The sequence below is a fragment of the Gracilinanus agilis genome, chromosome 4, assembly GCF_016433145.1.
Source record: "Gracilinanus agilis isolate LMUSP501 chromosome 4, AgileGrace, whole genome shotgun sequence".
Classification (NCBI taxonomy): domain Eukaryota; kingdom Metazoa; phylum Chordata; class Mammalia; order Didelphimorphia; family Didelphidae; genus Gracilinanus; species Gracilinanus agilis.
Window position 1 is genome coordinate 280,916,407 of NC_058133.1, and position 72,089 is coordinate 280,988,495.

General features: G+C 38.8%; 2 protein-coding genes across 2 annotated transcripts; one reads left to right on the forward strand and one right to left on the reverse strand.

The window, feature by feature from the left end:
* Positions 1-8,089: 8,089 nt before the first annotated feature.
* On the forward strand, positions 8,090-16,464 carry TDRD6 (tudor domain containing 6). Its single transcript, XM_044675334.1, has 4 exons — positions 8,090-12,481; positions 12,656-14,165; positions 15,650-15,774; positions 16,354-16,464. Exons 1-4 carry the CDS (start codon positions 8,090-8,092, stop codon positions 16,462-16,464), a joined length of 6,138 nt encoding a protein of 2,045 aa, XP_044531269.1.
* A 4,185-nt stretch (positions 16,465-20,649) lies between these two features.
* PLA2G7 (phospholipase A2 group VII) lies at positions 20,650-54,954 on the reverse strand. The gene is made up of 12 exons (XM_044673031.1): positions 54,846-54,954; positions 47,240-47,361; positions 46,107-46,251; positions 40,912-41,005; positions 37,210-37,278; positions 34,531-34,657; positions 32,828-32,941; positions 28,833-28,924; positions 25,138-25,308; positions 23,047-23,195; positions 22,235-22,322; positions 20,650-21,726 (listed from the first exon to the last, which is right to left on the reverse strand). The coding sequence occupies exons 1-12, from the start codon at positions 54,952-54,954 to the stop codon at positions 21,657-21,659; spliced, it is 1,350 nt and encodes a 449-aa protein (XP_044528966.1). The 3' UTR covers positions 20,650-21,656.
* Positions 54,955-72,089: the final 17,135 nt, after the last annotated feature.

Consider the following 72,089-nt stretch of genomic DNA (forward strand, 5'->3'; position numbering starts at 1 on the left):
TTATTCTTCCTTCCTGCCTTTTCTACCCCATTCTACTCACCCTAAACTGTTCTCATTCTTTCAATTCTACTTAAGTAAAACTTATACTTTTTAATCATCAGTGTTAAAAACCAATGTTGTCTGATTTTTTTTTAACTAACACAGTATATTAAATGACATACAATATATGATTGCTTGCTCTTTCACTAGTTTTACCATGTGTCTCGCTGCATTTAAAAGTTACACTAGCAGTGGCCAAACTCAAGTAGTGTCTTAAACTACACATTTTTGAGTAGGCAGACTGTGGCATTGTACATAAAGTACTGGATTTGGAGTCAGACTACCTGGCCTCAAAATCTTGTCTCAGACACTTCCTAGCTGTGTGACCTTGGGCAAATCACTTAACCCTATTTGCCTAGCCTTTGCCCTTCTTAAAGCTGTTACTGAGACAGAAAGTGAAGTTTTTTTAAAGTAATAATAATAATAGTAATAAAATTAGGGATTGGGCAAGATGACCTTGAAGGTCCCCTCCACTTCAAAATCTACACTCCCATGATATAATGTGGTTTTACTTGAAGATCAAACCAGCTAAGTATAGGAAGTCACTCTAGAAAACTGGCAACCAACTGATGAACTTTTCAGGCATGGAATGTATGAAATGATTGCTGGCATTTTCATAGACTTTTAGGTTTTGCAAAGCAAATATCTCACTTGATACAGTTTTATTTGATCCTCACAACAACTCAGTGAGATAAGTGTGAAGTATTAGTCCTGTATTTATTCATTCATCATGTCTAACTTTGTGACTCTGTGTATCATACTGTCTGTGGGGTTTTCTTGGCAAAGATTCTGGATTGTTTTGACATTTCTTCCTCCAGTAGATTAAGGCAAACAGAGATTAAGTAATTTGCTTAATGATTCCAAATTGGAACTCAGGTCTTCTTGACTCCAGGCTTAGTGTGTTCTATCCACTGAGCCATCTACTTACCTCCTAGACAGAGGTTAATCTACGTACCCAAGGTCACACAGCTAGTAAATGTGGGCAGCTAGATGGCTCAGTGAATGAAGTGTTAAGTGTGGAAACAGGAAGACCTGAGTTCAAATTGAACCTCAGTCCTGTATTACAGATATGAAAATAGAGTGTAAGAGCTGCATGACATAGTGGATAGGTCATGAAACTTGTAGTCAGGAAAACCTAGGTTCAAATCTTGCTTCAGACACTTGCTAATTGTGTGACCCTAGGCATCATGTAACAACACTTTCCATCTTCAGTTTCCTCATCTATAAAATGAAGGGATTGGACTCAAATGGCCTTTGAAGTCCCTTCTAGCTCTATCTCTGATCTCATAAAGAGAGGTTGCTAAGGTCACATAGCTAGTAAATCTCTGATGCAGTATTTACAACAAACAAGTTTTCCAGTCTCATAGGACTAGTATTTTATCCACTGTATCATGACGTCTCCTCAAATTGCATGGTTTGAGAAAAACAGATGAATTCATCTACACCATCCCCCTACTGAGAGACTGGATTAACTTCTTTCACTTTAATGTCCTTCATTAAATGATGGGTTTGAACTTATGATCCATAAGGCCTTCCAGCTGGATTTTTTTTTCTTTCAGTTCCCCTCTGTCTCTCCATTTATTTTTATGGCCTGGATATATTCCTTTCCTCACCAGCTGTGTAGAAGGGTAAGTTAAATGAGTATGAATGGACACTAGCAACTATTACCAACAATAACTTGTGCCTGAAGAGACATGAGATGACCTCGAAGACACAGTAGGACCCAAAAATAAGGTGAGCCAGGGAGGGATAACAGAGTGAATAGTCATTAGTGTTTCATTGATATTTTTTTTTTTAAAAAGACCTAGAGGAAGTCCTCTGGCACCATGAGTAAATTCTCTCAGGAAGATTTATGGAAGGACATGGATAAGAACCAGGTAGGGTGAGAATGTAGCAACAAGTTTCCAGCACTGGGGAAGGGAGTAGCCACACAGATGAGATTAATAATTCACAAAAGAATCTAAGTAAATCTGTCATTTTAGGGAGGCCTTCAAAGTCCCCTAATCAGAATTGGACAGTATCTTATTTCTATTAGCAACACATATATGAATTATTAATATTATTTCCTGGGAATATTTTAAGTTATTTAATTTCATTGATATAAATTCTCCCTGTCATAGTGATACTTTCTGACCTTAGTCTCAATTCCAGGGTTATATCCACTGGTGTGCTGTTTCACAGCTTTGAGGGGGGGGAACAGTACAGAAACATACTTTTAATTTAATCTATATTATTAACATTTTCTGTATTACTTAAGCTAGACAATCAAAACAATAACCCAAGCTCTATTTGTAGAATTTGTTGACTTCTAGGGTGTAAATGCTCACCCTGAAAATATAACAACTGGTCCTGGTTGGCTCTAACACATCCCTAGTTATATCTTGCTTGGGACCACTAGCACCCAGTGCACAGCCCTACTGAAAATATTCATAATTTGACAGAATCCCAGAACTTGAGAATTCAATGGCCACTATTGAGTCCAAACTGTGCACAAAATAAAGGGCCCATATACTTACCAAGAGTATATGTAGTTTCTGAAGAAAATTTACTTTGTAATCACTGTTTCTTTTTCAAGATATTTGCAACCATCTTTAATGATCTGTTCTGAAATTCCCCCAGGAATTGAAATCAAGCTTACTGATCTATAGTGTGCAGACATACTTTCCATAAAAATAAGGGCATTTGCCCATCTGTAATCTTGGTTGTGACTCTTCTCATTTTCTGTATTCTTTCAAATATCATTCATATTGGCTCAGCATAAAAAAATTGGTGATTTTTTTTAATACCTAAGACTCTATGAAGCTCATCTAGGTCAGGTGACTTGAATTCATCAAGGGCAACTTAGCGGTTCACTTATCTCATTTATTTTGGATATCAATATTGTTAGTCATTTTTGTCCTTTCATTTCCAGTGCAAAGGTCATTCTCCTCTAGAGAATTGAGCCTTCTCTCTTATCATCATCCACCCCAAGCATAGGATTTACCTTTATATCCAAATCTATACAGCTAAATCCATGATCTCAAATCCAAATGTTTATTCTTTCAAGACAGGTGGCATAGTAAAATTTTAGATTTGGAATATTTTGTTTAATCATTTCAGTTGCATTTGACTCATGACTCCATTTGAGGTTTTCTTGGCAAAGATATTAGTTTGCCAAACCTTTCTCCAGTTCATTTTACAGATGATAAAAACTCAGGCAAAGTTAAGTGACTTGCCCAGGGTCACACAGCTAGAGATCAGATTTGAATTCAGGAAAATGAGTCTTCCCGACTTTAGGCCTAGCACTTTGTCTACTGTGCTACCTTGCTTACAGAAATCAGTATGATCTCAGTTGAAATCCTGAAATCTACTGATTAGCTGTATGACCCTTGGTAAGTCACCTAAACTGTTTCTGTTTCATCTTTAAAATATGAATAATAATAGTACCTATCATGAGAAACAAATATAATAGCATATGCAAAGTGCCTTGTAAATCTTATAGTGTCATATAAATATTAACTTACTTTGATACCAGGATGATGCTTTTGTTCAAGGAAGAAAGCATATTTGTGGAGTGCCTGCTTTGTGGCAAGGTACTGTGCTAAGTGCTTTACAAATATCTCACTTTGATCATCTCACAACAACTCTGGGAAGCAAATGGAACCTAACAGCTGGGGCAAGATTTGAACTTGGGTCTTCCTGACTCAATTGAATAAACATTTATTAAGTGCATACTATGTGTCAGGCATGGGACCAATTTTTAGCCCAGCACTTAATCCACTGCACTTCTTATGTCTAACAAGTTTATCTAGAAGATGTTAGTTTATCCTAGGATTAACAAAAATGATATTCTCTGCCTTTTGCTCTTAGTACCAAACCTAGAGGCAAATTTTAAGGACTTAAACCAACATTGCAGCTAGAACTATAACATTTGTTATTCTGCAAACATTATAATACTAAAATTAAGTCTGTTTAATAATATTCGTCTTCATCCCATTCCACCTTTACATAATCCACCCAATTCCTTCAAATTTACTTCTCAACATCTTGCCCCTTTCCATTCATTCATTCATCTATCCATCAAACATTGAGCAACTGTTATTCACAAATAGCCCTCCAGGTATAGCTCTCTCATTCAGCACATTGCTCAGAGTGCTTCTCATCCCTAGCCAGATCAGCCCTAACCCTTCCTTATTCATTCCATCATGGCCCCTCACTCCATTACTCTCCATTGTGAACAAACTCCCACACATTCTTCACCTTCCCTGAAAGAGTTTCTTGTATCTGCTTGCTTCTATTCCTTGATCTCTAAGACAATCCTTTGAAACACCCTCTAGTGGAAATCTTGGCTTCTTTCCACTTCTCCCAACTTATAGGTCCATGCTGAGAGGTTAATATATTTGTTGTTCCCTGCTACTCCTTGACTAGTGTTCTGTGCTAATCTCTCAACAGTCTCTCCTCTTTTGAAATCTACATTATCCACTAAAAATTCTTATCTGCTCATTCTTCTAGATATATAATCTGCATGGAAGCAGGGTGAGGTGAGCAGGTTCCAAAATCTAATTCCCAAATTGAGGACCAAGTTCAATAATTCAAATCCAACAGTCTTCGTTTGAACTCTTCTTAAATTTTCACATTTTACAGTTTACTATTTTGATCACTTTTTTTTTACACTTTCAGACAGTAAACTGCTTGAGGGTAACAATAACATCTAATTAAGCTTTGCCTCTAACATCCAGAGTCTAGCAGAATAGTTTGTATCTGGTAGTCACTAAATAAATGCTTATTGAATACATAAATGAGCACATCAATTTTGAATGAGCAAATCAAAATTATTTAATCAACTTTGAGCTTTGTTGGGAAGAAATTGGGAAATGTATTGTCACATATTTGAGAGATCAACCAAGCTATAGAGTGTTTTAATTTTTATCAGTTAATGATGAATCAGTTTGTGTTAAAAGCTAAAGTTGTAATATACTATAATTTCCCTAATTCTTTACAAACAAGGAAAACAGAACATTTTTAATCTGGAAAAGGGCAATATTGCCATATGAAATTACCAACTCAGTGGTACATTACCAATGGTGTGCTGTTAAATGTTTAATAATCAACTCTCTGAGAAAAAAATGCACCCATGACATATTTTTAAATTGAATCTGTCTTATTAACATTTTCTCCATCACATTCTTAAGTCTAGACCAGTGATGGATGGGCAAACTATGGCCCCCTGAAATGGTCTTATCGGACATTATTCCTAATCTGATGAACACAATGAGTAGGATACAATACAATGAAACTTCAAAAGAGTTGCCTTATAGAAACAGACTGACAGATGAGCATTTCCTTTCCTTTGGCCCCCTCTTTTAAAAAGTTTGCCCATCACTGGTCTAGATAATCAACAATAAATCAATCCCTAATTTGTAGCATTTACCAATTTTCAGGGTATAAATGTTCACACTGAAATGTTATCAATCAGTTGGTTACATGTGACTCCAGCACACTTCTGTATAGGATTAGAACCTAGAGGAGCACGAATAGAACTGGAATGGACCTTAGAGGCCATCTAGTCTAATCTTATTCCCTTCTCATTTTAAAGATGTAGATCAGAAGCTCAGAGAAAGTTTGAGTGGCCCAATTGGGCTCACACAGTAATAGAGCAAATCATACTACTGTTGTTCAGTTGTTTCAGTCGTGCCCATCTCTTCATGACCTCATTTTGGGGTTTTCTTGACAAAGCTGGCCATGATTCATACTTTAAAATCAATATTACACAAATGAACACTTTGGAAAGCTTGAAAAATTGATGAAGTGGACAGAACCAGTAGAACAATTTTATACAATGACTACACTAAAAAGAAACAAAATAAACTGTAAAAACTGATCAAAGAAATAATCATAATCCTAGAGAAGCAAGGATGAAGCATGTTATCTAATTCTTGACAGAGAAGTGATAAATTTAGTGAATGAAGCATAAACTTTTTGGATAGATCCAATGAGAAATTTTGTTTTTCTGTCATAGGGTGTTTTTTTTTTTCCTTCTTTTTTCTTTTCCAAGAGGATGCAAGGTGTAGGGACCGAAAGATTTGTTGATTTAAAAAAAAACAGAATTTAAAAAAAACTGGGGTAGAGTGGTCCCATACATAGTGATTGTGCATATATTAATAGTGTACAAGATTAAATAAATAGCTGAATTCAAGCCCCTGGTTGTTGGATTTCAGCTCCAGTGCTCCTTTACCTATAAAGGTGTCTTAGTCCTTTCAATAACAGATCTCAATCCCTTTGCATCTTTTTGAATGTTCTCTTGAACTGCTTTCAGCAAAAACCTTGATCTGATACCAGGAGGGATTTGGATTTGGAGTCAGACAATTTGGGATGGAATCCACTGTTAGTCCTGACAAGCCACTAAACCACTCTGGGCCTCTGTTGTTTTTCAGTTGTGTCTGACTCTTCATGACTCCATTTGGGTTTTTCTTGGCAAAGATATCAGAGTGGTTTGCCATTTCCTTTTCCAGCCCATTTTACAGATGAGGAAACAGAAGGAAACAGGGTTAGGTGACTTGCCCAAGGGTCACATAGTTAGCAAGTGTCTCTGGACAATTTTGAACTCAGGAAGATAAGACTTCTTGACTCCAGCCAGGCCCAGCACTTTCTATCCACCGTGTCACCTGGCATCCCAGTTTTCTCATCTGTACAAATGAGAAGACTGGATTAAAAATCCTGTGAGATCTCAGGTCCTCTGTTTCATATCTAGGACTTCCTACCCACTTACCTATGTAATTTTGGACAAGGTACTTATCCTTGTTGGTGAAATGAGTTTCCTTAATTGAAAAATGAAACATTTGGACTAGATGACATGTGAGGTAGGCTTCCCTTTCCCCTCCCCAGCTCTTAATTCCCACAATCCTATTCCTTATGACTTTTTTTTTTTTTCTGGATTGGAAACTTGCAAAAGAAATAATCTGAATCTCTGAAAGCCTTTTACAACTGGTATTCATTCAGTGGAATGTGAGCTCCTTGAGGACAAGGACTTATTTTATTTTTTTTTATTCTTTGTATCCCCCCGGGTCTAGCGTATATGTTAGTGCCTGACACATAACAGATACTTAGTGTTTAATAATGTTGGTAACATAGCTTCTGTTCTAGTCTTTCAAACTATGTTCACCTACATGCACTGTTCTATAAGGCTAATTTAGTGCGGGCTCTGTTCTCACCCACATCTTTTAAATAATAAAACTAATTCTCAAGACGGGTGAAAGACTGGCTCAGGTTACCTGGCTTCTAAGTGACGGGGCCCCAGCCAGAACCCCGGTATTCCGAAGGCCAGTCCTGTACCACTTTTATAGTTCATTAGGCTGCTAGCATATACTTAGGACGTTACCCCGAGATGGACAACTCTCCACCCCACTCCACAGAAGCCCTTAGCGCCCCCTACCCGCAAGCCCTGTACCCCCACCACGCCCACGCCCGCTTTACACAGAACTCTATTCTCCACTACCCCCTCCCCCCACTTCTCCATCTCGCACCCCTCCCCCCTCACCCCCCGCTCCTGTCCCCAGCCAATGGGATCCTCGCACACGCGCCACCGGATGCTAGGTACTCATTCACGCCCAGGCTCGGGCACTATATAAAGGGCTGCGGAGGGGCCAAAGCGGTTAGTCTGCGTTCTAGCAGTTTAGTTCGTATCTGGTGTGTATCCTCGGGGGCTCAGAAGAGCCACTCGCGAGAAGGCTCCCCGGGGCAGGCGCGGGGTTGGGGTGGGCGAGGCGAGGCGCGAGGGAAGCGGTTCCCCGTCGGTTTTTAAAAAAGTTTTCCTTTCTCTGCTTTTGATTTTAGGTCGCCCACTGGCGGTCGAGGTTCGCGGCACGTTCTTCCCAGGGACTTGGTCGTGGGGTTGGTCCCAACTCAGTGAGTGTTCTACCCAGCGTCCGGGGACTGCTGGTATTGGGGGAAGCCTCTGGAGGAGAAGCCAGCTTCCCAGTTCCGTGCCTCCGATCGCCAGCTGCCCTCGCCTACTTTGCCTTCCTTCTACCGCCTCTCCTTCCTAGCCTCACCTTCGCTTCCCGCCTTCGCCATGTGCTCCACACCCGGCATGCCCAACCCTGGCGCCCCCATCACGCTGCGCGTCTCCTTCGTGGATGTGCATCCGGAGGTCATCCCCGTGCAGCTCTGGGGGCTGGTGGGCGACCGTCGAGAGGAGTACGTGCGTCTGGGTCACGACATCCAAGTGGCCGCAGCGGCGGTAGCGGCCCGGACCCGGGCTATGCCAGCAGCTAACCCCGGCGAGCTGTGCCTCGTGCAGCTGGGCCCCCGCTGGCACCGCTGCCGCGTGGTCAGCAGACAGGCGCAGGAGTGCCGAGTCTTCCTCCTGGACGAAGGCCGCACGGTCACGGCCAACTCAGCTGCCTTGGCCCCTGGCCGCAACGAGTTCTTCCACCTGCCGTCAGAGGTGCTGGGCTGCGTGCTGACCGGCCTGGTGCCACTCGGGGGAGGCGGCGGGGAGCCCCAGCAGTGGTCCCGAGGCGCCGTGGATTTCCTTGGCCACCTCCAAGGCAAGGAGGTGCAGGGCCGAGTGCAAGATGTGCTGCTTCCCCAGCGCCTGGTGCTGCTGGAGGTGCCTACTGTGTTCCAGCAGATGCAGGACCTGGGCCTGGCGCGACAGGTGCCTGACAGTCTCTTTAGATCACTGCTGAAGCGCTACATCAATGCCGCGGGCGCTTCGGTGCTCCTCCCCAGGGCCCTGCCCAAGCAGGAGCCCCCGCAGCTCTTGGATTACTTCTACCCTCAGCTGCAGCTGGGCGTTACGGAGCCTGTGGTGGTGACCCAGGTGTGCCACCCGCATCGCATTCACTGCCAGCTCCGCAGCCTTTCCCAGGAGATCCGCCGGTTGTCTGACAGCATGGCCCATGCCTATCGGGCAACAGGTACCGGGGACGAAAGTGGGAGAAACAGCAGCTGGGAGGAGAGGGAGGAGAGCCCGGACAAGCCCGGCTCCCCTTGTGCCGCCTGTGGCCTGGACGGACAGTGGTACCGAGCACAGCTGCTAGAGAATTTTCGACCGCAGCGCTGTGCCCAAGTGCTGCATGTAGACTATGGGAGGAAAGAGCTAGTGAGCTGTGGTAGTTTGAGATACTTGCTTCCCGAATATTTTCGGATGCCGGTGGTTACTTATCCCTGTGCCTTATACGGACTCTGGGATGGTGGACGAGGCTGGTCTCGTTCCCAAGTAGGAGACCTCAAGGCCCTGATCCTAGGTCAGGCGGTAAATGCCAAAATTGAATTTTATAGTTCCTTTGAACACGTATATTATGTAACATTATATGGAGAGGATGGGATTAATCTCAACTGTGCCTTCGGGGTCCAGTCCTGCTGTCTGGCCGACAGACTTCTCCAGAGCCCCGGCCTGGAAGAAGAGGAAGGAAAGGAGTCCGAGCCTGAGGAGGGGTTGGAAGATGACCTGTCTCCGCCCGTCCTGAAAGCTGTGCGTTTGAAGGCTAATTCTTTCTATGATGCCCAGGTAGAATTTGTTAAGGATCCCTCGGAGTTTTGGATCAGGTTGAGAAAACACAGTGGCCCCTTTAGCAAGTTAATGAGGAGTATGTGTAACTTCTACTCATCGCGAAAGCTGGACGGCTTGGCGCTTCAGCCGGTGCCCGACCACCTCTGCTGCGCCAAGTGGAAAGAGCACGGGTATTACCGAGCTGTAGTCACTAGACTGGTGGGGGACAAAAGCGTGGAAGTGCACTTGGTGGATCGGGGCGATACTGAGACAGTGGGCTGCTCAGACGTGAAAATGCTGCTACCTCAGTTCAGGCAGCTCCCAGCTGTAGCGCTGAGGTGCTGTCTGGCCGATATCTGGCCCCTCGGGGAAACTTGGAGCCGGGAAGCCATTTCCTATTTCAAAAAAACTGTGCTGCACAAGGAGTTGGTCATTCACGTTCTCGATAAGCAGGATAACCAGTATGTCATTGAAATTCTTGATGAATCAAGAATGGGGGAAGAAAATGTAAGCAAACTGATTGCCCAGGCTGGATATGCCAAATATCAGGAATTTGAGATGATGGACATCAGGCCACCAGCGCACTCCCCGGGGCAAATTCCAAATCAACTAAATGCTGATTGTAACCGAATGGCTTCTGCCAAGAAGGTTGGAATGGGACAGTGGGCAATGAAAGATGACAAGCCTCCAGTTTTAGACGTTGGGACTGACCGAACAGTTGTTACAAAAAGCTCTTTCAGTGAATCAGTTGTGCAGGCAGCAGAGAAAACAAGAAATATGCCTATCTATTCTCCACTAGTACAAAATTATTTGGAAATTAAGCCGGGCTCTCCCTATAAAGGTCAGTTAGAAGTTGGGAGCACAGTAGAAGTTAAAGTGTCTTATGTTGAAAGCCCTGGATATTTTTGGTGCCAACTGACCAGAAACCTCCAAGGTCTCAGAACCCTAATGTGTAAAATTCAGGAGTTTTGCAAGAATTCTACCCCTCTATACCAGGGAATCAGTCCAGCTTGCTTGGCAAAGCGAACTATTAATGGGAAATGGTCCAGAGCTTTGATTATTAGTGGAACCCCTTCTACTGACCATGCCAAAGTAATATTTGTTGACTATGGAAATAAAGAAATAGTCTCTATGAAGAATATCTATTCAATCAATGATGATTTTTTAAAGCTAAAGGCTCAAGCTTTTAGATGTAGCCTGTACAATTTAATTCAACCAGCCAGTCAAAATCCCTTTGTTTGGGATGAAAGAGCAATTCAAGCTTTTAAAGAATTTGTAGATAATGCCTGGGAAGATAATCTGGAGTTGAAATGCACAATTTTTGCCCTAGCAGCAATAAATAACAAAGAACTCTTTAATGTGGTAGATTTACTAACTCCTTTTCAGAGTGCTTGCCACTACCTAACAGAAATTGGGTTTGCCAAACAAGTTCAACTTCAGAAACCTCTAGCATCCTCCATGCAACTCCATTCCTACTATTATTCCACCCATGACATCAAAATTGGAAGTGAAGAAGCTGTTTTTGTAACACATGTTGATGGACCTTGGACTTTTTATTGCCAGCTTTCGAGGAGCTCAGGTGTGCTAGAGCAGCTGTCAAGTGATATTTGTCGATTAAGCAGAGTCTTACAACATTCAAAAACATCTTCATTAAACCCTGGGACTTTGTGCCTTGCAAAATATAGTGACCAGAATTGGTATAGAGGAATAGTCACAGGCAAAGAACCAAACAAAGTTTTCTTTGTTGACTTTGGGAATGTTCATGTGGTTGCAAATGAAGACTTGCTTCCAATCCCAGGTGATGCCTATGATCTCTTACTTTTGCCAATGCAAGCCGTGAAATGTTCTTTGTCTGATGTCTATGACAATACTCCTAAAGAAATTGCAGGTTGGTTTGAAGAGGCCGTATTAGACAAATCACTGAAGGCTTTAGTTGTAGCAAAAGATCCAGATGGAAGGTTGATTATTGAATTGTATGATGGTAGTGTTCAGATTAATGCTAAAATAAACGAGAAGTTGGGTTTACTAGGCTTCAAAGGGCCAAAGAAAGTAGAAAATGAAGAATTGCTCTCTTCAGTTGAAACCCTTAAAGTAAAAAGCGAAAATAGGAACTTACTTGCTGGATATTCCAGCAAAACAGCAAATAAATTATGCACGTCAGAGATCCAGGGAGAATCATGCAAACCTAAAATCAGTTTAGCATGTAAGGAATTAAAAAACTTACAAAGTTCAACCAAGATAGGCTTGTTAACTCATTATCAGGAATCTGTGGGAGGTCAAAGTAATCACGTGTCCCATCCACCTAATAAAATAGGAGAGAATCTTGTTCAGCCCTCTGTACAAATGTTAGAGAGAAATAAGGACTTACCGCTTAAATTTTGTGATCTACCTCAGAAGAGTATAGTGCCTGGTTTTAAGACAAAGGTATATGTTTCCCATATTAATGATCTAACAGACTTTTATATTCAATTAGCTGATGATGAGGAAGAACTTGCAAGTATTTCAGAGAAGTTAAATGATGATAAAACAAGACGGGAATGTTTTGCTGGACGATCTCTGGCAAAAGGAGACTTGATATGTGCCATTTTTCCAGAAGATGACTTAAGGTATCGGGCTGTAGTCAAAGAGCAGTCTGGTGACCTTGTCACTGTACAATTCATAGACTATGGGAACACTTCGGTGGTCAACATTAGCAAACTAAGTAAACTTCAGAAAGCTAATGCTTTAGTTCCAGGGATGGGCATTCACTGTACCTTGGGTGGGCTTCATATCCTGCAGATTAAAAACCAATGTCAAGAGCTTTACTTTTCAGAGAGAACAGGTGAGGCTCAGATCAATTGTGAGTTTGTCATGAAATATGAAGATAAGTGGGATGTTTTGCTTACAGATGAACAGGGTGTAATATCAGAGGATATGATCAGCAAATTTATATCTAATGGAAAATCACAAGTAGAAACTTCTGCCCAGGTAAATGCAGGTACCAATCCAGAGACTCTTTTAGACCCTCCCCCTCCTCCTCCTCCTCCCCCCCTTCCTCCTCCTCCTCCACCTCCTCCTCCTCTTTCTCTTCCTCTTCCTCTTCCTCTTCTTCTTCCTCTTCCTCCCCACCTTCCTCTTCCCCACCTTCCTCCTCCCCCTCAGGACCCCTTTAAAGATCCTGGCAAAAAAAATTTTAAGTTGCGGAACTGGTACCTCCCAGAAGTAAATAAGATAAAAGTTTATGCCACTGTGATTGATGGGCCAGAGTATTTTTGGTGTCAGTTTGCTGACACAAAGGTTCTTGACTGCTTGGACCCCCAAGTACAGGCTGCTGGAGAACATGCAGCAGTCTGTGCAGACTGCATTTCAGGTGTTCAGTCAGGTGTGGCTTGTATTGTGAAATACAGTGAAGATGGGCGTTTTTATAGAGGACTTGTTACTGAAGTGCTAGAGGAAGACCTCGTATCAGTTAGGCTTGTGGACTTCGGGAATGCAGTCAATTTTTGCAGAAATGCCATCTGGAATATCCCTAGTGACCTCTTGAATATCAATATGCAGTGTTTCCCCTGTTGCCTATCAGGATATAACGTTTTAGAAGGTGTCTGTTCTTTTGAAGAAAATGATTATTTTTATGAAATAGCTACAGAGGGTATTTTAGAGCTCACTATTTTAGAGATCAAAAAAGATGTCTGTGATATCCCACTGGCAGTGGTTCAATTAAAGTATGAAGGTGAAAACCTTAATGAGAAAATGCTAAAATTTTCGGAACAGTTCTGTACAACTGATGAAGAATTCCCAAAGACTTTATGTGAAAACAAACTGAGGGAAGCAGAAACTCCCAGGTCCCTCAGTCTTGCCATTGGAAATAAGCCTAACAAAGTTGCACAAGATGGCTTACTCTATATGGAACCTCAAGGAGATATTTTCCGTCTAAGTGGTGGATTAAACCATGTGGAAACCAAGCCAAGTCTTGCTTTTGAAAATGAAGCCATCAAGGCTTTTGTGTCTTCAGCAGGACCGCTTGGCAAAGACAGTGCTGGAGATAATAGAGTAGAGTGCTCTTTGGCTGAAAAAGTAAAGTTTGACAGTGACAAAAACCTGATTACGGGATTAGAAACTCTGCTGCCACGAATTAATGATACCAAAGAAATCTTGGAACTAGATTCCCTTGAAGTACCCCTCTCAATGGAAGAATCAAAAGAGTTCTTAGAACTGGAGTCCATTGAATTACAGCTTTCTCTAGCTGGTGATGAGGCAAAAGAGCTGGACCTGGAACCTCCCATGGCCCAACTTTCCCAGGGATGTGACCCAAAAGTAGTTACCTTGGAACAATTTACAATCCAGCTCTCAAACAATTCTAAATCGGAACAGCTAGAATTAGAATCTCCAATAGGATCTCTGTCTCTGGACAAGGAGACTCAACCCTTTTCAAAGGTGAGTCAGAAGGCCCAGGAAACTCCATGTCCAGAGGACCCTGGAGAGCCAAATCATCTAAAACCTTTTGACAGATGCAAAGTACATTCCAAAACAGAGACTGCACATAACTTGTATAAGGAAGTGTTTACAGAGTATAAAAACAGACTTACTGTTGAGTCTTTGACTCACTTGCTCCCTGAAGAAGAAATAAAAGCAGAAGAAAACCATGGGAATGCTTTAACAGACCACGCTTCAGGTATGTATTTTCTTCCCTCCCTCACTACTTTTTATTGAAGTTAAAGTTAGTGATGTGTATTTCACCCTTTCAGGGACTGAGTATCCCAAACTAGGAGATGCTGAATCTCAGAGGTTTTTCTCCTTAATTGTTTTATATGGAAGACACAATAATGGTAGATTTAGAAAGGGAGCTGTGGCAGGGAGGTGGGCAGAATTTGTCTAAAGCAGTGATGGGCAAATTACGGGGGTGCGAGCCAGATGCTGCCCCCTGAAATGTTCTATCCGGCTGTGGGACATTATTCCTAATCTGATGAATACAATGAGTAGGATACAGTACAGTGAAACTTCGAAAGAGTTGCCTTAGAAACAGACTGACAGATGAGCATTTCCTTTCCTTTGGCCCCCTCTTTAAAACGTTTGCCCATCACTGGTAAGGTATCTCTTAGGGTAACTTATTCCTGATGAAGATTTATGGTATTAAATAAAGGGTTTCAATTTTTTTTAATCCTTACCTTCTGCCTTAATATGAATTTTTAAGACAGAAGAATGGCAATGGGTTAAATAACTTGCCCAGGGTCACATAGCTAGAAAGTCTGAATCAAGATTTGAATCCAGGTCCTCCCAACTCTAGATCTGGTGCTTTATCCAATGTGCTGCCTACCTGCCCCAAGTTATCTTAATTTCTACAAATGGGTTGTTAAAATTAAACCCCCAATATCTTGATATGAAATCTTACATGTGTGTATATTTATCATACATTTACCAATAGAGACATTTAAAAATTGTTTTCAGTGTTTCCTCTATGGATTGATGGTCAGAGACTGCATTTCCTGAGTCAGTGATTTTAAAATTCCTTTAAGTGTTGTGGTATACTAAATATCTGACATTTCTGATGACCTCATTTTAAATCCAGCAATACTTTATAACACTTTTGCCTCATTTTGCCATTATTTTATGATGCATATAAGTCTGTTATGCCAAATTGTTGTATTTTTAATCTTCCCTTGAACTTAGAAAACTCGGAAAAGATTTAGGGAACTTTTTCTGAATAACTGATTTATAAATTCAGAAATATAAAACTGTAAGATTAAAATCCTCTATTCATCCTTTGCTTTAAGATATTCTGCCGTTTTCTGTTCTGGTTAGTCTAGTAACATGATTAGAGAAAATGGCAAGCATCTAACTTTCACTGTCAATTGGAAATTTGAAATTCTAAGATTACTTTGTCCGAGATCATACTCCCAAGTTTTTAGCATATACTTCTATTCTCTGGTAGGTCCTTTGATGCCAATTCCCCCATTGTGACCAAAAGGTGAGGGGAAAGTATCTGTGGCTGATAGAATTAAAGTTAGAAAGAGATACAATTTCACTGATAATATTTTTTTTAATCTGTCAAGGAATAGAGTAAAGGCAGATTTGGAAAATGCTTTGGAAATCTGAGATTTAAAGAATTAGGGAAGGAAGGTATGGACAAAAAAGCTTAACTCTTTTTGAATTTTATAGCTCAAATTGAAAATACCTATACTCTAGAAGGATTCACCATTGGTTCGAAATGTGTTGTCTGGTCAAGCATAAGGAATACATGGTCTGAGTGCCAGATTTTGGAAATAGCTGATGAAGGTACCAAGGTAAATTGGATTTGTGTTTCAGGTTAAATAATTATGGGTATTAAGAAAATTATCTGGTATTAAAATTTTTCAGAGAGGACTTCTTCTAGAAGAAAATGTCTTTTGTTATAGTACATGAAGTAAAACCAGCAACTGTTTATTTCTCAGGCTGACTACCCTGGCACAGTTACCCTAAAATGGCTTTAGAAGTGGCTCTTGCGTTAAAACCACTTTTATTCCCTAAGAATGGAGAAGCACCAGAAACTTGTTTTTTGTTATTTTAAAAAAAGAAAAAAAGAAGAAGATAAAAAGCATTTGTGAGGTTTTTACACTGTACTACAGAAAAAAATCCCCCTGAGCATTTAAATTCTTGGTTTTGCTTGGAATATAGTCTGTTAGCCTCACTGAAATGGTTTATTTTGCATTAATAACAAATCAAAGGTTTAATTAAATTGATGCTTCTTTGTAAATTGGCAAATGGTAAACAGTTCAAAGTTTGAATCTGATTATTCTAAGTGTCATGATAACTTTTGTTACATTGTAAATTTTCATTGGGTTACAGTCTCTTGTCTAAAAAGAGCTCATTTTTATCTTTTCAAGGTTCTGAACCTTTCAAATGGTATGGAAGAAATAGTGAACCCAGAAAATGTCTGGAATGGAATACCTAAATTGAATAATAGTCCATCTGAGGTATGGAATTACAAAATTTGATTATTGCAAGACCATTGGGAAGTGCTTCAACAATACATTAAAGGATAGCATGTGTATCTCCATTCCTTAAGCTTCATATTTTAGTCTCCAGGCTTGGAATTTTAAATTGAGTACAATCTAAAGCTGGCATTATATAGGTCATTATAAAGAAAATCTTGAAGGCATAATTGACTTTAGAAAATTGATGTTCTGCATATCTATTGTTTTACTAAACAAGTTTTTTGGCCTAACACCTCAAACCAAATGGGGCCCAACCTTTTTGGTAAGAAGATTCACAGAAACAAAATAGCTAACCAAGAGGAAAATTAATCTGGTGAGATGTGAACATTTGGGGATTTTGCTTAGGTTGATGCCTCACCTGGCCCTACCTTCCACTTTGCTTAAAGAAAAGCATTTCAATCAGCAAATAGGAAGGTTTCTCCATTTTTGTGTAATGCATAGTGTGTGAGGTGTTTTAATTGGGGTAGCCAGGCAGCAAAATGGATAAAGTGCATGGCCTAGAGTCACTAAGACCCATCTTGCTGAGTTCAAATTTAGCCTGATACTTACTAGCTTTGTGATCCGAGGAAGTCACTTCACCCTGCTTGCCTCAGTTTCCTCACCTGTTAAATGAGGTAGAGAATGAAATGGCAAACCACTCCAGTATCTTTGCCAAGAAAACCCCAAATGTGAAAAGTTGGATTTGACTGAAAAACAACTGAACAACAATAACGTGGCACTTGACTCTCCCTGGCCCCATGTTGACTCAGGTGATTATTACAATAAAATTCTCCAGGTTTCATTTTTTAAATCTTCAGTATAGATCAAAGCCACTGTATTAAAATATTTTTGGCAAGTGATCTCATGGGAAAGCTTTGTTAGTTATTTCCAATTGGTGCTGAAGATGTATGTAAGTGTAAGGTGATTAAGGACTTCTGCCTCATCTGGTATGTGTACTTGGCCACCTCCATTGACCTGTTAATTTAAATAGTTGATCTTTTTAGGTGGATGTGATGATAGTTTTTGCAGATAGTTCTCTCCACCTAACCCTATCATAATTCTTTAAAACTAAACAAACCCCCTAAATTTAGCCTACTCAGTTGGACATGAGTTTATTTAGAAAAGACAACTGAGAAGTTGAACACTCTTCTTTAAACTTGTTTTAATTCTTCCATAGTCTTATATCCTTTTCCTCCTCTTGGAACTCCTCCACCACCCCACCCCCATCTTATTTTAGGTACTTTGTATGTATTATAGTGTGGGTAGTAACTTTGGGCTTTCTTTTGGTAGGGTGTATATCAAGCATTGGAAAAAGATTTTTACTTAAATTCAACAGATGACACTGCTATTAAAGGTAACTTTGAAATACAAATTCTGAGTGGTAATTTTAAATACAGCCGATATCACTCTTGTCTCCAAGGAAAAGGTAAAATGGTTAGTTTCCTTGGTCTTAACACTAGGAAGTAAATACTTGAGCCAAAATGGGTTAGTAGTAACCAAGTACATGTTCCAGTGGATTTTTTCCCTTTTAGTTTCACAGCTTGATTTAAACTGTACTTTTGGTGATGTTAGGCAAAAATGGGATAAGACAGTAAGATGATTGAGTACAAGGGGTAGGTGATTTGAGCAATCAGCCTTAAGGTTTTGTGTTCTCGCTTGCTTATTCTCAAAAGACATAGGTACAGTAGTCATATAAATCTTAATGGTTTTTGTCACACAATCAAAGATTAAAAGCAAATGAAACACTCACCAGTTCTGTATAATTCCTACAACTATTCTGTCCCTCGTCTTAATCTACAAATGAAGCAGCATCTATACAAATAATATTTTCTTTGTTTCTGCTCTCTCAGCTTTAGGCTTTACCCCTCTGGTTTTAGAAAAACGATCTGGAGGTGATTTAAATGTGGAGCCTTAGATGTTGCCCAGAAATCATGAAATAGTTCCTGACTGTGGCATCTTGTTTTCACGATTCAGATCAGCAGAAAAATTGTGGGTTCATATTCTTGAGAAGAACTTGCCCTTTTGGAAAATGATTTTTAAAAAACACTTTTAACAAATTTCAGGTCGAATATATCTATGGTATTTTACGGTGCTATCTTTGTAAATAATTTGCAACATCTCCCTTTAAATCTTAATAACAGTTCTTACCTTTGACATGGAATATTTGTGTCTTCCATATTAGTCAAAATTCAGAAAGTGAACCTATGTAAATACAGTATATAAATTAGTGGAAAAAATCCTTATGACAGAAAATGCTATACATGACCTGTGTATATTATGTGATGCTCTCTACTTTAGAATGGTCTCATTTATTAGTAATAGTTCTACTTTGTTTGGAAGTTTTGTCTTTCCTTTCTGGTGAATAAATAATTGACCACTTGTTTGAATTTGAGTATGTATAACAAGACTGAATAAAATTTTTCCTTAAAAGATGGTGGTTGTGTAGGTTGCTTTTTAATTTTAAAAAATTCTTAATAAAAGATTTTGAGAAATAGGTAGGTTTGACCATTTGACATTTAACTTCTTTCTGAAACTAGTCTGCCTCTCCATACCAATAGCCTAGTGTGATAATTCCTATTCAGTAGTCATTTGGGAGGCAGCCCATTCCACTTTTGGGTAGTTCTGATTGTCAGGAAGTGTTTCTCTTCATCCAGCCTAAATGTATCTCAGCTAAGAGGTTTTCCTTCTGGGCCAAACAAAACAGTTTAATCTTGAGAATCCCTAGCTTTGTAGTCTAAAGGAGACTGCATTATTGAAAACATAGAAGCTTCTGTCCCCCAATGGCATTCTTGAAATTTCACCATCAAACTGGGTGTCATATTAAGTTGGAGAGGTTGTGTATGAGGATCCAGTGATAGACTTATGGCCAGTTTATTAGGTTTAGAGAGACTCTAGTGATGAATGGAACTGGGGTGGGGGTGGGGGGCTTGGCCACTACAACTATAAGACTATCAAAAACTTAGGTGTGATTCTGTGAAAGACAAAAAGAGTACCAGTCTTCTTTAACTTTACACTCTTTCACCTACTTTATAATCCACTGAAATTTGTTCCACAAGACACTCCATCTCCTAATCATTGCTTCTTGGCTGTTCCCCATACCTGAAATGTTCTCACTCATCTCCTGGCTTCCTTCAAGCCTCAAACTAAAATCCCATTTGCAAGAAGGGGCAGCTGGGATGGCACAGGGGATAGAGGGCTAGACTTGGAGTTAGAAGGATTTGGTTCAAATTTAGCCTTGCTGTATGATCCTGGATAAGTCACTTTAACTCTATTTGCCTAGCCCTTGTTCTTCTGTCTTAGAATTGTTACTAGTTCAGAAAGCAAGGGTTTAAAAAAATCTTTCTTGGTCCTTTTTAATGCTAGTTTCTATTTACTTCCCATTTACACTGTTATCTCACACATACATTGCCACTTTATACATCATTTCCTTCATGTGAGCTTCTTGGGGCTAGGATTGCTTTTGTCTACCTAAGCACTTAGCATATGTCTGGCACATAGTAAGAGCTTAATAAATGTTTGTCAGATCATAGGTCCCAAAACTAATTGTGTGTCTTGGATGGACTAGAAGGTAGAAGCTTTGGAGTGGAAGACAGAAATGGCCTAAGTTATCAAACTTCAGTTTGCAAGGTATAAATTCATTTTAGACACATGTATGCTTGTAATTAGGAAAGAAACTACAGACTGAAATGGTAAAATAGCTGGGGTTCAGAAATATTTATTGGATTCCCTCCAGCATGATGAGCTAATCATATTTTAAATAAGTATACTATGTATATATTACTCTTTAATAACAAGTAGGATATAATAGTTAACATTAGATGATTTTCCTTTTATTTAAATGGCAATTTAAGAATCTTGTTCATGCCCCATGGTTTCTTGCTGGAAAAGGGACCTTGGATTGGCTAAACAGCTTCTTACGACCACAAAACAAAGACAGGTCCACTAAACCCACTAACCGCCCACTGTAAAGGCCAGGACTCCGTTAAACTCTCCCAGCATTCCTCTCCAAATAACTTCTCCATCTGAAATCAAATTTAGTAGAGGGCAAAGTCAACAAATGGTCAGAGGGAAGCATTTTTCCAGCTTAGACAACTCAGGAGGGCTGCAGGAGCATTGTTAACACTGTGGCAGGCATAAGGCTAGAGGGCTGCAGGGGCATCAGCTCTGTTGAATGTCATTAAGCACATGGCATCAGAGTGCATGGAAAAACACATGGAAAATCCAACCTTTGTGACTTCTTGGGTGCAGTGAAATGCAGCAGGGTTGTAAGGAGCTCCAGAGTTGGCAATCAGAACATCCTGGTCATGTAAAGCTTGGACAAAGTCACTCATGCCTGTCCCTCATTTTGAAAAAATGGATTTTTATTGATATTTTTTGTTTTTACATCACCTACATTTCTCCATGTATCCCCCCTTTAAAAAAAAAAGAAAGTAAAGAAAGTTGAGCAATACACTGCAAGTTGGCTTCTATGTGCCAAACCTGTACTCTCCAAGGTGTCAGAGGGGAAGGTGGCTTCTCATATTATTGTAGGGGGCCAATCTTGGAGATTTAAATTTCATATCACTTTTGCTGTTGTTTTTTTCATTTTTATAGTTGTCATATGTGTTTTTCTGATTCCTCATGTTTGCATCAGTTCATTTATGTCTTTTCTCATGCTTCTCTGTAGTCACCATTCATTGCTTTCATAATTCATATTCCAATTCATTCCTGTTTAAGCCATTCCCAACCAATGGCTATCTTTGTTTCCTGGACCTTTTAAAGGTTGGATTACCTTTTAAAAAGAGCAGGTTGGACTACAAGATGTCCAAGATTCCTTCTGTTTTGATGATCCTATGTATTTATTTTTCTTTTCCTACATTCCTCATCTCCTTCAGTCTTATTAGATTTTTTCTATCTAATTGGGATGAGAATATCCTTAAGAAATACTGGTGTGAAAGTGAAGCTATTTGGTTAATATCCCAAAAGAGCAATCTTCTGGTAAGGATCTGGAATCTAGTGTATAATGTATTTGTGTAATTTTTACATATAATCTTTTAATTTTAAGTTTGAAAAGAAAACCAGGAAAACTTTATTTTCTTAGAATTCTTGAATATATACAATCATCCTGAAAGACATTTCCTTGTTAAGTCTTTTTCCATTATGGAACCCTTTGCTCAGAAAATGGAATGTGCTTTATTTTTTTATTTTTTTATTTTTTTTTTTGGCTGCATACTCTATCTAGCTGCCTTTCTCCCTATTTTTTCATATTCCTCCTCTGGGCTGTTAAGTGTCAGATGGTCATTAGTTTGGCGGTAATGATAGTACTACCTGGGGTACCCACGATAGCACTTTCTCCGTGATCCTTGGGATCAAAAGTATTTAGTGCTCATAATTGAAATGTAAAAGGAAGTGTGAATACCACCCTCCATTCCCATCCCTCCCCCTCTTTTTTCTTCATAAACAAGAATGGTATATACTCATTATTTTTGTAGAGGGGCACCCCCCCCAAGCCCTTCATCAGAAAAAAATGCTGATGTAGAAACCTTTGTTTTATAAACATTAATATTTCTAAAAGGTGAGAGTAATAAAAATACAGGCTACTATGATTTTATACATTTAAATCCTTTGAATTTAAGCATAATAAACCTCAGCCACTTTAACCGATGATTATAGCATAGTCTATATTTTCAAAAGTACATGGGCAATAGTTAAAAATAAACAACTATGGTCTCGATGAAACATAATTTAGTTTTTTAAAAAATGGGTTGGTCGACACTGCACATTTCTTTATTCCAGGTACTCAGAAAGATATGTAATTGAGGCAGCATTGCTATCTCGAATGAGGTTTATATCTTCACCTTCAATTAAAGGGTCCCATTGATTAAAATTTCTCTGAAGACCTAAGCAGAAAAATACGAATATGCAAAAAATTTAGAGAATTGGAGGTATTAATTAGTGACTTGCAATTTCAAGTAAAAAGACTGAAAATCTTAAGGGAAAAATAGTTTCAAAGGGTCTCAACAGAAAACTCAGGTTAGGAAATTATGTCAGTGGATAGCTGCTCTTCCACAGGAAATTGGAGTGGTTTAAGGACCCAGCATATAATTAACCCCAATATAAATTTCATCCTTTTGGAATTAAGGTATTTATTATGTGATAAAGTATTACTAATGCTACTATATTGTAAACATATATGTATATACATACACACACACATATATATATTATATACATATATATAGGCTTATTTGTCTATCTGTGATTCTAGATTTGTGATTTCTTCAGGGCAGGGAACTTTGATGATGTTTCTGGGGTGTGAGACTGTGTGTACTATATGCTATTATATGGCATAATATAACTTAATATGTGCATGTGCTATAGGCCACTTGTATGTCAGTGACAGATGCTGCACAGTAAATTTTTAATGTGTTGCTAATATTACCTAGTTTTCATTTCTATCTTGATTTGCTAGTTTTTCCAGTTTAGATGAAATGTTATATTATGAAATTATAAGCCATTCTATCAGAGGTTTCTTAAAGAGAATTGAAACTTGAAAATAGGTTACCCTAGCTTGGGGTTAAATATTGACTTTTTGATGAAAGAACTTAATTAATAGTTTCTTACCTAAATGCTTTTGCAAGAAAGCCAATGAAGCTTTGTTGCTCAGATCAATGACTAAATTCGAATCAATATCTCCTCTTAATGAGAACATGTACGCAAGTATCCTACCAGTCACAAAAGTAAAATCAGGAAAGTTCTGATGGACTGATCCCCTGGAAAGAAAAAAGACATAGAAATGATCACATAGAAGGCTCAATGCTACAGCATGTCAAGGTAACATAAAGGATGCTACACAACGACGGGTCTAGGAGATGAACACCATGACTGACAGGACAGTCAAGTATGAGTGAGCTCCAAGTTGGGGAGCTAATCTCCTCAGATATTGTATTTTATAACCAAAGTAGTGTCACGAATAAGATGCCTTTGGGGCTTTAAAATTGTACATACCCTTTGATCCAGCAATACCACTCCTAGGTCTGTATCCCAAAGAAATTAAATTTTTTTTTAAAAAAAAAGGAGTAAGTTATTTGTATAAAAATGTTTATTATAGCAGCTCATTTTGTGGTAGCAAAGAATTAGAAATTGAGGGGTTGTCCATCCATTGGGGAACGGCTGAACAAGTTGTGGTATATGCTTGTAATGGAATACTACTGTGCTATAAAAATTAATGAGGATGATTTCGGAAAATCATGGAAAGACCTGTCTGAATTGATGCAAAGTGAAATGAGCAGAACCAGAAGAACATGGTACGCAGTTAACAGCAATACTGTATGATGAACAGTTGCGAATGCCTTAGCTTTTCTTAGCAATATAGGGATCTAAGACAATCCCCAAGCACTCATCATAATGAAAAATACCACTTGCCTCCTGAAAAAGAACTGATAGAGCCTGAATACAGACTGAAACACACTATATTTTGCTTCATTTTTTTTTGTTTTGTTCAAGTTCTCTCCCACAAAATAACTAATATGGAAGAATATTTTACATGATTGCAAATCCATAGCAGATTTCTTAATGCCTCAGGGAGGGAGGAGGGAATTTGGCTCAAAAAAAATTTTTAGTAGGTTAACATTTGTTTTTACATATAATTGAGGAAAAAATATCTTAAAAAAGCAAAGTTTAGTTTAAAAAATAGATGCCTTTGGTTGGGCTTGCTGGTATTTGCCTATAATAATCTGAAGAGAGCAGATCTCTTGGGCCTGAGATTTCTGAGTATAATGGACTTGAAAGGGGTTGATCGAAGCTCCTGTAAACCCCACACATCCAGCCAGGGCAAGGTAAGGAGATCTTGATAGGGTGGGAGCTGAGGGCAAGGAACAAGCATTTACTAAGCATCTGCTGTGCTCCAGGCACCATGCTAAGTGCTTCACAAATATCTCCGGCAACCCTGGGAGGTAGGAGTTTAGAATTGAGGAAACAGACAGAAGTTAAGTGACTTGCACAGAATTAAATAGCTAAGAAAGTGCTGAGGCAGGATTGAGCTCAGGTCATCTTCCTGACCCCAGGGCTCTCACCATTGCACCATCTGTCTCTGATAGGGAGACAGACCACCAGAGAAACACAGACAGACAGACAGAAAGGTAGGTCGTTTCCAATAACCAATGACTTGCTCACCTTTTGAGAGGATATGAGAAAAATTAAGTAAAATATTATTTAGGTATATCCAAAATTCATTTCAAAGATCACCTTGCCAAATAAGTTAGAAGGGGAAAAATCCCCCTCCTGTGCCAAACCCTCAATCTGGAGGGACATCAGATAAAATTTAGAAGAAAACAAATTGCTCTAGTAAAAAAAATGAGTAATATGGAAAAATACATTGAGTGATAATATATGAATAACCCAATATATGCAATATCGCTTGTCAACCCTGGGAGGGGGGAGGCAACAGGGGAGGGAGACAACATGAATCATGTAACCTTGGGAAACTCGTGTACATTTGTTACTGAAATAAAGAATTAAAAAAAAAGAAAAAATGATAGGTTCTGTCTAGAATTTTTCCCTCATAATCAACAAAAAATGAAGTCTTAAACTCATCTAACATTAGAGTTCTGCTGTGGCCATCAATGTGTCTTAAAAGTTTTATTATTTTTTTTCTCTTGCCCCAAGCTTTAAAGTTTTAGAGACAATTAAATAGAACTACTTTGTCATACTTACTTGATTGTGATCATTTTCCTTTCTTTATCAGGTAAGTAGAATTTTTTCATTCTCAGGATATTTTCTGCAGTCTGGAATCTTTCAGAGTTGATAAAGAAGAGCGGCTGGGGAACTCTACAGTACAACTCTTCACTTAAGGGAATCATCCATGCATCCAGGGCAATGCCACATCTGGGAACATTTCATTGACAATAAAAAAAAACCAACAAAAAAAAGATCTTGTACCTTAATTGACAGGAGAGTCAGTTCAGAATTCCAATATACATGTGGTCCTGGTGTTAGGAGATAAGGATGACAGTCATTTTAATGACTTTGGGGTTATATTTAGCAAGATTAGATTTACTATGGGAAATATTTACTAAATGGAAGCTATGGGACAACTAAATGGCACGGTGGAAAGAGGTCTGGGAGCCTGAAGTTAGGATACCAAATCTGATCTCAGACACCAGCCATGTGACCCTAGCTGGGCAAGTCACTTCATCCTTTTTGTCCCAGTTTCCTCACTTATAAAAACTGGAAATGGAAATGGCAAACCATTCCACTAGTTTTGCTAAGAGAATCCCAAATGGGGTCATGAAGAGTCAGATATGACTAAAATGACTATCAGCAACAATAGAAGATATGAGTTTGCCTCCCTCAAGATAACCCATGCTAGGTATATAATCTTCATAATGAATCTTTGCTGGAATTCATAGAACTGAGAATCACTCATAGAATTCATAATTATTAATAATTAACATTCATAAAATGTTAGAGAGCTTAGAGGGGCTCTTAGAAGAGACCTTAGAGATCTCTCATTTTTACAGAAGCTAGAGATTTTTTTTAAACCCTTACCTTCCATCTTGGAATCAATTCCAAGGCAGAAGAGTGGTAAGGGCTAGGCAATGAGGGTTAAGTGACTTGCCCAGGATCTCACAGCTAGGAGTGTCTGATATAGAGCATTTGGAGGACACAGAGCTAGTTAATGGCAAAGCTGGAAGCCAGAACCCAAGTCTCTTGATTCCTTGTTTACAATCATCTTCAGATGCAAGTTTAGAAAAAAAGCCTCATCAGTGTAAAATAGATAATATTCATTGAGAAACCATTATAGAATAGAAAATTAGTAGCTGATAGAAGCTTTACTGTATAAAATTATCTAGAACAGGAATTTGTAGATATGGAGATGACATTTAAAGAATCGGAAAAAGAGTTGTATAATGTTATTCAGTCCACATACACAAGGGTGCAATTGACTGAAGGGGACTCATCAATCTGAGATCAAGTAGAATAATATAAAAAAGCAAGTTAAGCCTGGAGCTATAATCCCAGCTCTGACTAAGTATGAGACCTGAGTCTGAGTTTCCTCATTTCTAAAATAGGGTTAAGTTGGAAGGAGATCAGACTGACAGGCTGTGACATATTGCTGAGAGAAGTGGGACAAAAGTCCCTCTTGGAATTCTATAGGTAAGCCCAGTAGTTGCTATCTGCACAGAGCAACAACCCTTTAGAATTTTCTGGCCAGAATGACAGTTGCTGGAGAAGAGATGGGCAGGCAGGCATCCTGGCTGAAATGAAAACTGTTTTCTTCCGAGGCTCTCATCTCTTCCCTGTTAAGGAAATGGGAATGCTGGGAGGACTGGCCTTAGCTAAGGAATACGATAAATCCTAAACTGGGTTTCTGACCATGTTAAGTGTGAGTTTAACTGAGAGACCTGGGGAAAGATAGCAAAATTCAAAGTGTTATAACAGGGTTGAGAAGACTTCTGAAGATGAAAAGCAGATGAGAAAAGTTGAAGAAAAAATCAAAAAAAGCAGCCCTGACCTCAGCATAGGATCCTGTCCTTCCTGGTACAGTCAGGCTGAGGAGAAGAGATTTTCATCAGCCAATAGCTGAGAGGAACCTAATTGAGAAATTCATTGAAGCAAGCTTCACAGTTATTAAAACTGAAGATGTTGGTTGAGGAGAGCTAATGCCTTTCCTTATAGGCAGAGGCTTACCAGGCACAGCACCTCCAGTCGACTGAAGGATTAGACTGAACTGCAGGTGGTTCTGAAGTGGCCTCCTAGGGACTAGAGCTGAAGCACATAAGGAGACAGAAAAAGTGCAGGCTGAAAAAGGTAATCTCTCCTCTAGGGGAAAGACTTATCAGAGTACTCTCTGCCCACAACTGGATGCTAGAATTGTCTTAAAGAAAGCTGAGGAAAGAACTGCAACTGCAGAATCCCTGGTTGTGGTGCACAAGGTACTAGGGGACTGAAAATAGAGTTGGTGGCCATGGAGAGCAAAATTTGGAGGATAAAAGTGAAAAGCAAAGATACTCGGCAGAGAATAATAGAGCTGAACACTTGGTGGACCACAGAGAGGAAAGCCACATTGAGCACACAGAAGTGCCAGCAACATCTATGGAAGACACCCAGAATTTTGAAGTTTTGGAGGTATAACTTTGTCCCTTTCAATGTAAGTGTCCTGGTTAAATGTGGATGTCCCATCTATGATGGCTATTAAAGGTATACTCTCCACTGTATGTGTACTTGTGGGAGACTGAGTTTAACACTTTAGGGGCAGTAGAGGGTGGAAATCAGGTAGCCAGGTGGCACAGTGGACAGAAGACTGGGTTTGAAGTTAGGAAGACCCGAGTTAAAATGTGACTTTAGACACTAACCTTGTCTGGGCAATTCACTTAACCCTGTTAGCCTCAGTTTCCTCATTTGTAAAATGAGCTAAAGAAAAGGAAACCACTCCAGTATCTTTGCTAAGAAAACCCCAAATAGGGTCACAAAGTCAGGCATGACTGAAAAACTTAACAAAAGAGGAAGAAACTCCATATTATTATGTGATTTAAATAGCTATTTAATTAAATGTCATTATTATGAACTAAGTGTGGTTTAATGGACTGATAAAAAATAAAATACCTTGGGGATGGGGTTCACCAATTCAGTTTAGACTACAAACTGTCTGGAATCTGGAGAGTTAACTGGGTAGACCTATGATGACACAAACCCCACCTAGAACCTTAAGGTTGTAGGAGTTGTAGAGACTACAGGTCCGACTCCCTCATTTTTCAGATGAAGAAACTGAGGCAGAGGTGGGTTAGTTTTACCTTGCCAGGGGTTTCTTAACTAGTAAGAGTTTGAAACAGAACTTCTTGGTTCTAAATCTAATGCCCTATTATACCATATGCCTCTGCAACTTTAAACCTGAAGTCTTTTAAGTTAAAATTTTAAATAATTTTACACGTACAAGGTAAGCATTACGTTACTCTTACTCACCGCAGTAGCCGGTAATTCTGTAGAACAAATAATATGAATTTCCCATGTTAAGCAGCAAAACAAGGTCACAAAGGATGTTGAATAGCAATCTTTTCTGGTGTGCTTAAGAACAGGGTGCTGTTTTCCATATAGTACTAAATAAAGACTGAGGATAGACTATAAAAATTCATGATAATTATTTTTCAAACCCTTACTATCTGTCTTAGAATCAATACTGTGTATTGGTTCCAAGGCAGAAGAGCAGGAAGGCCTAGGCAATGGGGGTTAAGTGACTTGCCCAGGGTGGTCACACAGCTAGGAAGTTTCTGAGGTCAAATTTGAACCCAGGACATGTGGACTCTAGGTCTGGCTCTTCATCTACTAAGCCACCTATCTGCCCCCCAGGTTAAAATTAAATCACAACATTTACAAAAATTTATATTTTCTTCTTGCCTTATTTTCCTTACCGGAATCTGTCGTCTTCACTAAGAGACTGAATAACTGTGGCTCCACCAAAGGAATGTCCCATTACTGCTATTTTATTTTTATCAATTGTATCCTGTGTAGAAAGCATGATAAACTCATAGCTTTTATGACATTTAAAGTAGAGAAGAAAACATGAAATGGTTTCATTATTCATGCAGTTATTCATTCAATGATCATTTTTAATCAGCTTGATTTCTTTCTTTTTTTCCAAAGTAAAAACCTTTGCATTTATCTTAGAATCAATACTCTGTATTGGTCCCAAGGCAGAAGAGTAGTAAGGGCTAGGCAATGCAGGTCAAGTGACTTTCCCAAGGTCATACCACTAGGAAGTATTTGAGGTCATATTTGAACCCAGGACCCTCCTATCTCTAGGCCTGGCTCTCAATTCACTGAGCCATCTAGCTGTACCCAGCTTGATTTCTTATTTTAAAAAATACATTGAAGACTTGTGAGAATACATAATTTGCTTTTACTTACTTACTTTGATAAATTTAGTGATCCTTCATTTTTCATGAGTTCAATAGTCATCTCCATGGCAATGACTTCCAAATCTGCATCATCAGCTCTAATCTCTATCCTAGGCACTAATCTTATATCACTAACTTCAAATCTCAGCCTAAGAAAACACTGATCCCACCTATATACCCTCCTCCCCACATATACACACAAATCCTTTTCTCTTTTTAGATTTCTTTATTTCTGTTGAAAGAACCACTGTCCATATCCAGTTGTCCAAAGTGTTGAACCTGGGCAACTAGATGCAAGGTGGTAGCTACAACAGAAATAAGAAAAACTTCATTCTCTCTCACCACATCTAATCCACCTCCAAGGCTCATCAGTCCTATCTCCACATCTCTCATTTCTAAACTTTGTTCTCCACTCACTTACCACTTTAATTCAAACTCCCTGCTTTTAATCTCTTCCTTCACCAATCTATCCTCCACTCAGAGGCCAAAATCATTTTCATTAAAGCACAGGAATGACCAAGCAACCCTTCTACTCCCATTCAAGAATTTTCAGTAGCTTTTCATTGCATCCAGGCTCAAATACAAACTCCTGACTTTGGGATTTAAAACCATTTACAGTCTTGCTATACAAGCTCCCTTTCCCTTCCTTTTCTCCAGTCTTCCTTCCCTTCTCTTCCCTTTTCTTCTTCCCTTTCTCCTCCTCCTTCTTCCTTCCTTTCTCCCTTCTGTCTTAATATCAGTTCTAAGACAGATGAGTGGTAAAGGCTAGGCAATTGGGGTTAAGGAATTTACCAGCTAGGAAGTGTCCAAGGCCAAATTTGAACCTAGATTGTGTTCTAACCTCCAGGTCTAGTGCTCAATCTACCCAGCTACCCCTTCCAACCAACTTTTTCAACTTTAATACTCTTCTGTTCAACTTTAATATACTCTTCTGTTTCACTTGCTAGTTCCTAAACATAGACCATATCTCCCTCTTCCATAAGTCCACATCCTCCATGTTTGGAGAGTTCTTCCTCTTCATCCCCACCTCTCAGCATCCTTGGTTTTTCTTCAAGGCTCAGCTCAAGTGCTACCTCCTAGAAAGCACGTTTCTTCATCCTGCTAGTTTTCAAGAGTTCTTTCCTTCTTCAAATCATTTTGTCTTTGCTTTTATGCTTAAATGTATGTTAGAGCAAGATTCTTTAGAATAGGGACTGAATTTTAGTCTAGCCTTTGCATTCCCAGGGCCTTGGGCTCAGGGTTGGTATTTAGTAAACGCTTACTAAATTAATATCTCCCACCAAATAGCTATCATTATCTCCCAGAGCTTTGTCCTGAGCCTTCTTCTAGGAAGTGATGAGAGCGCCAACAAAGAAGGTGCCAAGGACAAGATGATTTGAAGAAGGAAAAAACTCTAACAACCATCAGGATGAGGAAAAGTACTTACTAGGGGGTAACACCTGAGCTGAGCCTTGAAGGGAAATCATACCCCTGGCCTTTATCCTTCCTTGTGCTCAAGTCCAACAACATCTTTAATTGTCTATTAGCTATCGCCACCAAAGCATCTCACTGGCATCTCAAACTTGTTGTTGAGTTATTTCAGTTGTGTCTGACTCTTCATGATGCCTTTTGGGGTTTTCTTTTCTTAATTAATTTATTGGAATATTTTCCCATGGTTACATGATTCATGTTCTTTCCCTCCCCTCTTCCCTCCCCCTTCTTTTTGGGGTTTTCTTGGCAAAGATACTGGAGTGGTCTGCCATTGCCTTATCTAGTTCATTTTATAAATGAAGAACCGAGGCAAACAGGGTTAAGTGACTTGCCAGGGTCACTTGACTAGTAAGTGTTTGAGGTCAGATTTGAACTCAGAAAGATAAATCAAGCTGACTTCAGGCCTGATATTCTATTCACTGTGCCCCATCTCAAACTTAGTTCAAATTATCTGAACTCACAGCAAAATGAATTTGTAACGTCCAAAGTTATTTGAATATTGAAGTTGTCTTAATTTATTGAATTGGAAGTTATCTGAATTTATGAAAAGTGGAAATTGTCTGAACTTTCTGAAAGCTAAAATTATTATCTGCCCTAAACTTGAGTGGATGCCTTCTAGTTTTCCTATTTCTGCTCAGGGAGGGTACTATAATCTTGACCATCAAACCAAGGTTTGACCTTAGAATCATCCTTGAATTTTCCCTTTACCTTCCCCCTTTGATTTCATCTTCCTTCCCCATTTAATTATAGTCGTCAAACCTTAGACTTCTACTTCCATAAGATCTCTTACTTTTTCTCCATTTACACATCCTACCACCTTAGTTTAGGGGGTCCTCACCTCTCACCTGCCTCTTCTTAGCGGTCCCATTTCTCTGTCCTTCCTGTTCTAGTCTGTCCTTTAGCTGCCAAAATCATCTTCCTAAGACACAGCTCTCATGATGTCACCTCAGAAATCTTGAATGACTCGCTACTAAAGCTAGGGGAAAAAAAGCCTACAAAACCTTCAGCCTGGAATTCAGGGTCCGTCAATCCCCCTTTGATGTCTAGTTTCATTTCACATTTATCCCCCCCTTCACACAGATGCCATTGTTCCTAGAATTCCATTTCCTGCCTCTGCATTTTCACAAGCTTCCTTCGGGCCTGGAACGTGTTCACTCTTATTTCAATCCAATTCTACAAGCATTTATTAAGCATCTAGTGTAAACCTAGCATGTAAACCCTGTCTAAATACTTATTAGGAGAAGGCAGCGTGGAGTCGTAGATAGACAACCTGCCTCAAAAACAAAGACCCAGATCCAAGTCCTACCCTTAGTACCTACTGGCTGTGGGACACTGACTTTGAGCTAGTCAGTGTTTATAGTAATTCTCTAAGATAATAAATGGCAAGGGAAGTCCTGATGTGCATTAGCAGTCATTTCCTCATCAGGGAGCTCCTTGAATGTAAGGGATTGTCTTTTGCCTTTTCTTTGAATCCCCAGCACTTAGCAGAGTGCCTGACATATAGCAGTAGGCGCTTAATAAATGTCTGTTGACTAACTCTGCCAGTAAAATCACAGGTCTGGTCTCTCACTTCTGACCAAGTAATATGATGATTGTATGTGCCAATAAGGAATGACACTGGCCTCCCAACTGTTCCATAAATGCGATGCTTCATCTCTTGGCTTTGGGTGTTTTCTCTGGCTCTCTCCCACACCTGGAATGTTCTGTCTCCCTCATCTTGGCCAACTAGCTTCTCTGGCTTCTTCTTAGTCCCAAATAAAATCTCATCTTCTATGGGAAGCCTTTTCCAGCCCTTCTAAATTCTTAATACCGTCCCTCCTTTGATTATTTCCTACTTGTCCTGTACATAGTGCTCCTCTGTACTGACTTGTTTTGAGATTGTGTGCTCCTAGAGGACAAGACCTCCCAGTTGAAGGTCCTTTGCCTCTTTCTGCCCCCCCCAATTTTTAGCACAGTGACCCGGGACAGATCAGGCAAATAATTTATTAAGCATTTATTGACTGACTGAATTTAAAGAAAAAATGGCTTTATTGTCTCACCTTTAGTTGGTTCAAGTCAAATGTGGAATCCAAGACATTCTCCACTGTTTTTCCACCATTAATATCAAGGATCAAATTAAGAGCTTTAGAGCATTCTTCTGCTCTTTGAAGTACCTGGGCAGTTATAAGAAGTAAATGACACCATTTCACATAAACAGAACATTGTAAAAGCTTTAATTCTTTGCTTGAAATATAGAAAAAAGTAGAGCCACCCAACTGTTTATTTCTAAATAGCATGTAGTTGTGTTTAATAAGAAAAAACTAGCTTGTCAGGACCTATCAAATCACTGTTTAACAATGAACTTTCTAAAATTAAAGTGCCTTGTGCAATAAATGAGAGAGGCAATGTGGCTTATTGGAGAAAGAGTAAGCCTCAGAATAAATAAATCCTGAGTCTGAATCCTACCTCTGACATAGATTGGCTGTATGACCACCGGCAAATCATTTTATCTCTAAGTGTCCTAGGCAAATCTCTAAGGCAAAGTAATGTACAGATTAATTGCTGATCTGCCTCAGGTGAGAGAGTTTCCACACTGGTACTTCCCTCCATGGATAAAATCACAGATCTAGACTCCCAAAGAGAAAATTTCCAATAAGTATGGTACCATCTGCCAGCATTTTAGTTACTTTTGTATTATAAAATGGAAATTTTATTGTATAAGGTTTAAAATTTTTATTTCATTTGGATATGTATAATTTATATATATAACATTTATTTGTATGTATATGTAACATATTTGTGAATATGTGTATATTTAGATATTGCATATAGATAAATATCTATTTGACCATGGAGAACAGCTAATGGGAGCATAGCTTGAATGTGAAATTAATTTTCTTTTGTTAAATTTGGTTTTAATATCTCTAATAAGTATTTCTAATATTTCTATAAAAGTATTTTGCAGTTCTACAGCTTATTGCAACAGATTTCCTATCTGTTGATGTTAAAACTATAATACATATTACTTAATTATTGGCACTATTTATAGTACAATTGAGAATGCATTTTAAAAAATCCTTACTTTCTCTCTTTGCATTAGCATTTTTATCATAACTATTAGTATGGAGATATAATTATTTTAGAATAAGGCCTGTCTATTGGACATTTTCTCCATTGTGTTGTTCTTTTTTCTTTACTTAAAAAGGCATTCTCAGGACAGCTAGGTAGCATTGAGTCCCAACACTTGGAGTGTGGGAGGACCCAGGTTCATATCTGGACTCATCTATTTCCTAGCTGTGTGACCTTGGGCAAGTCACTTAATCCTAATTCCCTAGATCTTGCAACTCTTCTGCCTTGGAATTGATATGAAGAGAGAAAGCAAGGATTTTTTTTAAGTGACTCAGTGGATAGAGAACCAGACATGGAAACAGGAGGCCCTGGGTTCAAGTCTAGCCTCAGATACTTCCTAGCTGTGTAACTCTGGCCAAGGCACTTAACCCCAATTGGCTGGCCCTTTGCACTCTTCTGCCTTGGAACCAAAATAGAGTACTGACTCTACGACAGAAGGTAAGGGTTTAAAAAATAAAAAAAAGTTAGCCAGATTTTATCCAGAAAGGAGATATATCCTACCCAGTTTATTATTTATTTGTTTCTCTTTTAGCATCTCCTAGTTTACACACTTTCAGAAGGCAAAAACCTAGAGTGTAAATTTCCGTATTGTCCAAATTGCTTTGAAAATGCCTCTCACTGGAATATACCATACCTGTTCATTGCGTAGAAGGTATTCCACGTTCTGTGAACCAAGGCGCTTATAGGGAAGCCAGGACTTATTATCTGCTTTGACAGCAAATTCATCTTTAAAGTAAAAAGTTGCTGATGCCGATTGATCTCTATAACATGGAAAAATTGTCATCCCATTTGCTTATTCTTCCCTTCCCTTCCCAAACAACTTTCCATCCTTCCACTCCAACCACCTTCTGCTTCTCCCCACCAACCCTAGCCCTTTCATTCTACTTTGCAGCCCTCCAAAATTAAGCTTAAAATTTTCAAAAAAAAAAAACAGATAACCAAAAAAAAGATCATCTCATCTCTAAAGAGTTCTAGATAGGTAATCAGAAGTCAGGAAAACTAATCTTCCTGAATTCAAATGTGGCCTCAGACACTTATTAGCGGTGTGACCTTGGACAAGTCACTTAACCCTGTTTGCTTCAGCTTCTTCATCTGTCAAATGAACTGGAGAAGAAAATGGCAGACTCTACTCCAAGATCTTTGCCAAGAAAACCCCAAATAGGGTCACAAAGAGTTCAATAGGATTGAAATGACTGAACAATAGCAAACAACAACAAAGGAGCCTTGACATACCAGTCTGATGATGTTAGGTAAAACAAAAGATCTTTGGGTCCAAGGAACAAACAGCATGGCAACCTCATGGGTTGATAAGCACTCCTCAGAGAGAGTAAGATCCACCACAGGAAGCATGGTGTAGAATAGGGTGCTATGCTGAACTAATCTCAGTGCCCCTGTGATACAGCTAACTAGGGCATAGTATGGATATGAAACCGGGCTGTTGCTAGAATGGGGAAATGATTGAAATTCCCAAGAGGCAGGATTTCTTAAATTTGAAATAATTTTTTAAGAGACCAGTCAAGATTACTTGAGTAGATTATGCTGGAAAGATCTAAGATCATAGATCTAGAGCTGAGAGGAAGCCAGTATTTTTAAAGTGCTTATGGTCAAAGGATTCTCTCCATCTCTCCAAAGTTTCTCCAGAATTGCCTGGCCCGGCGGGTACCTCTATGCAACTTTGGGGGAGCTCATTGTTTAGGGTCTTCCCTTGAGCATGCCAAGATATCTCTAATTGGCAAATGATGGCTAATTGAAAGATGATTCATCAACTCCTTAGCCCTTCCCTACACTGAGAGATGGACAAGAGATGCTGGTCACCTATTCTGGAAAAAGATCATTGTCTCTTTTCCCTGTTAGTCAGGTTTTGTGAATGGGACACATTCCTTGGCCTTCCCAAGAACAAAAAGAATGTAAAAATCTAAAGACTGGATGGAATCTGGCTTAGGAATTCTCCCTAATATATGGGATCTGATTTGGGCCTTTATTATATACACAGCTATGATATAAAAATAATACAGCATATGAAAAATAAATTCACAAATTTTTCTGACATCCCTGGGAAACAATCTTGTGAGGGGCAATTTTGTGTGAAGTAGGTGACTCTAAATTAAGATAACAAAAACTTCAGACTGACAGTTTGGAGTGAAGTAGTGATAACATTGATTTTGGAGTCAGAGGATATGGGTTGAAATTCTAGCTCTACTAATTATTCTATGTAATCTTAGGCTTAATTGCTTTGGCCTCGGTTTTCTCATCAACAAAATGCAGAGGATTGGATTAGATGACTTCTAAGATCCCCTCCAGCTCTAAATCTGTGATCTTGTGTTCTTCTACCATCACCTAATCATATATTACATCTATCTAATAAGTAGATGGTGCAGTGGATAGAGCTCCAGGCTTGGAGTCAGGAAGACCCATCTTCCTGAGTTCAAATGTGACCTTAACCACTTATTTAGCTGTACGACCCTGAGTAAGTCATTATTTGCCTCAGCTTCCTCATCTGCCAAATGAGCTGGAGAAGGAAATGGCAAACCACTCCAGTATCTTTGGCAAGAAAACCCCAAATGCCATCACAGAATCGGATACAACTGAAAATGATGAACAAGTAGATAATGCTTAAAGCAAAATTTGCAAAAAATCGGCTTCCTCCCAACTCTAAATCTATGATCTTGGATCTTCCAGCATAATCTAATCATTTTATATCTAACAGATAGCTAGCATCTACAGAGAGCATATTGTGTTTGGCAAAGCTCTTTACAACTACTATCTCACTGGATTCTTTTAACAACCCAGGAAGGTAAATTCTTATCATCCCCATTTCATAGAAAAAAACCTGAGGCAAACAGAGATTAAGTGATTTGTCCAGGTTTACAAAGATATTAAGTGGTCTGAAGGAAAATATAAATTCATGCTCTCCTGACTCCAAGTGCCACACTCATACCCCATCTATTATATACATATTTTAATCCAAAGTTGAAATCATTTCTAAGGCACACTGAAAGTCAGTGGTGTGGGTGTCATTGTTCAGTCATTTTTCAGGCTGTGGTCAGATTTGGACTTGGGAAGATGGTTCAGCCTGATTCCCAGTCCCGCCCTCTCTCTTCACTGCATCACCTAGTTGGCTCCTAACTAATCATTTTTGTTGTTTGTTTTTTGTATACTTTGATTATATGAAATTAAAAAGGTTCTATGCACACACACACACACACACACACACACAAATGAACTAATAAGAAAAATGCACATCAGAAATGCCTTTTGGAGTGGGCTAAAAAAAAAAAAAGGAAATCCCATGCAACAAATGACGGATACATACCTGTGTTCAACAGCAGCAACTATAAACCCATGAGATGCCAGTTCAACCGCAATAGCAGAGTAAATTGTCCTTAAAAATAGAAAGTTGACAAATACATAATGAAATAGTTCCTTGCAATACCAAGGCATGTGCCCTAGGCAATCTACTAAGGTTATCCTGAGGTCTTATTTAAATATTTAACATAGGATTAGAGGGTTAGCCAGCCATCCTGGGATAAGAAGTCACACCACCAAGTTAACTTTTAATATATATACACATGCATAAATAGGTATTGTGTTTTTATTTATTCTTTTTTTCCCATCCAAGGATAACATCATTTGTAATTCTTTCCATTGGAGGCCACTCCTTTAACCACTTGACTAAATTCACAGAAAGAAGGGTTGCCTGCTGTACACTGTCTCTTTTGGGCCACTGCCCTGCCAAGGCCACTTTTTGGAAGTCTATGCCTTCTGTTTATACTCTTTAAGCTGATCTCAATCGACTGATATCCAGGATGCTCCAAAGACCTTTCACAACAACATCATGGTCTGATTCATTTCCCTTCTCTGTCCCTAACCATCATTCTTGGCATTCCTAAACTTGGCTTAAAAGTTTGTTGGCCTCCCGAGCTCTCATGATCTCTCATTTGCACCCCAACTTTAGCCATTCAGCACCAGGCCCCATCTTTGACCTTGCCATCCCTGGGAAAGGTTCTATGTCAAGATCTTGAACTCTGAAATTCCCCCTCTTTGGCTAAAACTTCTCATCTCTCTCTTTAACATTCCCTCATCTCTATTCAATCTCCTCATGGATTTCATTAGTACTTGCAAATCTTTTTATTCTCCCATTCCATCAGCTACCTTCTGGGCTCTTTTCTAAACCCAACTCGGTCTGGATCCTAATGCCAGCCATTTGAGCAATGATGTCACTGGTGTCTTGAGAGGCACCATGGCATCCTGAATAGGGATCCAGCCAGGAAAACTTGGTTCAAGTCCCACCGCAGACATATAGTGGCTATGCAGCACTGGGTGAACCTTAGCCTCTCAGCGTTCTCCAACACCAAGTAGCAGTGGGAGAGGGTTGTTTCCTTCCCTAGTAATTCCCTATTCTATTCCCAATGCTTTAGATCATTTTGACTCCTTGAAACTTTCATGTTACCCAACCTGATCAATTTTTAACTCTGAATTTTCTATATCATTAGATTTCTCTTCTACAAGGGCTTCTGGCATCACCAGTAAATGTTTATTTAAAAAAGGACAACTATCTCCACTAAAAATTTATGCCTCTAAACCTCAGCAGAACCACCCTCTGCTGCTAAACATTTTTTAAAAGGATTTTATTTGTCCCTTACTTACATTCCCGTGAGTCATTCTAAATATTTTCCATTCTCCATACGAAGCCAAACTCTAACATTCATTAGCTATATCACTTCTTTAAAATAAGTAGCAAATAACTTTGTTAAGATGAGAAAACAAGGGGGCAGCTAGGTGGATTGAGAGCCAGGTCTAGAGACAGAATGTCCTGGGTTCAAATTTGACCTCTGACACTTCCTCAGTATGTGACTCTGGGAAAGTCACTCCACCCCCATTGCCTAGCCCTTACCACTTTTCTGCCTTGGAACCAATACACAATATTGATTCTAAGATGGAAGGTAAGGGTTAAAAAAAAGATGAAAAAAAAAATCCAAGAATATTAAAAAAAAGTTAGAGAAGGAAATAGAAGGAAATGGCAAACCACTCCAGTATCTTTGCCAAGAAAACCCAATTGACAACATTGGCATAATATGGTCCCAATCATGAAGTCAGGAAGAGTTAGACATGACTGAATAACAATAGAGAAAGCAAAGCACAAGAGTAAGAATAATGATTATTGAAGCTGGGGAGGCTGAATATGGTATAGTGAATAAAACCAGACTTGGAGTCAGGGAGATCTGGGTTCAAGAATTTCCTCTGATGTACAGATGATGACCATTTGTATCCAATGGTCCTATGCAAGCCATGTAACTGCCCCATCGGCCAGAAACTTGCTATGTCTCTAAGTTACAAAAGGCTAGCCAGCTGAAAGTGATGGAGGAATTATCCACAAGAGTTATCCAATAATGATCCCTACACATCATTGTTATCATAGGTCCTGCTATGCCCCCCCCTAAAAATATATATATACATATATATTTTTTTTAAATGAATGTATGATGCTTTAAGTTTACAAAGCACTTTTATATATGTTATCTCATGAGGCTTACAGCATCGTCAGTCTTCTACAACCAAGATCGGTTGTTGCATTTGCTTGAAATCTTTTCATCACTAGAAGAGGTAGGGAGGATGAAGGGTGGAGGAGAGGATGAAGGGAAAGGGAAGAGGAAGTAATTCTGAGAGCATCAGCTGCTGATTTGGAGAGACAGGTAGGCTGCCATCCATGCCTTCTCTTACTGGGAATTCCTTCATGCTTGAACACAACACAAAATAAAAATTTGCCTGGCATTTAAGGCCCTTTCCCAAAATATTTTTAAATGATTTCTACCTGCCTTTCCAGCCTTATTGTATTCTTGTACTCTCCTAGCTAAGCTGTACAACTGGTTGTTCCTGAACTCAGGATTCTTCCTCCCACTTCATTGAGCACTTGGCATAGACAGTCTTGGCCAATGATGGGATATAGTGTTTTTCTCAATTCTCCTTTCTTGAGTCCTTATCTTCTTTCAAGATCTGGGTCAGGTGCCAGCTCCAAGAAGCCTTTCCCAAACAACACTAACCCCACCCTAGGCACACACAGACACTTTAGCTGTTAGTGCACTTTCCTGGATCTACTCTCCTCCTGACTCTCCAAGCTTCTCATGCCATGCCTCAACTGCCTTCTCATGCTAGAAAATACCCCCACCTGCCACTGGTGAGTTCCTCCTGGAACCTCCATTTAGAGGAAGTTACTGGGCCAGGAATCCTCTACTTCTTTTTGGGCTCCTCTCCTGACTCTTGGGACTTTGACACATTGTCCCTCTCAACTCCTCACCTAGAGCCTTTTCAGCTTCTTTTTTACATATAGTAATTCTTCATTAGAAACTTAAGTTCCAGGGGCAGCTGGGTGGCTCAGTGGATTGAGAGCCAGGCCTAGAGACAGGAGGTCCTAGGTTCAAATCCAGCCTCAGATGCTTCCCAGCTGTGTGACCCTGGGCAAGTCACTTGACCCCCATTGCCTACCCTTACCACTCTTCCACCTATAAGTCAATACACAGAAGTTAAGGGTTTAAAATTAAAAAAAAAAAAAAAAAAAAAAAGAAACTTAAGTTCCATGAGGACAGGGGCTTTCTTTTTGTTTCTAATTGTATTTCCAGCACTTAACACAGTGCCTGGAACATAATCAATTAATTACAATGAATTAATAAGTTATGTTAATTAAATAATAAATACTTGTTGATTTCATTCCCAGCTCAAAATACCCAATTTTACACTTATCTGTGTACATGCAGCATCACACTTGTACAACGTATACTCCTTGAGTACAGAGACTATTTTTTTTTGTTTTAATATCAATTAGCACAAAGCTTTGACCATAAAATATATTTAATAAGTGTTGTACTGAATTCCCTAGAGAAGATTTCACAATCAACAGGCAGATGATTACAAATTGGAACAGAACAGCCTTAAGGTTAAGATTTTGCTCCTCTTATAGCAGACAGAGAAACTAAATGGTTGCTCTTGAAAGATGCTAGGCGTTTTAGCCAAGCATTACCTGAATGCTCCAAGTCCATGAGAAAAAATAACCAACGGGTATTTTTCACCAATCTTCAAAGGGGCATTCCAACTTGCAGGAGTTGTCACCGAACCTAAAATAGTAAAATAAAAGAAACTAAAGCAAGACCCCCAAATATATGTAGTTATTTTCAACTTTACTGTGTAAAAGTATCATTGATTTAATTTTTATCTCTTCAGCACAATTATAAGCCTCTGACACATTCTCTTACTATTATGTTTATTGCTAATTACAAAGCCAGAATAAAAAGGCTTTTTGCTAGACGAGCAAAAGAATGGAGTCTCATTTTCTTTGCTGAGGTCACATTATTAAGCAGGGATATTTTTATGAGATATATTAGCAAGGCAGATATCTTACTAGATCAAAGATGAGGTATCATCATATGGAAGATGACCATTATTATGTAATGGAGGATGGGCCAATGGATTCTGACCTTTCCAGTGAGTGCAGTGTGCTATGTTTGCTGATGACTCACAGAGAGGTCTCTTCCACAAATGTGTGATGATAAATAATGAAGAGGATGATACCCTGACTCAGACCATGAACAGGCATTCTGTTTCCTGCCATATTACTTCATGGGGGTGAAAGGTTCTTTAACTGGCTCCTGAAGTGGAACAAAATGCGTATCCCAAAGGGAAGGACAAGAAGAAATTTTTTTTCTCCCTTCAAAAGCCAATGGTGGCCAATGGTGGATTGGGGAAGAAGAGCCTTGGACCCTCATCTTTTCTTTACTAGGTTACTGCCATGGGGTCTGGAATATTGGTTTGCAGTTAATTTTATGTCTCTGCTGTTTTTATTATTTCCTGATCTTAAGAGAAATAGTCATGGAGACAGGATAGACCAGGCTCTGATTCTGAGAGCTTGGAAAGGTTGGTTAGATGAGGTGGCAGAGGTTCAGTGATAAGAATCTGTAGCAGAGTCTGCCAGTGACTAAGGAAGGAACCAGCCCTGAAGGGTGAACTTTGAGGCCAATCTCGAATTAGCCTGGGAGCCTACCCATGGTGAGGTAGGCTGCAAACAAGGGAGCATCTTGGCTATGTTGTATGTGGACATTAATTTGGTGGGAGTAGGAATATTTGTATGTAGCTTCTTTAAGTTTGAGCCCATTCTTCCTGGGACCAAGGTGGTAAATTAGGAGAACAGGCTCCTGGTTTTGGATATTTGTGTAGTTCGTGTTTTGGTGTAGTACAAACATCCCTTCATAAAATTTATTTTATGTTCATCCATTATCAATAACATTGAAGAGTTATCAACTGTTTATAATTTTTTTCCTTTGGTCTCATTTCAGTCATGTTTGACACTTGTGACAGTATTTGGGATTTTCTTGACAAGCATACTAATGTTGTTCTCTATTGCCTTCTCCGGTTCATTTAACAGATAAGGAAATGGAAATAAACAGGGTTCAAGTGATTTGCCAAGGATCCCATCACTAGTAAGTGTCCAAGTTCAGATTTAAACTCAAGAAGATGAATCTTCCTGATTCCAAGTCTAAAATGCCACCTAGTCACTAATCACTGGCTAAATAATATTGAGGAAATATTAACTGAGTGAATGATACTAAATTTAACACTGAGAGAGAGAGATAGTGTAGAAGGAGCCACAGAATTTGTTTTGCTGGATTATGCATGTTCAAGAAAAAGGGATGTGAGAGCTTGCAAAATTTAATCTTTTTAGACATGGCCAATATGGCATTTGTTTTGCTTGGTGATAGTGGTGCCCAATAAGTATGTTTATCATTCTTAAATTTTCCTGGAGCACTTTATCTTGGTTCTTTTTTGCCTTTATCATAGTCTACCCTCTATTGTACTCATTTGTACTTCTTTGTATTTCATTATAGTCATCCTTTATCATTCTGATAGACTCTAAGCTTCTTAAAGTAAAGGATTCTTCATCTTTGTAAGGCATCATGCTAGGGATGCTCAATAAACACTAGTTGAACTGAACTGAATCCATGTGTCTCAGTTTCCTCAACTATAAAATAAGAGCTGGTATCTGTCCTACATATTACCCAGGACTACCATAGAAAGACTAAATGATATGATGGTTGTAGAATAGTTTATAAGAATTATGAAGGAGAAATGGTGTAAAAGGGTGTCATCAAAAAACATATGGTGATGGGGGTGGTGGCTTGGAACCAATACTTAATGCCAATTCTAAGACAGAAGGTAAGAATTTTTTTAAAAAACCATATAGAAGTTAATAAAAAATGGGCTGGGGAGAACAAAGAATAACTGACAGGTAATCTTGAGTGTTCCACTGAATCTTCTGACTCCATTTCTCAATGTCATGAGAAAACAGCACATTGGTTTGAAATTTGTGGGAGTACATAGAAATTATGCTCAATATGAATAGAAAGGGGGGCAACTAGGTGGTTCAGTGGATAGAGAGCCAAGCCTGGAGATAGGAGAGGTCTTGTATTCAAATCTGCCCTCAGACAGTTTTTAGCTATAATATGATCCTAGGCAAGTCACTTAACCCCAGTTGCTTAATCCTTATCACTCTTCTGCCTTGGAATGATACTAAGTATTAATTTTAAGACAGAAGGAAAGGAGTTAAAAAATGAATACATAGGCAGGAGGTGGTTGCCATCTGAATCACTGGAAGGAATAACCACATCAAAGAGACTGAAGAATCATAGAGGTATGTTGAGCCATGGTTGTATAAGTGATTTTGCTTTAAAACAAAAACAAAAGCAAAGTTTTAAAATTTGTATGATTACTTTTGGAACAATTGTTTCTGTTGTTTCAAGATCTCCGTGGAATGTTGTCTCTTATCAGGAAATTTTGGTTCATTTTTGGTCAGTCAATAAACATTAAGCTAGACCTACTACGAGCCTGCCTCTTTACTAAGCTCAATGTTCCTTATGTTATAATGCTTATTTAATATGCCTTTGGCTCCTCTGAGGTTTTACTCATTCTTCCCTTTTTATCATCATCCTCTCTATTGATTTATCTGCTTCTATGCTAGGTTTTGATTTAGGCTTTCTCAAAATTTTAGTCTTTCAGCCTCTCTCTCATATGACTTCTTTGATAATCTCCTCTGGGTTTCTTCCTCACCCTGCAGTCCCTCTGTCTTCAACTGATCAGACCCTCTCGTTATCACCTTTAGCCTCCTTGCATTAGTGGACAATGGGGGTTGGCTGTCCCAGTAAACTGCAGAAGGAGTGGAATGGCCCCAACTGGATTTAGAGTCTCTTTTCCCGTAAGCCTTATGTTCTTGCTCAAACCTGTAGTTCTGGGCACAGCTCGAGTCCTCTGCATTCTCCCTACTTTATTAACTTTCCTACTCTACTCCTTTGCATGGCTGGGCAAATGGGTCTAGGGGAATCAGGATGAGTCATGGTAATGGGAGATTTTGATTGTTGAACCCAAAGTCACAAGCCTATGAGTTTTCTTGTGCTCACTGCACTTGGGCAGAGAGTGGATGGGGGAGATAGGGGAGAAGTAGAAATTTTAGGTATTGGAATATATCTCTGATTTTTTTTATTGTTTCTTTTTTTAAAAATTTCCCTGGTGTTTGGGTCTTCTCATCTCATAGAGTCAGCTCTAATAACTATTTATCTCATACATAATTCATTTTTTTAATAACCTTTTCTTTCCCGGTAACAATTCTAAGACAGAACGGCGAAAGCAAGGCAAAAGGGGCCAAGTAACTTGCCCAAGGTCATGCAGCTAAGAAGTATCTAAAACTAAATCTGCACCCAGGTCCTCCTGGCACTCTATCCACTGGACTGCTTAGCTGCCCCACCTCATTCACTTTTTTTTTTTAAACCCTTGTACTTCGGTGTATTGTCTCATAGGTGGAAGATTGGTAAGGGTGGGCAATGGGGGTCAAGTGACTTGCCCAGGGTCACACAGCTGGGAAGTGGCTGAGGCCGGGTTTGAACCTAGGACCTCATGTCTCTAGGCCTGACTCTCACTCCACTGAGCTACCCAGCTGCCCCCTCATTCACTTTTTTTATAAAAACTTTTACCTTCCATTTTAGAATCAATACTTTATAATGGGCTCACAATCCACTTCAGTCCATTGAGCTACCTAGTTGCCCTCCAATTTTTTAAGTTTATTTTTCTTTTTTTTTGAACACTTGCCTTCCAGCTTAGAATCAATACTGAATATTGGTTCTCAATCCATTGAGCTAACTGCTCCCATCCAATTAAAATATTTTTTTCTTTTAGAACTTTTACCTTTCATCTTAGAATAAATACTATATATCGGTTCCAAAGCAGAAAAGCAGTAAGGGCTAGTAATGGGGTTAAGTGACTTGCCCAGGGTGACACAGCAAGAAGTGTCCAAGGTCATATCTAAACCCTGGACTTCCCATCGCTAGACTTGGTGCTCTATCCACTGACCTACTTAGCTGCCCCCTATCATTCATGTTTCCATAGTGCTTTGTGTTCAGTTATTTTTTAATCATATCCAACTCTTTATGGCTCTATTAGAGATGTTCTTGGCAAGAATATTGGAGTGGTTTGCCATTTCCTTCTCCAGCTCATTTAACACTGAGACAAATAGGTCAAGTGACCTGCCCAGGGTCACATAGATTATAAGTGTCTGAGACCAGATTTGAACTCATAAAGAGGACTTCGGCTGAGTCTTCCTGACGCTACACCTGGCATTCTATCCACAGTGCCATCTTAGCTGCCCCAGATGCCTAACTAGGGCAGCTGTTTTAACCTCCCGAGTCAGTGGAGTCAAAGCCCAACTCTGATAACTCATCAGGACTAATGCTTTTAAAAAGGCTCACGTTTGGCATCCAGAAATTTCTAAAAGTCTTAAAATCTTGGAATACAAGAAAAGTGGAAAGAGCCTCTGAGATCCAATCTTGTCTCTGCCACTTTCAAATCACTTTAACAAATCACCTTTAACAAATCACGCCTCTGAGCCTCAGTTTCCTCTGCTGTATAACAAAGAAGTTAGAGTAAGAGGGGGGATGGATTATAAGGACTTTATCAGCTATAAAGACAGGATCCTATGAAATGCTCAAACTCCTGATATTTTAAAATCTGAAAAACCTGCCTTGCTCATTTGTTTAACAAAAACTCTTACTGACCAGATGAGTAATAAGAAAGGTGAACCTGTTTTTCAGACTTTCCTATATTTGGGGAAGGAGGGCAGTGAGGAGAACAGGGGAGAGGGGAATAAAAAGAATGCAAAGCAGAACTGACAAATCTTACCATAGTATAAGGCGAGGAATTTGCCCATGATCCTGTGCATTCCAAGAAAATTAGTAAGACCCATAAAATATTCTTTATCGGGGATCCATAGAGTGCTTTCAGGTTCATCATCTTTGGAAGGATAATAGAGACGCAGTAAGCTGCCCTGTCAGGGAAGGAAAGGAATGTATTTTTAATAAAAAGTGGAAGCCATATGATAGCCCAATATTAAGGTAAGTTAAACTTACTGCAGTATATTGCTACTGGGATGGAAGATTATAATGCAATTAAGGCAAACAGTATAAGAAATGTAAATAAATTTGGTAAGACCACCATAAAATAATGCAAAGTGAAAAAACAAATGACCAAATGGGAAGAATAGACTATATTTGGGAGGAAAAGTGTAGGAGAAAGAAGGGGAAAAATCAGTGTGCTGGGAACTTGAAGAAGAGTGGCTAAAATGATGTCAGGATACTTTATAATAAGAGCTAACATTTACATAATTACTGTGCTAAGTGCTTTACAATTATTATTTCAGCTCACAACAACATTGGGAGAGGTGCTATTATTTTCCCCATTTTACAGGTGAAGAAACTGAGGCAAACAAGGATTAGGTGACTTGCCTAGGGTCACACAACTAGTAGCATCTGAGGCAGAATTTAAACTCGGGTCTTCTTAACTCTAGGCTTTGCACCCTTCTATCCACACTGCACCACCTTAGTTGTCCTTTACTTTGTGCATTGGAATGAATTATTGTAAATGTAAATAGCTACTAAGCATATTTAGGTGTTTGTATTAATGTTCAGTTTTAAGTTTTTAACAAAGCATTCAAAAAATCGTGTGTCTAAAGGGAACTTAGAATTGTAACTTTCAAGATGGAAAGGGACCTTACAGGCTATCAAAGTTCAACTCTTTCATTTTACCAATGAGGAAACTGAGGATCAGGGCAGTTCAAGTACTTGCTCTAAGATCACACAAGAAGTAATTAGCAGATCAAGAATTTGAACTCGGGTCCTCTGACTATAGATCCAGTAGTGATTTTCATTCAATGCTTGCTATCTGAGAGATCAATGAACTAGTAGTCATTAAAAGGTCAATTGATAGAAGACTCTCAAGGAAATACCTAAATAATTCCCCAAATTGGAAGGCATTACCTTAACAGTGAAATCAAACATCAAGTCTGTGCATCCCACGGAGTAAGACCCTTTTCCTTTAGGGATCTGATATTTGTTGCCGAACACAGCACTCATTAGGTTTTGTATTTTATGATACCACCCTGGAAAAAACATAAGAAGTTGATTTCATTCATCACCCGCATTATAGAGTAGTTCCTTAAAAGATTAAAGACATCAAACCAAAGTTTCAAACCCTTTGAGTTTCCTCCTTCCCCATCACTAAGCCTGGAAATCAAATCCCTCCACAAATCAAAGCAACATGAATGAGAGGGTTTACCTGGTTTAGAGAGACATGCACAATTTATATGAAGATATAGTTTCCCAACCCTTTAGGGGGATATTGCTTCTCTCATCTCTAATTGCTGCCTTGTTGGCCCCTTTCTATTCCCACTCAGGCCAACTTTTTCACTGACTTTCTTTATTCTTCCTTTTCATTCCCACCAACGTCTATTTTTGCACTCAGAAGCTTTACACCTCACAGATTCTAAAACTCTTCCCTTGCTCCACTTACTTAAAACCCAACTCTAACTTCCTTTCCAAAAAATATTAAATATACAAGTATATTTAATATAAATATATTCATATATTCCCTGTATCCCCTTATACCATAGCACCCTCCTTAGTGTCTTATATAGGCAAGGGATCAAGAGACATATTTGTCAAAGTGAAATCTCATTATTTTGCCTAATCTCCTACAGGAACTAATTTGCTCCTTAGAATCTCAAGGAATGGTGGGATCCTTGACCTAGGGCTAGAAGGGAACTCAGAGGCTATCTATCCCCATCCTGTGTAATCAATTCAACCACAGGGTGAATTCAATAAACATTCCTTAATCAACAGTCGTGAGGTATTGGACTCACTGCTTTGCCAGCACGTTGGGTTTAATTGTGGAGAGTTATGCAGAGTCCGACACAGATGTGATCATTGGCCGTTACTCCAGGTCTTTTCAGTGGAAAAATGTCCATCAACATCATCCACACAGATGACCGATTTGTGACTCATCCTTCATTGACTCATTGCCTTTCAATCTATCTTCTACAAAGCAAGAAATCATTTGGTCTGATCATTGATCAACGGTGAGCCAAATGGCTAATGCCAGCACCTAGGAATATCCTTCGATGCCGTTGTCTCAGGCCACCAGAATTCTTAGTAAAAAGCCCACAAGACTAAATTCAGCCTGGACACATAGCTACCCTTGGAGATGAGTTTACAGAATATCCTCCACCTGGATTTGTCCTTAGAACCCTAGGAAAATTTCACTTGCCCTTATAGGAGAATTGTCGAAAGTTCTATTTAGAATTAAAATAGCTTCCTTCCAGAGAAAATTCAATAGGTGAATTGTCTTCATAACATCAAAGTGCCTTTGAGGGCCAGATGATGACTGACTGACTGACCGTTAGGTGTCTAGCTGCCCACTACTTCTGCCCGAAGTTTGGGGTCCAAGGAGGCCCAGTAGCTATGTCCCCACAACTCTCAATCCAAATTAGGAATAGTGATGGTGACACCATACTTCAGAAGACCTCCAGCTCACACATCCCGGTGTCCAGGGAAGCCTTAGTGGCTTCCCACTGGATTCTGTTTCTTCACTGGCTTCCTCTCACTAAGTGAGTAAATTATGAGGATCCCAAATCTCTTCAACAATGGCCTGGAGAAATCCCAGTTCTAGTTAGATCTTTGGATCTTAACTCTTGAGTGATTTTAGAGGGTCTTCAAAGGAGGGACTCTGGACCTGCCCTATTTTTCCACAGGTCCTCCAGTCCTCCACTGCTAGGCCAATTTGGAAAAGGAGTTTCCTCCTTGGGGCTTTTGGCCCAAGGTGAAAAGGCATAGGCCTAAAGGGCACTGTGGCCAACCAGTGCCCATTTGGCTGCAGGAGGGCCTTAGCAGCCTATGATTGTGTTTGCCCCACTGGGCTGGGGCACAAGATGTCCCCTGACATAATAATGCCCAACTGTTACAGGGCTGAAAATACTATTGAGAACAACTTTCGAATCACTTCAGTCTTTTACTTCATAAATAATTTGCCAGCAATCTTTTCCAAATTTTAGGATTTGCCAATACTTTTAAAACTTAATATTTGGTTGATTATTAATTTTTTTTATCAAGACCTATTTCCATATTATTAATATTTGCATTATGGTGATTGCTTAGAGTTTACATCCCTAATCATATCCTCATTGCTCCATGTGATCAAGCAGTTGTTTTTCTGCTGTGTTTCCACTCCCACAGTTCTTCCTCTGGATGTGGATAGTGTTCTTTCTCATAAGTCCCTCAGAACTATCCTGGGTCATTGCATTGCAGCTAGTACAGAAGTCCATTACATTCGATTTTACCACAGTGTATCAGTCTCTGTGTATATGATTCTCCCGGTTCTGCTTCTTTCACTCTGCATCACTTCCTGGAGGTCATTCCAGTTCACATGGAATTCCTTCAGTTCATTATTCCTTTGAGCACAATAGTTTTCCATTACCAACAGATACCACAATTTGTTCAGCTATTATTCCCCAATTGAAGGACATCCCCTCATTTTCCAGTTTTCTTGCCACCACAAAGAGTGCTCTCCCTTTCTCCTTTTGCCTTCAATCTTTCCCAATGCCAGGGTCCTTTTTGTCTTCTCATTATGTGGCCATAATGTTGAAAAAAAAAAAGTGGTCAAAATGTTGAAAGGAAAAAAAAAAGCTTCAGCTTCAGTATTTGACCTTCCAATGAATAGTCTGAATTAATTTCTTTAAGTATTGATTAATTTGATCTAGCTTTCCATGGGACTCTCAAAAATTTTCTCCAGTTTTCTCCCACAATATGATGAACATGGAAATATATATTAAATGATAATACATGTATAACCTATATCGTATTACCTGCTATCAGGAAATGATTATTTAAAATGATGTCTTCCCCAGCACCATAATTCAAGAACATCTATTCTGTGGTGCTCAGCTTTCCTTATAATCCAACTCTCACAGCCATACATTACTACTGAAAAAAAATAGCTTTGACTATTCAGGCCTTTTGTTGGCAAGGTGATATCTCTGCTTTTTAATATGCTGTCTAGATTTGTGATAGCTTCCAAGGAGTAAGAGTCTTTTAATTTCATGGCTTCAGTCACCATCTGCAGTAATTTGAGTCCAAGAATATAAAATTAAACACTACTGCCATTTCTTCTCTAAACTCTTGTTTGCTAGGAAGTGAAAGGACCAGTTGCCAAGATCTTATTTTTTTTTTTTAATAAGATTCAAGCTACCTTTTATACTGTCCTCCTTCATCCTCATCAAGAGGCTTCTTAATTCTTCTTAATTTTCTGCCATCAGAGTGCTGTTGTCTGTATATCCAATATTGCTGATTTTTCTCTCAGCAACCTTAATTCTGGCTTTTGATTCATCCAGACTGGCATTTTACATAATTTACACTGCATAAAAGTTTAATAAATCAGGCGACCATTTATACTCTTGTCATAGTCCTTTTCCAATCTTAAACCAATTGGTTCCATCTAATTGATGCTTCTTGGCCTGCACAGAGGTTCTTTAGGAGACAAATAAGATGGTCTGGTTGGTATTCCTATCACTTTGAGGACTTGCTTCATTTTGTTGTGATCCACGCAGGGCAAAGGCTCTAGTGTAATGGATGAAACAGGAATAGATTTTTTTTTCTAGAACTCCCTTGCTTTCTTTGTAATCCAGTGAATGTTGGCAATTTGGTCTCTAGTTCCTCTGTCTCTTTTCTGGTAATTCTAGGTTCACATATTTCTGAAGCCTAGTTTGTAGAACCTTAAATAAAAACTTGCTGTCATGTGAAATGAGTGCAATTGCTTGTTAATTTGGTTCTTTGTTATTGCCCTTCTTTAGGATTAGGCTGTAAACTAATCTTTTCTAATCCATTTGACACTTTTGAGTTTTCTGAATTTGCTGGCATACTGAAGGGCAGCATTTGAACATCTTTTTGTCATCTTTTAGGATTTTAAATAGCTCAGCTGGAATTTGATGAATTCCATTAACTTTATTGCTAAGTAATGCTTCCTAAGGCCCACTTCACTTAATTTTAAATAACATTCAATAAAGTTTAATTTATCAATTTGATTCATTTTAGTGTATAAACATATAATATTACAAGTAATTTTAGCTAATTAAAATAAATTTTAATAAATTAAGCCAGGATGTCTGGCTCTAAATCAGTAGCCACATCATTGTGATTACTGTTTATGTTAAGAGGTTCTTGAATAGTTCTTTTGCATATTCTTGAAACCTCTTCTTAACCTCTGCTAATTTTGTTAAGTCCCTATCATTTTTGTCTTTTATCATGACCATTTTTGCAAGAAACAGCCCCTTAATATCTCTAATTTTCTTGAAGAGATCTTGTCTTTCCCATTCTTCTATTTCTTTGCATTGCTCATTTTTATCACTCCTTGCTATTCTGGGGACTTCTGTATTCATTTGGGTACATCTTTCCCTTTTGCTTTCTTTCTTCAGCTATTTGTAATGCCTCATCTGAGAACAATTTTGCTTTCTTGCTCTTCTTTTTCTTTAGAATGTTTTTTTGTTGCTACCTCCTGTACAATATTGCTAACCTCTGTCCACAGTTTTTCAGGCACTATATCTACCAGATCTTATCCCTTAAATCTATTCATCACTTTCACCTCATATTTTAGAAGGGATGTTATTTAGATCATACTTCTACACTCTAATGGTTTTCCCTACTTCTTCAGTCTCAATAATGCTCCATATACATCCTCATTTCATCCTTCTCATTTTGTAAAAAAGACAAATGAAGAGGTACATGGGTAGTAAGAAGCAGATATTGAGATGGAACCCTGGTCCTCTGAATTTATCTACACAGATTACTTACTATTTACCTCTCCTGTGAGAATGACAGGTATATTGAGAGTAACTTTCAAGTCATTTCAGTTCTTAAAGGCATCCAGGTGGCATAGAGCACTGGACTTGTAGTCAGGATAAATCTGAGAGCCAATCCTATCTGGACACTTATTAGCTGTGTGACCTGAGCAAATTGCTAAACCTCTGTGAGCCTCAGTTTCTTCCTCTGAAAAATATGGATAATAATAGACTCTTACCTCATATTGTGTATGTGTTAGGAACAAATGAGATAATATATGTAAATCATTTTATAAACCTTACAGCGTTATAGAAATGCTAGCTATTGTTATTATACTTCATAAGCTATTTATTAGCAATATTTTCCAATTTTTAGGGCTTGGATCATTTTAATTTTTGTTATTTCATGTTTTGTTGATACCTTTCATCTTTACATTATATTTCTTTCTTTCTTTTTTTTAAAGAGGAAGAACCATGAAATCCAGCACAAATTAATTACAAGGCTTCAGCTCCTGCTTGGCTCCAGGAGAAGAGGAATAATGTTGGAGTCTCATAGGAAGAAAATGACAATAAAATTCTTTGGCCGAGTCTAAGCTTTGACAGGTGGCCACAGTTCATATGCAAATGTAAATCACAGTTAATCTTTTTACACAATAATTTCCCAGAATAGGTAGACTGGCAGGGCAGTTGCTATTTATAAAGCATGCTAATTACCATAAAGCTATTAATAATCAGAAACATACCTGAGCAATTAGAAGCCAGATCTAGGCACTCGACTGTATTTCTTGGAGCCTTGCAAGGAGGTATTATAACACCCCCAGCACCTGACCTATGTTTATTAAAAGACAGGCTGAGGAATTTATGGGTCAGAATTGGTTGGGCCCATGGAGATAGGTCCTTATTCTAAAGGGCTCAGACAATGTTCTTTAAAAAAAAAAAAGGACCTTCAGATGTGAGTCCTATAGATGCCTAGTCTCACCGTTCCCAAGATACTCACTCCAGACATTCTCCCTATTATTTCTCTATCTTACACTTGCTCCCTAACCCATCTTTCCATCCATTTCATCCATCCATCTGATCCCTCCATAATTACTCCCTCCGAACTCCCAAATAGCTACCAGGGCAGCTTTAAAAACTCTCTAAAAACTGTCCAAGTAGTACTAAGTACCTAAAATATGCCAGGCATTGTGCTAGGTGCTGAGGATACAAATACAATGAATGTAATGACTTTAACTACCAGGAAACTTACTTTCTAGCTGGTAGAGACAAGATCCCTAACCGTTCCTCCTTGAAAGCACAAAGAAACCTCCAAACCCCCAAAACCAAGCCTTTCGGAGCAGTGGAATAGAAGAGCATCAGATATAGTAGCAGAGAGAGGGAGAGGAATGCCCTTTAAGGAGAGCATGCAAAAATCCCAATCTGACTTCTTTCTGGACAGCTCTCCCCTTGGTCTTGTTCTACCATAAGATTGCCCCTTAAGAGGTTGGTCTACCCCTTCAGTGCAGTGTAAAATTCAGGGCACCTGAGTGCCTGGTGAATTGACTGTATTTCTATATGACTTCTTTAAGGAACAATGTTCCTGTATCTTTGGAGAAGAACACTTAAGCTCTAGGAATTTATAGGATCATAATAAGGTTCAGAGATGAAAGGGCATTAGATCATAGAGATCATTTAGCCCAGGAATTCTTAACTTGAGGTCCACAGATTCCCTCCAAAGGAGAGATTTTAAGGGTTCCATGAACTTGGAGAGGGAAATTTACATCTTTATTTCAATGCTTTCTTTGTAATTCTATGTACAGTATCCCAAAAATATTAGTGTAGTTTTAAGCAACTTTAAAACTTAAAACAAAGGGATATTGGGTGTCCCAGAAGTGAAAATGTATCACCCTACATTTTATTAATTTCTCAATTCTGTAATTTATTTGATGCATTTAAAAACATTTTGAGAAGGGGGCTATAGACTTCCAAAAAAGTCCATGACCCCAAACTGATTTAATTCAATCTTTTCATTTTATAAAAATCCTATTTTTATGATATGCCATGTAACAAAGATTGAGAAAGATTTTTTTTCAAAAGCAGCTCAGCAAAAATCATTTGGCAGTGGTAAATGGTCCTGGACCCCAGAATCAGAGGTCCCAGGCTTCATACTTTGCTTCCTTATGTCACTGAGCTTTCCTGAGTCTCAGTTTTCTCATATGAAAAAATGAAGGAGTTGGCCTGGATGGCCTCTGAAGTCCCTTCCCATGAAAGAAAAGGTTACTTATTTAGCATGTCCAATGTGCCAAGAATTGTCCTCTGCATCGAAGATACTAATAGAACAAAAAGAGATGATTCCTTCTCTCACAGGACTTACTCTGTAAGGGGAGTAGATAATACAGAGAAAAGATTTCAGCTGCAGTTTGGTAGAAAAGGTCAGAAGTGACAAGGGCAATGGGGCTGGCCAGATAACAAGGACCAGGGGTCAGTAGGGTGCCCAGTGTGACAGTAATGTATCCAGTGCCATAGATATCCAGAGACTTTGATCAAATGAGTTGGACAATATATGAAATATTCCACATCTCTAGCCCCCTGCTTCTGCAAAGAAAGGAGGGAGATGTGTTTCTTCATTCTCCCTCCAAACAGCCCCTTCATTTTAAAGAGGAAGATGCTGGGGCCTTCAGAGCTCAAGCTAATTGGCCAAGGTTTTGAGCAGCAGTGAAAGGAGACTCACACTTGGGTCCTTGTCAGCAGCTAAAGACTTGAATGAACACACTTCTTACCTGTTGACTCTATATGCTTCATTGGATCTAGGTCTTGCCATTCAAAGGGATGAATCTGTACCAAACAACCGCAGAGGCAGAAAATGATAGGCAGTTTGTAGGGCATCATCTTTGGGCTTCAGCAGCTGTTTTCAGCTTAACCTTTGTCAAAAATAATAATGAAATTTTTAACCAAACATATATACAAAAGAAAACTTAAGTAGATAAAAAAGCGATGCCAATGCCTCGGTTTTATTTATTAAAGGTATTAAGAACTGTGGATTTTAAATTACACCCCCAAAAAGGTGGAAGTATTTAGATTTTCTTTTAGTAAACTGAATTTAAGACAATGAAATAAGGTGGAAACTTCATATATAATTCAGGAATTGTCTTTTCAGACAGCTAAGGTTAATAAGTTTGATCTGGAATTTTTTGTCTGTCTATAATTTACAGAGTATTCAAATTGAGGAACTGTGAACTATATTGTAATGGGGTTCTAGTATAATGTGTTTGCATTGCTTTTGTTTTTTTGCCTGGGGTCATTTCCGTCCTTGAGATCTATCTAATGATGTACTGGTAAATGTTTAAAGACACTTTTAAATTTGATCTGCAGTAATTAGGTGGCTCAGTGTATAGAGTCCTGGAGTTGGGGGGACCTGGGTTCAAATCTGACCTAAGAGACTTCCTAGCTGTGTGATGCTGGGTAAGTCTCTTAACCCTGACTGCTTAGCTCTTACTACCTCTTCTGTCATAGAATGGATATTAAAACAGAAGGTAAAAGCTAAAAAAATATTTTTTAATCTGTATTAATAATATTGACTCCCATCAGGGGCAGCTGGGTGGCTCAGTGGATTAAGAGCTAGACCTAGAGATGGGAAGTCCTAGGTTCAAATCTGACCTCACACACTCCCTAGCTGTGTGACCCTGGGCAAGTCACCTAAACCCCATTGCCTAGCCCTTACCACTCTTCTGCCTTGGAACCAATACACAGTATGGATTCTAAGACGGAAGGTAAGGGTTTATATTTTTAAAAAATTGTCTCCATCATTATCTCAAGTGTAGACAATCTAACAAATGATAAATCAGGCCCTGACTTGTAGCATTTGCTAGCCTATCAAGCTGGCTTTAGCATATCTCTGGATTCATCACAGTGGCACTGAAAGGTGGGAAAAAGGAAGGAAAATGGTGAACACTAGATGATGGTGTTGTTCAATATCACAAGAACACATTAAATGACCACATTTTTGCCTCCCAACAAGTAGAAAGTACTTCAAATAGAAATCTAAAGCCACATTCCTTGTGTTAAAAACAGAGGAACAGGTGTCCTTTTCCCCTGAAAACCAAAGAGCCACGAGCATTATACTATACCCATTAGCTCTGAACAAGCAGAGCCAGAATGGGCTCAACAATTTTGTTTCCTATAAGAGAGAAAACAAACACATATGTGGAGGTTGAGACAGAACCAAGCCTGAGAGGAGGAGGAGGAGGAGGAGAAAGTTACAGGTTTTATAGTATTCTGAAAAAAAGAGAGGGGTCTCTGAGATTGGGTAACAAGGGAGAAACATCTGCTTAGCAAAAGGAAATGTTTGTCAGCAGCTTGGAATGTACATCACGATGTAACTTTAATAACATGGAAGAAGACAGCCTTGGTATCTCCAGGGACTGTTTACGGTTGGTGTGAACATTTCTTGTGCAAGAACATTTACAGGGTTAATTCCAGGTAATGTGTCATTGCTTTATCAAATTAATCCTGATGTTTCTCATTAGGATCTAGAAACCAAAGCAATTCTAAATCTAAAAGATAAAGACATGAAAAACTGAGGCACTTTGACATTTGTCATGCTATAGGTTCTATCACTGAGAACATTTCAAAAATAATATGTTCAGTTATTTTAGTTGTGTCCGACTCCTTGTGACCCCATTTGGGCTTTTCTTGGCAAAGATACAAGAGTGATTTGCCATTCTCCAGCTCATTTTACAGATGAGGAAAAACAGAGGAGATAAACAAGGTTAGGTGTCTTGCCCAGGGTCACAAAGCTAGTAAGTTTGGGGGATTAGATTTGAACTCGGGAAGATGTCTTGTTGACTAGATGTGGCACTCTATTTACTGTGCCACCTACCTGCCTCAATTATATATAAAAAAATTATCTGTTTCAAAATAAGTCATCCTGTAGATCCAGGAAAGAAGTTCGTTCTTTCCTATGATTTTTGTAATAATTTTACATCTCTACCACTTTAAAATAAAAGTCACATTGATGAATTTTGTTTTGTTTTGTTTTTACATTGGCGTCATTTCCCCATGTTCTCCCTAACCCAACTCCTAGCCCTTTGAACAAAGAAACAATTTTGCAAAACTAGCCAACGTACTCACATATATCAATATATTCAAAAATGGGGAGGGAGGCATATTTCATTCACTGTTCTTTTAAATTAAGAATGACCATTGCATCATCTGGGTCTAGAATCAGGCTAAAAAAATTCAAATCTGGTCTCAGACATTAGCAGTATGAGTCTGGGCAAGTAAGTGACTTTAATCTCTGCCTCAGTTAACTCAGCTGTATCAGGTGAGATCATATTTATAAAATTCTTAGCATGATGCCTTCCTTGTATATAGTAGGCACTTAATAAATGCATATTCCCTTCTCCTTAATAGTATGTATAATTTGGGATAAGCCATTTGCTTTCTCTGGACTTTAGTTTCTTGATAATTGATATTTTCCAATGTAGAGAGTATGAATATTCAGTATGGTTCAATCTATTAAAAATAATGTTCTTAAATAGGGTATTTAGAATCAAAACTGAATTATAATAAATTAAAAACTGTTGTGATCCTTTCATTAGCAATGCAGATGTCAGCTCTTGTACATTTTCTTCAATACCATTCTTGTCTATACTTCTGATAAAGCCATTATAGAAGATTTACCCAATGATTGTACCGGAGACCTTCCTTTTAATTTTATCTTAAGGGTAATGGCTTTATATTTTCAGGCTTAATTTATGACCATGCCATCTCCTCTTCTTCATTGCTATCTTTTATAATATTAATAATGATAATAGCTGAATTTATGGAGAACTTTACACACTTCCCATGCAAAAGCCATCACTCGATATGAGATAATTGTTAATACAAGGCCATATGTAAATTTGAAGTATTTGGAGTCTCTTTTTATCAGCAAGGATCATAGATTTAGAGTTAGGATGTTAGAAACCTTCTAGTGTAACCTCATTTTACATCTACTTGTCTAGGGTCACTTTATTAATAGGTATTATAGGTGTTATTTGAACTCAGGTCTTCCTGATTCTAAGTCCAACACTCAATCCACTTTATCATGTTAAATAAGTACTTCTATTTGGACTCTGTCGAATCTTCCAAGTCATATGTGAATATCATAGGTGAGTATGCCTTTTCATTTTATAATGCATTTGATAGCAAAATTTAGCAGATTATTCATCAAAATTATCTCCCTGGCTACATTTATCATAGAACCTTTTATATTTTTAATGTCCATATGGAAAACACCTTTTTGAGGAGTAGGGGAAGTGGGAGGATGTTTTTTTCCTTTTTGGGGAGTATGAGATTGCATTTTGATTTACCAAATGAATTTTTAAAAAATCAATACCATTAAAAATGGACAGATTTCTGTGTGACCCTGGGCAAGTCACTTGACCCCCATTGCCTACCCTTACCATTCTTCTGCCTTGGAACCAATACACAGTATTGACTCTAAGACAGAAGGTAAAGGTTTAAAAAAAAAAATGGACAGATTTTCTGTTTTCTTCACCTCTGAGTTGGCTATCTAACTATAGAAGACAGAGTGTAATCATGTTCTCTTATTTTCATCAAGTATATCTTTGATGCATAAGCACTTAGTACAGTACCTGACACACAGACATTTAATAAAGGCTTGTTTACTTGAAAACACTACTACGAATTACCAAATTTAAAATCAAGCCAACTGAACACACAGAATAAGCAATAAAGCAAACAGTAAAAATTTAATGACTAAAAAATAAAACATGTAGTGTAAGAAACATACTATGTTATATCTCTGGGATTTGACAGACTAAAGAAAACATTGTTTACTTATTGGTCATGTAGTCTTTTTCCACATGTTTGCTATTACAAGTAAAGGATGCTAAAATAGATTTTCTCCTTCTGGAGTCAAAGAGCATGATCAAACCTAATGAATCTTTTAAGACACTATGACTACCGACAGGAGTGACATACATCTGAAATAGAAGCCAGAGTGATAATTGCTAAAAGCTTCCATACATAATTCCTCTTTACATTGAGTATTTTGGGAGGTACATCAAAACTAGACACCCGAAATGATCTCAGAGATAAAGATCACGTAAGTCAATACTGAAATGCAGAGAGCAGGATGCCTTTTCTTGGAATCGTTCCAACAGGGGAATTTGCAAAGCTTGAATGTGGCCAGCATAACCAGCATCACCTTTATGTGATAATGAATTACCCAAGAAGGGATTTTGTTTGTTCAACTTCTTCAACTATGTGAAATGTGGGCATTGAACTAAATAATCTCTGATAATCTCTTTTACCTCAAAAATAGTCTTGCCTTTGAAAATAATGATGGGAGGATTTGGGGTAAGGGTGGGGTGAACTTGTTGCATTATTCTTAATATTAGATTTTAACTCTGAGTGTTTTATACAAGAATCTCAGTGCTCCAAAGACTGGGTCTTCATCCACTAGACCCATAAATATAGCGATGAAGATGATAAAATTATCATTTATATGATGCTTTATGGTTTGTAAAGTAATTTACAAATATTATCTCATTTGAACGTCACAATAACCTTGAGATAGGTGCTATTATTATCCCTATTTTACGAATGGAGAAACCAAGGCAGACAGAGGTTAGGTGACTTGTCCAGGGTTACATAGCTGGTAAATGTCCTAGATTGAACTAAGGTCTTCTTGACCTCAAGCCCAGCACTCTATCCACTTGGCTACATAAGCACAATGAAATTGATTAACCAGAACCCTCAATTTAACCAGATTTCTTTTCCCCATACTTCATTTTTAGGAGAAAGGTAAATCTCTCTGTCTCTCTCCCCTTCTCTCTCCCCTTCTCTCTCCACTTCTCTCTCCCCTTCTCTCTCTCCCCTTCTCTCTCTCCCCTTCTCTCTCTCCCCTTCTCTCTCTCTCTCTCTCTCTCTCTCTCTCTCTCTCTCACACACACACACACACACACACACACACACACACACACACACACACACACACTCTTAAGGATTTGAACCCTGACCATCTTAGCAATTCAACCCAATCTCCTAAACTGACACTTATAGTCCTATATGATGAGAATTGATGCTCCAAGTAATGACCTTCAACCTTTAAATACTCAATCATGTTAACTTTGCTTGACTTAGTAGGACAGGAAAGTGAATTCATGTTTTGGAAACAAAACATGAATGAAGAAAAAAGATATTTGTTGTTAATACCCAGTTAACTCAATGCTATAATATCTCTGATCCTGAGCATTTCACCTAAAAAGAACTGTAGGTAGACAAAGGGACAATTTTGCATTATAGTTGAAAAGATTTTGTATTAAAAGGATTGGGGGCAACAGGGAGGGACAGAAGATCACAGGAGGCAAAGAATGAAAATAGAATGGATTAAAGGAAACTGAATTTCTGGAAAATTTTCACACCAAGTCAAACAATTCACCAACAATAGCATGCCCTGTTCTCTGTGAACTGCATCTGCCCAAGCTAAATAACTGCACAACAATTTCAAAAGCCAAAAGCTATTCATAGAATCTGATCCTGGACCAACAGAATGACAAAGCAGAGCACTGGTTTAAGAGAAAAAAAAGAACTGTGGCTTTTTATATTTGCCCTCTGTCCCATCCTATAAAATATACTACATTTGCCTGGGGAAGTCAAGTCAAAAAGCATTTTTAAGCATCACATATAGTGTTAGAACAGAGTGACATGCCTAGAATCAGGAAGACTCATCATACTGAGCTCAAATCTGATCTCTGACACTAGCTATGTGTCCCTGAGCAAGTCACTGAATTCTGTTTGCCTGCGTTTCTTCATTATAAAATAAGCTTGAGAAGGAAATGACAAACCACTCCATTATCTTTGCCAATAAAACCCCAAATGGGATCATGAAGAATGGGACAGGACTGCAAAATGAATGAATAAATAGCATGTATTGTGTTAATCCCTGGGAATACCAAAGATGTTTAAGAAGTAGTCCCCACCCTCCAGGGGCTCACAGTCTAATGGAGGAGACAACAGGCAAAAAAAACATATACAAACAAGATATAGACTAGACAAATTGGACATTACCTCAGAGGGAAGGCATTAGAATTAAGAGAAAAACAAAATATTACATGCGAATATGGAAGAATAGGAAGTAAGCTGCTGGAATTATTTGGATATGAACAGTGTAAAAAGTTTCTTATGAAAGACTGGTTAAGGCTAATCTCTTTGAGGGATAATAATAGTTGCTTTTCTCAGTGACTTCTGCCCTGTTAGCTACTCACAGAAGCCAATTTAAGGGATTGTTAGAAAGTTTTTCCCCTGCTCTTGGAGCTTATGACTAAGAGAACTATCATTCAGCTTCCTCAATATCCACTGAGCATGGAAAAGAGAATGATGGAAGATAAACAGTAAAGAAAAAAAGACCCATAAAATAACATAGAACCAGGGACAGCTTGTGGCACAGTGGATAGAACACATGGCCTGAAGTCCAGAAAAATGTGTCTTCCTGAGTTCAAATCTGGCCTTCCTAAACACTAGCTGGGGGACTCTAGGCAAGTCACTTCACCCTGTTTGCCTCAGTTTCCTCATCTGTCAAATCATTGGAGAAAGAAATGGCAAACTGCTCAAGTACCTTTGTCAAGAAAATCCCAAATGGGGTCACAGAGTCAGACAGACCTCAGGCACCTACCAACGGTGTGACCCTAAATAAGATAAGACCTTAGATAATATCCATCAAGTGAGCTGAAAAAGGAAAAAGCAAACCACTCCAGGACCTTTGCCAAGAAAACTCAAGTGGGGTCACAAAGAGTCAGAAAACCAACAATTAGACCAAAAGGCAATTTTGAGAAAAATAAGACAAAGGCAGAGAATGCTGTCGTTTTCCATAGCTCCACAGTAATCTTTACTTCACTCCAAAAGAAAATACAACTTGTGTTGTGAATAGCCACCCTCTCCCCCTTTTGTTGGTTTGAAGAACTCTCTGATGTAGAAACTTCCTCCCCAGTAGTTATCAGCAGATCTTGCACAACTAGAAAGTAGCCTGGGAGCAACTCTTGAGAGGTTGAGCAACTTGTTTGTGGTCACCCAGTTCTCATGGTGCTTCTCAGCTTCTTGTGGGAAGAGGCTAGATGAGGAGCCCCATAACAGAGGGTCCTGCCCATTCCCAAGGACGCCGAGGCAGTGGCGAGTGAGAAGAGGCTCACTCAGCACCATGTTGCTGTTTGTTGGAGCAGTATGGCTGCAGTTGCTGTCACTGTCCTCACGTTTCCCCCTCATCTTGTGGCATTGCTGGAGACATCTGGGAATGCTTTGGGGAATAATTGCATATGGACGGGACTTTAATATCAGCAATGCTAATACTAAATATCTATTTTATATACATATCTGTGTGGATGAGTATGTGTGTATGTTGGATATATATCTATATTTACACACAAATATATAGTACTATATTTTACATATACTATATATATATATATATATACTTTAGTTTGTATTAGCATATTAGTAAACTAATTAGTATACTACACATGCAAAATACACACCCAGAGGAAATATTTTTCAGCAAATAGGCAGGAAACAAAAAGATTTTTTTTAACTATTTAACTCAATTAACTGCAATATCTCACGATGTATTTTTTAAAAAAGCCTTTGGAAATGGGATATTGTAGTTGAGTTAACTGTATAGTTAAAAAAAAAAACCCTTTTTGCTTCATGCCTATTTGCTGAAAAATATTTCCCCTGTGTGTATGTTATGTGTAATATACTAATTAGTTTACCAATATGCTAATACAAACTTAAATATATATAGTGTATATAAAATAATTTTTGCTTTATGTATACACATATACATACACATATAAATTATGTTAATGACATGTTATAAATAATAACATAAATAAAATATATTTGTGTGTGTATGTGTATGCATATATGTATATGCACATATATATGGTGCTTTAAGTTTTTACACGTATGATCTCATTTAATCCTCATCATAATTGAGTGCTATTTTTAAATGCTTTTATTATTCTCTTTTTACAGATAAAGAAACTGAGGCCAAAAGAGGTTAAGTGAGTTGCCCAGGGTCATACGATTAGTAAGTTTCTGAGAAAGGATTTGAGCCCAGGTCCTGCTGACTTCATGTTGGACACTCTATACACAGTGTCATCTCCTTCAAAGAGGCTCTTTATGATTTTTCTGAATAGGCTATCACATACTATTTTTACAATTATTTTGTAAGACCAGTTGGGAAAGATTTATTATGGCCCCTCCCCCAGTGGGTAAGCTGAGGCATTGAGAGACTAAATAATCTAAACTATTATTACCAGTTGATTTATGGCAGTAGAATTAGGATTTGAACCTAAGTCTGCTAAATCATAGTCCAATCTTTTCCCTCTACCCCAGAGGATTTTTGTGTGGCCTCAGGATAGTCTGATAGGACCTTTTTTCTGCCTCCCCCCACCCACTTTCTTCCCCCCCAGGGACTCCATTGCCCATATTCTATGTAGTGGCTAGGTAAAAAAGTGGTGGTTATCTTAATTTCTGTGTCCCTGGAGACATGGCAACATGCTCTTCGATGGACAGCATTCATCAGAAACTCCTTGCAGCCAAACAAAGACAAATTTACTCCATTTGTCACAGCAGGCACAAATGGTGGAGCAGCAATATAATATTCCTGGATGCCAGATGGAGCCCTGATCAGGCTTTTCTATCATCAGCATCATGAAGGAAGGATTTCCAGAGCTGGGTGGATTTCACTAAGATGTTTCACCCATCATGAACTACAGTGAAGAAAGGGTGGCTTTGATGGTGGTGATGGTTGTCCTCTGGACTCAAAGAAGACCAAAATGACTTTGCTATGTCGAGGTCAATGGCTGTTCTGACTGTGGCTGATCAGATCAATACAAGCTCAGGAGGACCTAATGCAAGTCAACCACAAATAGCCCGTATGAACATATGGGATGGAGATGTTTCCAAGTCTGTGCGTCTTTCAGCTTCGACAATTCTGCTTTGCTCATAAATCACAATGCAGTCTTTGCTGTGGGCCACCAGACCTGTGGCAGTGTCTCCCATATCTCCCAAATGATACCAAAGCTCCTCAGAGAGACCTTGAGAATGAGGTCAGAAGAAGCCAAACAAAGACAATGTGAATGCTTCTCTCATGTGAGTTCTCCACAAAATAGACTTTTAGGCTATGATACTAACTAGATGCTTGACATTAAAACAACATGGCCATCCCATTGGAGTTGCCTCTTTGCAGCAGAGTTTGAATGCTTGACAGTTCAGCCTGAGAAAGGACCTCAGTGTCCAGTACCTTGTCTTGTCAGATGATCTTTGGACTCTTCCTAAAACAATTCAAATAGAAGCCATATGGCTATCTAAAGGAATCCCTTAACAATCCACTCTATCTATGGTATCATTGCAGAGGTTGGTTTCATATCTATCATTAGAGTCCAATTCCCTCAGCATCTATGAACTGGGCTGATAATGTTTTCTCATAGCCATGCTAACTTGGGGCTGGTCCTAAACAAAATCTTGAAGCAGATGGGAGTTCATCTTGGCCCCTCCTTTTCTCCTCCAAATATGCCCTCTCAGGAGGTACTTTGATATATGCATTTCAGTGCATTACTCAGGCCTGCCCTCCAGCCATGTCTTTGACCTCCTCCCTCCAGGAGCCCTATCCTATTTTCTAAAGAGATAGCTGCAGAACCTGAAAAAGTCATCAATGGTAACTGTTCATTGAGGTCTTATTCCACTTCCAGGTAAATTTCTGTTCCTTTATAATATAGAAATCCTAGATTTTCAATGTCTTAACTCTCCAAAATGGAATTATGACCCCCATGCCAATTTTTAACCCTAGTTGTGCCCATAGTAGTCATTAAACATATTTTTGATTGCTCAAAATGGCTATAGCCATATGTTCTTTTTAGATCTAGGAGTGATGTATGGCAGTTGTATAAAAGCTAATTTGGACATGATATTGGGGGGAAAAAAAACTTCATTATTTGTTGTTCAGTCTTTTCAGTCATATCTGACTCTTCATGACCCCATCTGGACTTTTCTTGGCAAAGATATTGGAGTGGTTTATAATTTCCTACTCTAGCTCATTTTATAGATGAGGAAACTGAGGTAAAAAGGGTTAAGTGACTTGCCCAAAGTCATACAGTTAGTATGTGTCTGAGGTTGATTCGAATTCAAATCTTCCTGAATTCAGACCCACTGCTCTATCCACTGTACCACCTAGGTGCCCCCAAAGAGTTAGGAAATAATTAAAGAGAGAATGCGTTGGAATTAAGGGAAGTTGGAAGGGCTTCCTGTTGAATATAAGATTCTAGTTGGGACTTAAAGGAAGACATGGGCAGATAGTCAATTCTGCTTATATTAGGACGATAAGCACCCCCATGCTGAAGACAAAATATTGTTTCTGCTATCTGTTATGAAACTTGGTGCAAAGTAAAAATTACTTCAACATTTGTTAAATATCTGCTCTATTCAACGTGTTGGGAGATAAAATGATAAAAACTATAAATGTTTTTGCTTCCAAAAAGCTTACATGTATTGGGGTGAGAGTGGAATGGGGAAGAAAGATGGGGAATCACTAACAAGCATCTTTTGTCTACAAGTATGTCAGGCAGTGGGGATACAAAGATGAAAAAGGAGCAATGGATTATGGATAAAAGTTATGAAAAAGGATTATGAGAATGGTAATTTCCCAAATTAAAGTTTTAGCCACAGATAGTAAACTTGGATAAGTTACCTCTGAATTTTTTCTGTCCTGTTAAAAAGGGATCGAAGGCAATACAGTGTGCTTAGAGCTAGGGGGCCAAAATGCTGAACCTGACTCTGCTATAGAACATGTGTGCAATCTTGGGCGAATCACTTAACCTTTCCTGGGCTCTGTTTCCTCTTTTATAAAAATGAGAAGGTTGAACTAGATAACCCCTGAGGACCATTCCAGCTTTAAATCCATGAACAAAAGAACATAAAGATTTTTGCCAGCTTTGAAATGCTGTAATTCTTGGCTTAAGGAAAAGGACCTTGCTGACATTTTTGCCTAGAGATCTCTCTGTAGCCATAGCTACAAGATGGAAGGGAAGGAAGAAGGGAGAGAGGGAGGGAGGAGGCAGGAAAAAGGGAGAATAGAAATGGGAAGGAAGAAAAAGATAAAGAGAGAGAGAAAGAGAGAAAGATGGAAAGAAGGAAAAAAGAAAGGAAGAAAGGAAGGAAGGATGGGAAAAAGAGGAAGAGTTTGAATCATGAAAGTAAGAAGGACCCTATGTTATAAGGAAAAGAGTGCAAACAGGTAAGAGGGATTTTTCACAGAGAGCAGTGTGCTGGATCTGGCCGCATGCCCTGGAACCAGAGGCTGTGTTCTAAGAATGAGGAGACATTATAAGAGAGGATACAGCTAGTAAGGGACTTTTTGGACTTCCTGTTAAGGGTAAAGTCTAAAGCTAACAACTTCTTCTTACTTGCGATCTCTACAAGCTGAGGAAGGGATTTGATCCTTTTCCCTGTGAAGCCAAAGCTTCAGATTATGTGATCCTGTTGAGATTCAGCCTTCATAGTTGTGATCTACCTGTGTTCCTGTGTCCAGAGAGAGTGTTCCCAACTGCTGTGAAGATCTCTACCTGCCAGCCAGTAACTGTCTGTGAGATAAGCCTGAAGCCATCTTGGTCTTAGCCCAAAGAGGTTTGATCAGGGAAATAAAGGGATCAGTTTAATTGAGCTGAGAGACTATCAATCTAGGATTATTAGCCCAGGTAGTTAGATAACCAGCATTTTATAGACAGTGTAGTGACAGGAAGCCTGAAGACCAGAAGGCACTCCTTTGCAGGAGTTGTAGAAAAAAGGGGGTTGACTTAGCTGGAAACTTGTAGATTAGGGCATCCTATCCCTATTCCTCTCTTTCAAGTGATTTTGGTTTTAAAATAAACCTTTGAACTTATTTTATAAACTGCCTGAGAATTGGTGAAGCTCACTGAGCCTGAGGTGGCCTGTCCACACTGTGGAATACTCTCAATCTTGGTAGCTCGCATCTACATCAACACCAATCAGATCATCCACCTATTTCACCTTAAACCACTCTTTATTTGGAGGATTTTATGGATTTTTCTAAAGCGCGGTGGGTAAGGAATTAGTGCCATTCCTTTGATATGTACAAATCAAATAATATTTCAGAATAATTGCTAGTATAAATCCCAGTGACTTGAAAATTCATATTTGATTTGTACTATATAGGAAGCTTTCACCATGGAAGGAACATTTTTATAAGCTTCCTATGTCAAGTTAACAAGCATTTCTTAAGCATTTCCTAAAGCCAGACACTACGCTAAGGCTACTCTCTCCTTAGTTCACCCATCTTGACTTCTTGGTAAACTAGTTCAAATTTATACTGTTTTCTTCTTTTGAGTTCCTTGCCTCCCTATCCTATTGAAGTTCTTGACTGGCCACGCCTCAGTCCTGAATCATTCCCACTATCAGCTGTCTTTATTTCCACATATGAATTGCTAAACAAAGAATAATCATAAAACCTTGTGACATGGTCCTACTAATTCTGTTACATAATCTCAACTGGGCATCAACAAAGCAAGGCAATCTTTTTACACCTCCCCCATTGATTTACTTTTCCACTAACTATGCCATCTCTTTGAAACGTTTTAATCATTCCTCAAACCACCCATGGTGGGCACCACTAGCCCTCACCTTTGCAGCTGAGAACTTGACTCAACCTTTTAATGAAAACAAACAACCCACAAAACGGGCCATTCGCCAAGGGCTCTTTTATCCTCCCCCTAATCTCACATCAATCAGATGCCTTTTGCTGGTTTCTCTTCCTTTATCTATTTCACATGAAGAGGCAGCCCCTTTCCTTGCCCAGGCAAACTCTTCTATATGTGACATGACCACAGTCCATCCCATCTTCTCTTGCAGATTGCCCCCTCTATCATCCCCGCTATCTCATTTTTCTTCAATCTCTTGGCTTATACATGCTTCTATGTCTCCCCCATCCTCAGATAAACCTCACTTGATCCATCTATTTATCCCTGCTAGCTATCACCCTACATCTCTTCTCCTTTTGTCTGGCTGAACACTTGGAGAAGCCTACAATTGGTATCAACTTTTTTCTTCTTACTTTCTTCTTAACTCTCTGTGGTCTGGCTTCTGTTTTCATCATTCAGTGGTAACTCTCTTTTTAAAGTTGCTGAAACTCTCTTATTCCTGTCTCAGCTTCTCCAGTATCTTCTTCAAGTATCAGCTAAAATCCTACCTGTAAAAAGCCTTTCCTGATTCCCCCTTCCTTTGAGAGTCCTTCCTCTATTATGAAATCTATCATGTGTGTGTGAGTGTGTGTGTATTGTTGTAGACTGTGGGTTCCCTGGGAGCAAGAACAGTTTTTTCTTTTTCTTTCTTTTTTCCCATATTCCCAGCTCTTAGAACAGTTCATGGAATGTAGAAGGCACTCAATAAACGCTTGTTAACTTTCTTAGTGACTGCCTGACAAATAACTGGTCTGAATCCTTCCTCCAAATGAAGACTCCAGGAAGAATGGGATCACTGGGATTCAGGGAGAAAACACCTAAGGCACAGGGGCAAAGTCCAAAGAATACCCTACTACTACTGCCCTTCTGAAAGATGGAGAGACATTCTAATAGGAACTAAATTTGAATTAGGCATTTCAAAAAAACAATATTAATTAAAGATGTTCTCCTGAATGTATTTAGAAGAACTGAAAGCACAGATATATACATTAAAGAAAGGGACAGCTAAATCTTGAGCTTAGTATTCATGTAAATCCAACAGCATCCAGTCTCCTCATTCAATTGCCCTCTGCCCACTACTTACTGTTTCACAAGCTCATCCCATACTCTTCCACCTCCCTTTATTCATGCATTTCTACAACACAAGTTAATATGATCAAAAAGAAAAGAGAGAGAAGAAAACTAAATTACTAGCATCAAAAATGAAAAAAGTGAATTTACCAACATGAAATCAAAGCAAATATGAGTTATTTTGCCAAATCATGTGCCAATAAATTTAACAACTTAAGTGAAACAGAAAGATACTTACTAAATTTAAATCGCCTAGACTAAGGAAGGAGGAAATACAATATCTTAATAAACTTTTTTTAGAAAAAGAAATTGAAGAGGTCATAAATGAACTTCCTAGGAAAAAAGCATCAGAATAGATGGATTTACACATGAACTTTACCAAACATTTAAAGATTATCTAATTAATTCCAATACACACAAGGGTTCCTGCAGCCAACTTCCCTCTTGTGGCCCTCACCACCCTATTGAAATCTCACCCATCTTCAAAGCCCAATTCAAATGCCATCTCTCCCAAGAAGCCTTCAAAGATTATCCTTGTAAGTGGATCATTCTTTTTCCTTCCTCAGGCCTTGAATGGCATCTCTAAAGCTTTGGTTAAGTACAGCTCAGCTGCAAAAGCCTTCAAGTATGGGCTCAGTGACAGACTGTTTAGGAACTAGCCTCAGATTAGATTAAGATCTCTGAATATTCTTAAACTCTTATCAGATTCCACTTAGACAGTTACATGTTTGATGTTTCCCCTCACTAGACTATGAGAGCAGAAGCAGAAGTATCCATATTAATTTTGTATCTTTTAGCACCTAGTATAGTGTTATGGTCTACACATGGCAAGTTCTTAATAAATATTTGGTGAATTGAATTCATTGAAAGACTCTGTCCTTATTATAATAGAAATTATAGCTAAGTTCTTTGGCTTGTTGCAAATCATACATTCATTCAAAATTATGCCTGCTACCTATAAAGAAGTTAAGAGAGATTTAAACAAAATTAAGACCAAAATCTCTGCTCTAATGGATTTAGCACAGGATATACAAAAAATAGAGAATGCTATACAACAACTATAAGGAAGGATAGGATATGAGAGTATAAGACAGGACTCTGGGGCTCAAGGAAGGAAGGAGAATTTGTGTCAAAGGGAAGAGAGCAAATCAAAGAAATAGCATTTGGATTTGGATTTGAAGGATGGGTTCGCTCCTTAAAAAAAAAAATTATGACTATTGGGGCAGCTAGGTGGCTCAGTGGATAGAAAACCAAGCTTAGAGATGGCAGGTCTTGGGTTCAAAAGTGGCCTCAGATACTTCCTAACTGTGTGACTATAGACAAGCCACTTAACACCAATTGCCTTTTTCTTATCCCCTCTTAAGCCTCGGAATCAATACTTAATATTGATTCTAAGACAAAAGGTATGGGTTTTTTAAAAAATTAATGAAAATCTGCTCTTCTTTCTGCTCTCATCTTCCTCTCCCTATTGAAAAGGAAATTAGGTTTTTTTGTTTGTTTGTTTTTTAACCCTTACCTTCGGTCTTAGAATCAATATGGTGTATTGGTTCCAAGACAGAAGAGTGGCAAGGGTTAGGCAATGGGGGTCAAGTACCTTGCCCAAGGTCACATAGGTTGGAAATGTCTGAGGCCAGATTTGAATCTAGGACCTCTTATCTCTAGGCCGGGCTCTCAATCTACTGAGCCACCCAGCTGCCCCAGGTAGGTTCTTTAAAAAAAAAGTTTTTTAAACTTTAAAGTTGTCTTTTGTTTTTCTATCCCAATCATTTTCACTTAGTGAATGCCTACACTCCCACCATGGAACTTTGCTTTGGCTTATGGTTCTGTTAAAACAAAACAAAATGAAACAAAAAACCTTAATATTTGTATTCTCTTCTACCAATATGTTTCTTTGGTTTTTGTTTCAGTTTCATTTTATTCTATTCTCTGCTTCCTGACCAATATTCTGGAAGTCCATTGCTCAAGAACCTTCTTTGGTGGCTATGGATAAAATATAAACTTCTGGAATAAAATTGCATAAAATACAAATTTCTCAGGTTGGCATTTAAAGCCCTGTACAACCTGCTTCCAGCCTACCTTTATAGGTTACTTTTTTAATAAACTCTCCATTTCAGCCAAACTAGTGGATTTGCTAATACCTGAATTGTCATCTATCTCCCACCTCTGTTTGCTACCCATGCCTTCCATACTGTCTGAAAGGTTTCCTTCTTTTTCCTCCCTAACGAGATTATGAAGTAGAGAGCTCCTCTCATAGCCAGAGACCAAGGTTCAAGTTCAGCCCCAGATACTTACTGGCTCTATGACCCTTGATATCATTAATTTCTCAGCGCAACACTTAATGAGTTGCAGAATTATTGCCAATGAGCTTTTGTAAAGGGAGTTCTCTCATCAATGTAATTATAGATCCATATTTTTTTAAAAAAAGTTCCATAATATTGCTGGAATATATGTGCAGGGAGAGGATTATGGTAGGTAGAGAGGGTAAGCCTTGGATTCCAGAAGATCAGAATCCTGTTTTGTTTTGTTTTTAAACCCTTATCTTCTTCTTTAGAATAGACACTAAGTATTGGTTGTTGGTTCCAAGGTGGAAGAGCATTAAAGGTTAGACAATTGTGGTTAAGTGAGTTGCCCAGGGTCTCTCAGCTAGAAAATGTCTGAGGCCAGATTTAAACTCAAGATCCCAGTCTCTGGGTCTACCTCTATATCCACTCAGCCACCTATCTGCCCCAAGATCACTGCCTGGGTAACCTCTTCCATGATGGTTAACCATTTGGTGCCCCCAAATTCTCTGAGCCTAAGTTAGGGACCTGGAATTTAGACTAGGGAGAATTCTTCTCTGAGAGACTCTTCCTCACACAAAAATAATTATTTATGAATGTAAATTTCTTCAAGTTGATTGTTATATGCTTTCTTCCCATGAACCAACTAGAATGTAAACTGAGGAAAGATGAGTGTCCCAAGACAGTGCTATGTACTTGCCATATTTTATGCAAATAAAAGTGCCACTTCCTTCCTTAAACAAAGAGCTGCTATAAACTGTAGGAGAGTCTTCTTCCCTAAGTCCTGCCTCCCTTTATTATATAGACAATTAAAATCTCTAGGGAGATACTAGCTTGTATTTCTAGATCTGAACTCTAGATATCTGAGACAAAGAGCCTTTTAAATGCTGGCTTTTTTTTTCCTTAGAGGAAAAAG

What these genes read in the sequence shown, in the direction of transcription:
- TDRD6 (XM_044675334.1), top strand. Translation starts at nt 8,090, where the DNA reads ATGTGCTCCACACCCGGCATGCCCAACCCTGGCGCCCCCATCACGCTG. An exon ending in AAGTAGAAACTTCTGCCCAG is followed by an intron (nt 12,482 to 12,655) that starts GTAAATGCAGGT and finishes CCTCCCCCTCAG; the next exon opens with GACCCCTTTAAAGATCCTGG. An exon ending in TAGCTGATGAAGGTACCAAG is followed by an intron (nt 15,775 to 16,353) that starts GTAAATTGGATT and finishes TATCTTTTCAAG; the next exon opens with GTTCTGAACCTTTCAAATGG.
- PLA2G7 (XM_044673031.1), bottom strand. Translation starts at nt 54,954, where the DNA reads ATGATGCCCTACAAACTGCCTATCATTTTCTGCCTCTGCGGTTGTTTG. An exon ending in AGGAAAATGATCACAATCAA is followed by an intron (nt 23,196 to 25,137) that starts GTAAGTATGACA and finishes TTTTCTTTCCAG; the next exon opens with GGGATCAGTCCATCAGAACT. An exon ending in AGCAATGCTGCCTCAATTAC is followed by an intron (nt 21,727 to 22,234) that starts ATATCTTTCTGA and finishes TTACCGCCAAAC; the next exon opens with TAATGACCATCTGACACTTA.